Source organism: Vigna angularis, chromosome 5, assembly GCF_016808095.1.
Source record: "Vigna angularis cultivar LongXiaoDou No.4 chromosome 5, ASM1680809v1, whole genome shotgun sequence".
In the NCBI taxonomy this organism is placed as follows: Eukaryota; Viridiplantae; Streptophyta; class Magnoliopsida; order Fabales; family Fabaceae; genus Vigna; species Vigna angularis.
In genome coordinates, this window is record NC_068974.1 from 9,229,234 (window position 1) to 9,301,322 (window position 72,089).

The 72,089-nt window shown below is 34.0% G+C and overlaps 1 protein-coding gene and 3 non-coding genes across 4 annotated transcripts; 3 read left to right on the forward strand and 1 right to left on the reverse strand.

The window, feature by feature from the left end:
- Nucleotides 1-10,460: 10,460 nt before the first annotated feature.
- On the reverse strand, nucleotides 10,461-47,850 carry LOC128196618 (uncharacterized). Its single transcript, XM_052878105.1, has 6 exons — nucleotides 47,670-47,850; nucleotides 12,960-13,069; nucleotides 12,774-12,820; nucleotides 12,627-12,719; nucleotides 12,447-12,543; nucleotides 10,461-10,670 (listed from the first exon to the last, which is right to left on the reverse strand). Exons 1-6 carry the CDS (start codon nucleotides 47,848-47,850, stop codon nucleotides 10,461-10,463), a joined length of 738 nt encoding a protein of 245 aa, XP_052734065.1.
- TRNAL-CAA (transfer RNA leucine (anticodon CAA)) lies at nucleotides 42,223-42,306 on the forward strand. The gene has a single exon. It is a non-coding gene; the product is annotated as a tRNA-Leu (tRNA).
- Nucleotides 47,851-66,130: 18,280 nt separating the features above from the next.
- On the forward strand, nucleotides 66,131-66,214 carry TRNAL-CAA (transfer RNA leucine (anticodon CAA)). The gene has a single exon. It is a non-coding gene; the product is annotated as a tRNA-Leu (tRNA).
- A 3,592-nt stretch (nucleotides 66,215-69,806) lies between these two features.
- Nucleotides 69,807-69,890, forward strand: TRNAL-CAA (transfer RNA leucine (anticodon CAA)). Its single transcript has one exon. It is a non-coding gene; the product is annotated as a tRNA-Leu (tRNA).
- The last annotated feature ends 2,199 nt before the right edge of the window (nucleotides 69,891-72,089 follow it).

Consider the following 72,089-nt stretch of genomic DNA (forward strand, 5'->3'; position numbering starts at 1 on the left):
ACACATAAATGAAAGTGTACATAGACTTGAACTTTCACTTAGTAGAATACACATTCCAGGAATTCGAATTTTATTGGTGTCGAAATGATTGAACCAACATAATACATAATGAAATCTTGAAGATACTCTACATATAAGATAAATTACATATTCTTGTTATACTTGACACAATAGGGCCATGCGTCCATATCTATTCATAAGTGCAACAAAGTCATGCCCCCTTGACTTCTTGAAGCGGCCAAACTTCGAACTTACATAGGTTGATTTCTTAGGTAAACATGTTCCTGTGACAAAACATAAATTCAAGAAATCAACTAAGAATTAGTCAACCTCCTAAGCATCACAAATCTAAAGCACTCTTGAAATAATTATTTGTGCTTTCAATCATCAAATAAGAGATTTAATCTTATTGAACTTAAGACTCAATGTCATATTAAGCGTTAAGTTAAGATTCCCTTACTTGTGATTAATTGTGGGCTCCATTCCTATTCTAATTGTCATTCTGAAAATGGAATCTTTAGCCAATGCCTTAGTAAATCCATCAGCTAAATTTAACTTTGTTCGTACGAAATCTACTGTAATAATTCCATCTTTGATGAGTCCTTGGACATAACTATGTCTCACACCAATATGTCTTGATTTGCCATTGTATACTTGACTATAAGCCTTTGCCAATGTTACAGCATTGTCACAATGTATTGCTATTGGTGATATTGGTTTTGGTAACAATGGTATTTCGAACATGAGATTCCTCAACCATTAGGCTTCCTTTCATGCCGAGGCTAGAGCTATAAACTCTGAAGCCATAGTGGAATTTGTAATGCAAGTTTGTTTCTTGGACGACCAAGAAATTACACCTCCCCCAAGGAGGAAAATCCAACCACTAGTTGAAGAGTGATCTTCTGCATTTGTAATCCAACTTGCATCAGAATATCCTTCAAAAACTGAAGGATAACCACTATATGTTAATCCATAATTAATAGTTTTCTTTAAATACTTAAGTACTCGACGTACTGCTTGCCAATGTGATAGACTAGGGTTACTAGTATATCTACTCAATTTGCTTACTGCAAAAGAAATATCTGGCCTTGTACTTGTTATTGCATACATTAAACATCCTATTACCCTTGCATATTCCAGTTGTGAAACTGCTTTACCACAATTAGGTAATATCTTTAAACTAGGATCCATAGGGGTTGAAGCAAGAGAGCATTCATAATTGTTGAATTTCTTGAGTACTTTCTCAATGTAATGAGATTGAGACAATTAATTTCTCATTTTCTCTCTTAATCTTTATACCCAGCATAACATCTGCTTCTCCCATATCCTTCATAGAGAAATAAGATGATAGAAATGTTTTGGTCAAATTAACTTGATCTAAATTTGTTCCAAAATTAGCATATCATCAACATATAAGCAGATTATGACACCATTACCATTGTCATCAAATTTACAATAATTAACATGCCCAAGACGAAAATGCCATAAAGAAGAATCATGATTCACAACATAAACAAAGTCTTTCACATTATTTATTACACTTAGTTTGAACATATTATTACAAAGATATCCTAGTCCAACAAATACACCACCCTTGGATAATATGAATTTATCATATTCAAATACCAATTTAAATCCCAACCAATTCAAGATTACTCCAGACACTAAATTTATTCTTAATTTTGGAGCATATAAAACATCTCTTAAAACAAGTGATTTTTCAGAACTAAGTAATAATTCTACTTGTCCAACACTGACTCGCCTTGACCTTTTTTACCGCCATTCTTGGCCATCTTCCTTTTCCAGATTGTGCAATCCCTCTTTAAATGACCAAGCTTGCCACATTCCCAACAATTTGCTTGTTGACTTTCTTTACCAAAATTTGTCTTTTTGTTCATCTTTCCTTTATGGAAATTATGAGGTCTTTTCTTGTTATTTGGTATTGTTTTTGTTTTTTCATCTTCCATCATATTAATAGTAGAAGAATTAGGATGATTGGAATCCTTTTGACCATCTTGGAGACGAATCCCTTCTTCTATTCGAAGATGAAGAGCCAATTGTTCAACATTCATATCATCTTTATTATGTTTTAGAGAATTTCTAACATCTTTTCAATTTGGTGGTAGTTTGTCAATTATAGAAGAAACAATGAATGTCTCATCCATTGCAATATTATGTTGCTTGAAACTTCCTAGGATTCTTTGGATTTCATGAAACTGTTCCATTATTGGTCTAGCATCAATCATTTTGTAATTATTAAAATTACTAACCAGGAATTTCTTGCTTGATGCATCTTCAAAAATGTATTTGCTTTCAAGTTGATCCCAAAGTTCTTTTGCAGAATCCACATACTGATATATGTCAAATAAAGGATCAGACATACCATTCAGAATGTGACCACGACAAACATAATCATCATTCTCCCATTTGTTCCTTTTCCGTTGTTCCTCCATCGTTTTCGCTTTCTTTGGGTTGGGGAGAACTTAGAACATATGCCACGTTTAGAGCCGAGAGAAGGAAATGCATCTTCTTTTGCCATCGTCGGAAACCAACGCCTTCAAACTTGTCTAATTTGTGAAAGTTTGCAGACATCTCACGAATTGTTGTCATCTTAGAGAAAATATTGCTTTTAGACTGTTGGAATAATTTTCCAATAACTTAGGGAAACAAGATGAACAACAATGTAGACTTGATATAATCTTCTAGGCGTGAATACACACTTTCCTAAAAGCAATATTTCGTCCCTTATAAGAGTGAAGGGGACCACGAAATCCGCTTTTGAGATACAAAGAAGAAATACAACGATGATACACACTCTTAGTATTAACGTTAAACAAGAATATGATTCTCAGGAATTGATTTGTGTGTTAAGAGAATGAGCGAATTAATTTCAGTAGAGCACATGATCCCTTTATATAGATGTTGATCAGGCATCTTTCAAATCCAAGAGATACCAGATTCTGTTTAGTTACATTTCTTGATTGTAACTTTTCATGAATGGTTGTAGCTCTTAATGAATAACAACTTTTCTTACTAGTTACATTTTTTGATTGTAACTTTTCATGAATGGTTTTAACTCTTCATGAATCTGAAAACTGTCTCTAATACTCTTAAATTCCAACCGTCTGCAATACAAATAAAATGATGTAGTTTTATTCTTTTATGTTATGCTACATTTACTAACTACAACAAGTTTACAAACACTTCTTGTAGGTTAATTTATCAATTCATAAATTGTAGATTATAAGTTTATAGGCTAATAGTTAATTTATTAGCTAAATACCCGTGACATTATTTACCAACCAATTTTGTTAAATACATCTTATAAGCTAGTCAAATAAGTTACTGCTAACTTATTGATTTTGTTATAAATATATTCTAACTATTTTTGTCGTGGTAATTTTCTTGATTTATATAAAAAATGGATTTTCTAAATTATTTTTAATTTATTGAGGATGGTGTTCGCATTTTGAATAAAATTAGAGATACTTTTAGAATAATACATTACACTTAGTAGAATTTGTAGTTAAACTAACTTACATGACTAAACAAAGAGTTAAGTGAATTATTTTCTTATATTATTTTAGTTTAGTGGAAGTACTATTTTGTGAAGTGTTAAAGTGAGTAACTGTTAACTATTAAATGTTTTATTTTACGTACGTTAACCTTGTTATAATAATTTCATATCTCTAACAATGGATTAATATAACACTAATTAATCAATTATTTATAATAGCCTTCTATAAATAATAACAACAATAAACAATAATATAAATAATAGTAATCTTTTATTTTTATCAATTAAAATATTTTTTTAATCTATTAAATCTATCAAAATTTACTCTTTAACTTTCATAAACCTTCATCTCAAATGCTCTTCATTTTTCATCATCCTTTTCTTAATCCACCTTCCAATCCAACCACAGGCTAAGAGTTATGCTTAGCTAGCTGAGGAAGACATAGTGTGGCATGGTCAAAACAAGATATTGATGTTTTGGAACTCATATATATATGAGTGGTTGTAAGAGTTTAGATATTTTGAAACATTTGTCGTGTTTATGATATGAAAATGATAGTTATCATCAATAATAATAAGTTCTTATAACTATGTTGTTTGCTTGAATATATTGTTTGCTTGAATATATTGCATGTTATATATGTAATTATTTATTTGCTTGAATATATATTGTTGTTGACAATTAGTCTTAGTTTCCCATTTGAGATTCAATACAAAAATTATTTACTATCTCTAGATTTTTTGAACAAACATACTTTTTATAAATGAATAGAGGAGATGATAATAATAATTTACAAGTATTGAATCTTAAATTGTCCGGTTGGACAATTTAAGAAGAGTAATAACTTTTTCATAGTTTATTAATACATATCAATTTTAATATACATGTCTTAAATTTCATGAAATTTTGCAGTTGTGTTTTGTATTGATCTTCGGGTGCATATTTGATTGTGATTTATAATCACTTTCATTTCGTGTAACCTGAAGACTAATACGAAATGCTGGCAAAATTTCGTGAAATTTAAGATATGTGGTTTAAAATTGATATGTTTAATAAACTAAAAAAAGTGAATCTTCTTGAATGGGATAAGGTCACACCTTGAATACAAACACGAACAAAGTAATCATTCAAGATTATTGAAATTGTGTAAACCATTTCAGTAAACATGCATACGGATTGAGGGTAGATGAATTTACCACGCATCAGCACTGAGTACGAGGGAGGGGTAGAAGAATTTATAGAGTTTGCGCAATGTAATGCAAGTACAAGTGGTGATGATGAAGTCTTACACTGAAGAAGACTCATTTATCTAATGACGAAGTCCTACACCGAAGATGATGAATTTATAGAGTTTACTTCTAATTGACGTTATAACAACCATTTTTTCATGTAATAACAGATAGGTCAAGAGGGAAGTCCTACACCGAAGAATACTCATTTATCTGAGGACGACCCTCTTGGTGCATTAGACGAACTTGCTAAAATCATTTCAGATGCACCGATGAATGTACACTTGGATTCTACTACATTTGGAAGAGAAGCTCAGATCCCATTGTACTTGCTTCATCAAGATGTTAGGGAGCTTGCGTCGGGGAGAGAAGAAATTAATATTACACTCATTCAGCTGTGGATGACGTAAGTTTATGAGAACTTTTTTATATAATTATTTTTTATCAAGTTACTTATATCAGATTATTTCTTCATTTTAGGTATATGTTTGATGTTAGTAACAAGAAGGGGTTCAACGATGTATATGGGTTCATTGACCCCTCTATGAACAAACATACATCACCACCTGCTTTGGAATGGGGAAGGAGATATATTTTCTCCCTTATATACTTGGGTAAGTGAAGTTTATTAACTTTAAAGTTTCATTTATTAATTTTGGTATATGACAGTTAAGTTATTACCAATTTTAGGTGTCATTGGCAGCTACTTTTGATCTCCATACCGGAGAACACTGTTGTCTGGTTTTGTTTATTGCACAAGTCTCCTCCCAGCCCTTAGACATGTAGTAGATTAGTAAGAACCTCAATGTTTCAACTTTCTTTGTTATGTAAATGTATGCTAAAGCAAGCTTTTTTAATAGTTCCCTTGCAACACATATGATGTTATCTGGGAGATCTACTACTACAACTAAAAAGCTTGCATGGGTTGCTCTTAAGGTTTGATATTTTAGTCCATACTTTGTAACATTTGGTTCCATTCAAATGATGTTACTTAACATTTTATAATTATGATGATATATTGTAGTGTAATAGACAAATGGGGTCATATGAATGTGGTTACTACGTCATGTTTTGGATGATGACCATTATTCGTGCATATTACATTAGTAGATGGCAAACGATAGTATTTAGGTTTGAATTTTATTTTCTCTATAGTTTAGATTTTATATACACTAATTGAAATCATTGTGTTTTATGCAGAGATTCAATAGGACTGCTCCAATTCCAGAGAAGTCGCTTCAACTCGTGAGGAAAACACTGGCTAAATATGTAATTCAATTATATAATAGTATGTAGTAGATATTAGGATATAGTAAGTTCTAAGTTTATGTTTCTAAGTTGTTTTTTACTTTTCTATATTATTATTAGTTTAACTTTGTACATTGCATTGATTTATGCTTCAAACTTGATTTATGATTACATTGGATTGATTTATTCTTCTAAGAAGTTGATTTATGATTCCATTGAATGTATTTATGTTTTAATATAATTTTCATTAAAAATATACGTTGCTGGATTATTCTGGACTGTTCTGGCTGTAAATATATATGCATGTATGTTTTTGTAGTTGGGAATGTAGCAGAAACAAACCTCATATTAATAAAAAAACAAGGCAATATGCCTCGGTTGAGGTCATAACCGAGGTAGAAAAGCCCCCTATGGCCTCAGTTAAGGTCAAACCCGATGCATAAAGGCTAGCGGATGAAAAAAAAACAAAAATGGACTCTACTACCTCGGTTAAGGTCAAAACCGAGGCAGTAGAGTAGGACATACTGCCTCGGTTTAGTAGGAACCGAGGCATAAAGTCCTACGAAAAAAAATAAAAAAAAATAAAAACATCTACTGCTTCGGTTAAGGATGAACTGAGGAAGTATCTTACCCTTTTATGCCTCGGTTCCCACCCGAAGCAAAAAGCAGTAGACTTTTTTTTGCCTCGCCTGGATATGCTTCGGTTCGGGAACCGCTGCCTATGGGCAAATATAACCGTTGTCGTTTCCCCTGACTGCACTAGTGTATATTCATTAAGAGGTTATTAACCCCTATATAAATATATAAGTCTGCAACATATTTTAGTAAATATGGACTGCTAATTCTAAGAGATAGATCCCTGTGATTACGAGATCAATCAAACATAAATGAACCTAATAAAGGCAGCACATAATTGTTACAAAAAGTACAACACATCAAATATAAAACTTCCTAAAATACACCATGCCAATCTCTATCACGTCAATCACGGTTTCTGACACTCCCCCTCAAGCTGGTGAATAGGTGTTTTCCACTCCTAGCTTGGATATGATTCCTTCAAAGTTAATGCAGTTTAGGCCCTTAGTGAGTATGTCTGCAAATTGGTTCTGGGTGGATACATATGGTGTGCAAATCATGCTACTGTCTAGTTTTTCCTTGATAAAGTGTCTATCAAATTCAATATGTTTAGTTCTATCATGTTGCACCGGGTTGTGGGCTATGCTAATTGTAGATTTATTGTCACAATATAACCTTATAGGTCCATCCTACTTTATCCTCAAGTCTTCTAATATAATCTTCAGCCATAGAAGTTCACATATTCCGTGAGCCATTGCTCGAAATTCTGCTTCACCACTTGATCTAGCCACTACACTCTATTTTTTACTCTTCCAAGTCATTAAGTTTCCACCAAGGAAGGTGCAGTATCCCGTGGTTGATCTCCTATCTACCATTGACCCCGCATAGTCCGCATCTGTATATGCTTCAAGACTTACACTCTTGTTCCGTTTGAACAAAATCCCTCTTCTAGAGGTCCCTTTCAAGTACTGGACGATTCTAAGGGCAACTTGTAAATGTGCTTCCTTTGGTTGGTGCATAAACTGGCTGACTAGACTCACAACAAACGCAATCTCTGGTCTAGTGTGAGATAAATAAATAAGCCTGCCCACAAGTCTTTGATACATTTTCTTGTCCACAACAATATCCTCCTCTATACTTCCCTATTTTATATTTGGATCAACTGGGGTGCTTGCTGGTCTGCAGCCTGTCTTCCCTGTTTCTTTAAGCAAGTTAGTAATATACTTTTGTTGAGATATGAAGATTCCTTTCTTGGAATGAGCCACTTCGATTCCTAAAAAATATTTAAGCCTCCCTAGTGTCTTGATCTCAAATTTAGTGGCAAGGCATTCTCTTAACACTTGTTGTTCCTTTTTGTCATCTCCACTTACTATAATGTCATCTACATATACTAATAGAATTGTTACTCCCCCTGAAACTGAATGTTTGATAAATAATGTGTGATCCCCTTGGCTTTGTAGCCCAGACCTATCATAACTTTGGTAAATTTTCCAAACCATGCTCTTGGGGATTGTTTCAGTCCATATAGAGTCTTTCTTAATTTGCAAACAGTTCCAGCAGCAACCTGTCCATTGTAACCAGGGGCAACTCCATGTATATTTCTTCTTCAAGGTCTCCATGTAGAAAAGCATTCTTCACATCAAACTGTTGCAGATCCCAATCATTATTTGCTGCTAGTGACAATATTACTCTGACCGTGTTCATCTTAGCAACCAGGGCAAATGTCTCCAAGTAATCAACTCCATAGGTTTGAGTGAAGCCTTTGGCCACCAACCTTGCCTTGTAACGTTCGATGGTCCCATCCGCCCTATACATTATTGCATATACCCACTTACACCCTATTGGTTTTTTTCCAAGAGGTAGGGTGACAAGTTCCCAGGTCCTATTTTTGTTTAACGCCTCCATTTCCACATCAATGGCATGTTTCATTTCCTCTCAAACAATGCTTCAGATACAGAGGAAGGTGTGTGTGTGGAGTTGAGGTTAGTGAGAAAAGTTTTATGAGTAGGTGAGAATTTTTCAAAGGATAAGAAATTTGATAATAGGTAAAGTGGTTGTTGGGTGAATGTTCCAGTTCCCTTTCTAAGGGCAATGGGTAGGTCAAGAGTTTGGTCCACCTACGCTTCTAGATTTTCAGAAACAAATTAATAAGAATCATTATAATTTATAGGATTTGAAGGTGTTACCTCATGCAGTGATAATGGGTTGGATTCTTGGACATTGCCAGGTTCTAGAATGGCCTTTTCTCTCCTTGAAAATATCACATTTTTCCAAAATTTTCTGCCACCATCAGGTACAAGTCTCGCTTGTTCAGGTGCATGTTCAATTCTTCCCTCCATTTCAGGAACAATAATGCCATTTGTCCCAATTTCAGGTCCAAACATCATGTTTGGGAACATGAGAGTCTCATCTTCCTTTCTTACATTCTCCCCCTAAAGATGAGGCTGTTTGAAGTAACTCTCTTGTTCGTTGAAGGTGGCATCTCTTGACACATAGAATTTTTTGGAAAGGGGTTGAAAACATTTGTACCCCTTTTGTGTGGTAGAGTACCCTAAGAAAACACATTTGACAGCCTTAGGATCCAATTTTCCCCTTTCATTACTATGAACATGTACAAAGGATACACACCCAAATATTCTACATTGGAGTTTATTTGTAGGGTCTAAGTGTGGGTAGAATGAGGATGAAACTTCCATGGGACTTTTTGAGTTTAAAACTTTAGTAGGTAACCTATTGATTAGGTAGGTGGCAGTAAGAAGGGCTTCCCCCCCAAAATCTCTTAGGAACATGATTTTGAAAAAGCAAAGCTCTAGTTTGATCTAAAAGGTGACCATTTTTCCTTTCTGCAATCCCATTCTGTTGGGGTGTGTTCACACATGAGGACTCATTTCCTTTTGGCAAAAATAGTTTAGTACAAGATTAAAGTAGTCCTTCGCATTGTCGGACCTAATTCTTTTTATACTGACCCCAAATTGATTTTTAATCATTGAGACAAACTGGACAAACACAGAGCTAACTTCAAATTTTTGTTTCAATACAAAACCCCAAGTCACCCGGGTACAATAATCAATGAATGTTAAAAACCATTTTGCAACTGAAATATTAGGAACATATGCAGGACCCCATACATCAATGTGAACAAGAGAAAACGGGAAAGGACTCATCTTGTTGCTAATGGGAAAAGGTACACGTTTGTGTTTCGCAAACTCACACACCTCATAATGGAGACTCTCCACATTTAAATTTTTAAATAAGGAAGGGAAAAGAAATTTTATAACTCGAAATGACGGATTTCCTAGCCGGCAATGATAAAGTTGAGCTTTCTCTTTGTTGGTCATGGTGGATTTAGAGATGAGACTCTTGTTAGAAAGATTAGAATCTTTCATGTAATGTAGGCCATTCCATTCTCTAGCATGTCCAATTGTCCTCCCCGAATTCTTGTCCTGCAATATACAAGTGTTGCTATAAAAAACAACATTACATGAAAGATCTTTGGTGAGTTTTTGTATAGAAATCAGGTTGGTAGATAGTTTAGGGACATGAAGGACATTTTTTAAAGTCATAGATGGACTTATTTGGACGTCTCCTTGTCCGGCTGCAGTTATGAGGGTTCCATCTGCTTTGGAAATTTTCTTGTTGCTAGGACATGGGGAATATGTGGAGAAGTATTTGGGTAGGGGGTCATATGGTCAGTGGCTCCAGAGTCTAATATCCAGTAATGTGTAAATGATGTATCTGAAACATTGAGCCCAAACAAAAGTGAAAACTTACCAGAATTGGCATATTCTATAATGGATTTGTTTCCTTGTTTGGCAGCCACGGTTTTCACTTTTACATCATAAATTTGGACAGCATCCTTAGCCTTAGAGTAAGTTTGTTCGACTGCCTCCTAAATTTCCTTTGCTGATTTCAGAAACATGCAGGTATCACTAATTTCTGGGACCGTTGAATTCCACAGCCACGCCATGATCATGGAGTCTTCTTCATCCCATGATTTGAATTTGGGATCAGTCTCATCAGATGCATCACCCGTCAGGTGACTGATCTTCCCTTTCCCTTTCAAGATGGTCTTAATGATTTGAGACCATTTGAGGTAGTTCTTCCCATTTAACCGATAAGCGGAATGAACATTCTACAGTTCTCTAGCAGTCTAGGGTCTGTCCCCCGTCTCCAGATTCACGACTTTAGCCATACCCAGGTGCGATCAAGGTAGAGAGGGTTGCGCTGCAATGAAGGCTTGTAACAAGGCCTAAAGGTGGCGTAGCAATGAAGGTTGCAATTTAGGTTAAAGGTTGAGCAACAATGAAGGGTGCGGTTTAGGTTTAACGGCACGGTCAGAGACTCCCAAGGATTCAGAGCTCTGATACCATCTCAAATTTAGAAGGAATAGAATTCTTTCTTATAATCATTAAGAGGTTAATAACCTCTATATAAATACATAAGTCTGCATCATATTTTAGGAAATATGGACTGCTAATTCTAAGGGATAGATCCTTGTGATTACGGGATCAATCAAACATAAATGAACCTAATAAAGGCATCACATAATTGTTACAAAAAATACAGCACATCAAATATAAAACTTCCTAAAATACACCATGTCAATCTCTATCACGTCAATCACGGTTTCTGACATCTGGCATTTATAGCTTTCACCTAAAATCATTGTAATTCCAAGAAAAAGGAAAACTAAATCTCATAATGAGTGATATGAAAATGTTAAAGGATCTTCAATATCTAAATTACAGAAGTGAAACATAGACATGCACGAGAACAACATTAAAATAAAATTTAATGCTACCAGTGATGAAGGAAGATTGTGGCATTGAAATTCACAAAAGTGGGACCCAACTTGTGAATACATCTCCTATAACAAAAAGACAGATTTTTGTATTTTGATATAGAGCTCATTATTAGCAGTTTAATTCTTTACCAATTTAGATACAATCTTGACTACACATATTTAATATGAAAAAGTTCAAGGTTAACGGTAACAACTACATGGAAACACATCACTCAAGATTACCAATCCTCTGTCTATGTGCAAACCCAATATGGAAATGAATATATAGTATAGTAGTAGGAAAAAGGACAAGGTAAGAGATAATGACAAAGCTTGTTGAGACAACTTTCTTCATTGCCATCAAATTTTGTCTGAATCTAGTTATTTGTTAGTCTCCTTTCTTCATTGTTAGTATAGAACATAAAGTGATAAAGCTTAGGAATGTTTAGTTCTATATCCTTGATACCTTTTGATAGGACAAAACCACTCATAGAAAAAAGGATGGCCAGTGTAAATGACCCAGTGTTAGAACTACTTTCATTTCCCTTTCAACTGTTGCAATCAATCTGAATAGTGTCGAAGCCATCTGATTTACTAATGAAAGAACAAGGTATTGCCTAAACAATCTGCATTAAGCTAAAATATAAATACTCTATTAGTTATTATTAGGATTCAAATATAAAATTAAACAATAGAAAACATGAAGTCAAAGGGAATTTTAGGATCCATGCAAGAAGAGCATATACCCATGAAGGGAAAAAAACTTAATCCCTTTGTTTATAGAAAACAGGAAGCCTTGAAACAACCATGAAAAGTTCAACAAATCCATTGAACATAGTCACAACAATCCCATAAAACAAGGCACCCACATATATGTAGTGAAACAAATATACTCATCTTAAAATATTCAGTTTAGAAGCGTGGATGTGTCACCTGATAAGTGAAACAAATATTCATCATATACCCATGTTCATTTTAACATTTTCTTTTTAAGTGAAGTATTTTTTATGTGCAAAATCATTGGTTTCGTTCAAGTATTTGCGTTTTGATGAGCACATAATCAAAGATGAAGAATATTGATAATTATTATACCAGGGAGCTAACAGTTGACACAGTTTTCAAAACTCCTTTTCCACTAAAGAAACTTGGACTAAGAGGGTTGTATGGCAGAATTTGAATGCCAAGCTCCCTGTATCAAATACATTTTTTTATCACTTTTCATGTAATTAGTTGGTGTGTAAATTCTAGAACTGGAGAAGAAGTTGAACTTACCTGCAAAGAGGAAGTATCTCCTCCTCAATGTCACGAGTCCAAAGGGACCACTCCATTTGAACATCAGTGATGGGATTAAAACCATGTGCTCTCCTAATAGTATACATCCAATTAAAACAAACCCAATTCTAACCAATTCATACTTACCTGGTGTAGAAGGCGATTGGACCTCCAACTGATTCGAACAAACCAACCTAGGGTTTTTGAAATTGCGATTTTCAAAATTTTAAGAAAAAAGAGCAAAGTTGGGTCAATATAAATACAAACACAAACCAACATTAAACAAAACTCACTCCAACCTTCAATTTCTCATCGCATTCAGAAGTCAACTACCAAATCCATTCTCCTTTGATAAACAACACGATGCGAGCGATAGAGAACAGAGAGCGGCTCTAATGTGAGCCACAAAGACCACGACGAAGACGACGCCAATGCTTCAAAGGCTTTTCGAGAGGGCAACCAAAGTGAAGAATTGAAACCAGTGGAAGTGAATTAGCTTTGAATTATGCGTGAAGATAAATCCTTCAGATTTTTTTTTGCATACAGATTCTGTCATTCGCAAATATTCCCGCTCAAACACGTTAAAGTTATATAGATATTTTATATATGGAAGATGAGTAGAAAATCTTTTTCTCGTTACATACAGAAAAATATGTATGTAACTCATTTTTGCAAATCCATATGTAAAATCCATACAAATTCAAATCCATATGTAAATATCAGTAGGTAATTCACAATTTTCTTGTAGTTGGCAACAATAGTTAGGACTATGTTTTCAATTTGAATGTATGCAAAGGGAACGAACGCGTATTCCATGGTAAGGAAAGCTTCACAATGGGTGTCTCTAATAAGCTAGTTAGAGAAGTGGCTTTTCAAGCTATTTGTTGCTTCGTATATAGGGTTCAAGTTATGCAAAAATAACGTATAACGTCACATTAAAAATGATCGGTGGCATTTTTGTAAATAAATGAAATTATTAAACGTCGTTTAGAGTTGTAATTCGACGTCAATTTGTTATATTGGGTAAATTTTGCGAAAATGCTTGGCGCGAAGGTGAAAATATATTTACGTATCACGTCGAATTCCCTAGAATTAGACGTCAAAAGGATATAAAACGTCGAATGCTCTATTGTTAGACGTTAAAAGGTTAGTGAATTCAATAAAAATTTGAGTGGGTGATTGAAAATTCATTCACTTTATCTTAACGTACAGTATCCTCTTCTCTGCTCAAACTTTTCTAGAACGAAGTTTGATGACTATCACATGTAATCTTTCTTTCATTTGTTATAACTCTTCTCTTAGCGCTCGATACCCTCTTCTCTTTACTTTATCTTAATTAACTACTTTAGGTATGATTTTCGTTTGTTTTGCCCGATAATTTTTGTGTTCTTGTTCTTCATAGGCGCATTCTGCTTTCTCTCTCACTGGTGGCAATACTTTATTTCGATGAACTCACCTTTTGAAGGTTAGATTTCGTTTTCGTTTTGAAGAACTTATTTGTTGAACTTGTTTGTTGTTTTTTTTTGTTGAACTTGTTTATTGTTATTGTTTGGTTTGACTTGTTTGTTGTTGTTTGATTGAACTTGTTTTTTGTTTGTTATTGTTGTTTGTTATTGATATTACACTACACGTTCATAGTTCATACTTTATAAAATACCAAAAATTGAAATTTGTTGTTTTTCTCCTTGTCTCGTAGAGTTATAAAACATGATCCCTTGATAAAGACTGGCTGAAGTTTCCCTTGTATTATCCTGAGGAGACATCGACACTAGCGATACTCAACCAGCTTCAACTTTATGTGACAGACATTATTATTACCATAAAACTAAATCAGCAAAAGCAGAGCACTAAAGAAAAAAAACATAAAAATGATGTTTCAACCCCACCACTATTTATAGAAATGGGTAGTCCAACTGTCAGGCTTTCTGAATTGTAAGATCTACTCGCATCTAACGATCGAAAATACCTGAAGTTTCACCTCCCTTGTTAGAATTGACAACGAACATTCCAAGGCATCCTAGCTCTTAGCCTCCAACAGTCAATTTTCAAACAAGACAATTCGGCAGACATTATTGAGAGATAGAAGCGAACTCTTGAACAACACTTAAAGAACAATTCTTTTAACAATCTTCAAACTGCTCGAGCTTAGGAGACCAATGTATAGTTTGGACCAATCATTTAAAAGATTAGCGCGATTAAACCAATTTAAAAGTATATTAACATAAACTAGCTCAATAATTGTGTTAAGATATGATTGGGTTTTGATTAGGTTGATGGTAAGTAAAATTTCAAGTAAAAAGAAACTTCAAGTAAGGTAGTTGGTTACATTGATTACTGCATTCAATACCTTTGTGTTTAGATTCTTTCTGACTTAATCATTGATATCTAGGGTTTGGGAAAACAACTAATGTTTCTTTCCCTCTTCAACCTTTGGGTTGATTATTCAAGAGACACAAACTTCATTTGAAGTAGAAGAAAGTCGTCCTTGACACACTCAGTCTTATAATACAAGTTCTAACACCTTAATACCTCTGTTAGGGTTACAAACCACCATGACCTAGCTCGGCACTCCTTGTGGTATGTGAAAGCTTTATAAACACTATATCTTCCGTTCACTATTCAATGTAGGACGTGAAAAGGAAAGACCTGTGGTATTTTAACTATTTACTAATTTACGTTGTAGTGTGATGTAACCGTTAAAATAATTTATAATGTTAATTCTTATTTTGCAGTCTTTTTTCATAGATACAATACTAGATATTGCAATGAAAGATAGTTTGCTCTATTTCAAATATTCATGCTTTCATAAGGAAAAAAAATGAGTAGATGATTCAAGCATAATGTTCATTGACCACTTTTCACAGTGCAGCAGCCTGTTACTCCCTTTCATACTTAAGAGTAAGTCATCCAAAGTTTAAGCAACCCACTGTTATGTTAAGACAGTGTGAACATAGGACCCTTATCCAATTCTTTTGCATTTGTCATGGAGTTTTGTTTCCACGTTAGGTATTTATATATTTGAATATGATCCATATAATGTCTAAATTGTTGTTTAAGTCCATGCATTAATTTTTTTCCTATTAGTGGTTCATAAAATAAAGACAATATATTTTTTTTATTAAACTTCTTTTAATTTTGTACAGTTAGCTATACTAAAACTTTCTCATGCAGAATAGATTTTTAGAAGTCAGACTTTTTACTGTTAATTTTTTAAACCGTTACAATAGTTTTATATTAGTTTAAGTTTGAATGCATGTAGTATAAAATTGTGATTTGGATAAGATTTTTAGTTTCAAGTGTTCTATTATCGCTACAATCAAAATTTCTTAATCTAGTGAAAGGGGTAGGCTTAAAATATAAAAAGGTGATGGTCCAAGCACTGTGTTTTTGAAGACCTCAATGGTGGTGAATTCAAAGCTGCCGCTTTAATTTTGCCTACCTCGCTTAGAGCGAGATATTTGGCATTTTGCCTACACCGCTTTAGAGCGGGATAGCAGAACCAGCTCTGCTGGTCGGTCAAGGGCAGCTGACCAGAACTAGCCGCACCATCCTGGTTTAATTCAATGCCCTCGTTTGTTGTTTGATGTAACACAGCAATGGGTCATCCCATCCCTCATCAACGTCTCTACTCCGATAACAGAGGAGACCTTCTCTACTCCGAAAACGGAGGAGATACCACTTCTTTTAAGAGTGGAAAGCAGGCTACCACAGGCACCACACTCAGTCTAACAGTGCGAGTTCCATCACCTTAATGCTCCCGCTAGGGTTACAAGCTAGCGCTACCTAGCTCGGCAATTCATTCAGATTGTCAGAGGTTTATAAACAATATGATCCTCCGTTAACTGTCAGATGTGGGCCTTCAAAAGGAAAGACCGTGATCAGTGACAAAGTAATAACTTCAGCCTTTCCCTCCTTTACATCTCTGCACAAATCAGCTCTACTAAATACAAGCAAACAACTTCCATCCACACTCTCAATTATTCCTCAACTGTATAAAACTTCAAACATAGTTAAACTATTTTAATTACGAAATTCAGTTTACCAAAAAGTTGTTAGTGTTAATTAGAGAAAAATTAGTACAGTGCATGACTGAAAAATGGACTTCTGCTTCTTCAACTGAGGTGAATCATTGTCAAATGTTTTCATGTAATTTATTCTCAAACTACAAGTGAGATGCAGTGTAAGAAAAACAAGTTGATGAGATGGAGGAAGAATTATATATGGAAAAAGATGATGAAGGAAAAATTTGTAATCCCAGATAAATCAAACTGCACTATAGACTTTGTTCCACTTCCACCCCTCCTATTTTATGGCCCTTTCATTAAGTAAAACTGAGAGATGTCACATCACAACTTTCTAAGTTTAAATGTCTAAATTCAATCATACAAAATGATACGGAGATTATTCAAGATGTCACACGCAAGATGCAAGTTAGGTGGTTGGAATGAAAAAAAGCATTGAAGTTTTCTTGTACTTCTTATAGTATAATGGAAATTACATAAGAATATAGAAAATCCTAAATATAGAAGTATTGTAATACAAATTCTAGAATACACATGCTATAGAGTACACACACATGCTACATAGTACACATATAAACACACAAGCGCACACACATGCTACATAGTACACACGCGCGCGCACACTCAATCTTCATAGTTTTGTTATTCACATAGTTACTATTTTTTCTCTTATGAGTTATCTTTCACATTTTGTCTCACTCAATATTCTTATTAATCTCTATTTTCTAAACATCCAAGGAAAATACTATAAGTAAATGAAATGAACATATAACTCAGAATTAAGAACAAAATATCACTAAAAAAATACCAAATTATCCCTTCTTCTTAACAAAGACAAACACCAGGTATGTGGGGATGGTGAATGATGGGTGTCGGAAGCCATAGAGAACGATGAGAAGATGGAGTAGACACGGTATCCACGATAGACTATTTGTTCCGTCATTATGTTATTAACTATTTAAATGGTGTTAAAAAAATACTAAATTGTCAAAATTTAAAATTTTGTTGTTTAAGAAAATATATTGGGATAAAATTGAACAAATTAAAAAAAAATAAAAACTAAATTAGTATTTAAACCTTTATAAAATTAATTGAAAATATGGAAAGCAAAAAATCTTTTGAATAACATACTTTTTCTCCATATTCTATTTTCGGCAAATGTAATTGTAATTTAATATTTATTTTAAAAAATTATTTCAACTAATTAATTTAAAAACGACGATTATATTATATCTTAAAATGAATTTAAAATGAAAGTCAAAATTATCGTTGTGTTGTGCTTATTAGGTCATGTGCACTCTCGGTGTTCATGAGCCCGACAATAATGATAAATGAGTCTAACCATATAAGGAATTGAAACAACTCTCTATCCAAAACCTTAAGGCAGTGAGTTAATGGGTCTTCATCCTTATGGGACTCACATGTGGTGCTCCACTTTTTCATTTCTATCCAATGTGAGATTTAGACTTACTCTTGGATTCCCAACAATCTCCACCCAAGGATGAGTCCCTTGCATATTGGTACACTCCCCCTCCAGTGGAAGAATTCTCATCCACGAGTACCTTTTTCATACTGTCGTTCATCTTTAATTAAAAATCACTTTAGTTTAATGTATAAAATCAAAGTTATGATTGAAACCAGTTTATATGCATTATGAATTTTTTTTTCCTTAAAATTTGTATGCAACATGTAAGTTTTGTGTATATGGAATACTTTTTTTAATTATTAGCTTACTATATCACAAACAAAAAACAAATTTCTCAAAGCATGTATATTCATTATTCTTAAGGACTTATCTTTAGTTTGTTGTGTGAGTTTCCTAGGATTCAACCGAGAACATATCAAATTTTTTGAGAATCTCAAAACTAGTAAGGAATTCTAAAAGATATAAACAAAAAAAACCCATAATTCAATAAAAGAAATATGGTCCTAATTTGATGGTCCCAATTTTTGACTGATTCACTGATTGCACAATAGACAGTTGACCGTTAATGATTTAAACAATGTTTGCAAAAAAGACTAAATTGAACACAAATTACAATCTTTAGGACTACATTGAACGGTTTAAAAAAGCGAATATAAGAGAAAAGAGAATGAAAGAGAGGAGAAAAATGAAAGCGTGAAAGTGTGTGTTTTTGGAGGAAGGATCAAGCATTATATATAAATTAAGGAGGCCATGATGATGGGCCAAAATGCCATGACTTGCAGATAAGATACTACACTTTGTGGCAAAAGCTGCACAACATATCCGCAACTAAAGACGAAGCCATGTCTTATGGAGGAAGAGCAACCAACCATTCAACCGATCAAACGCTCTCAACGCCCTTCGTGATTTGGACCACATGAAGTGTTGTTTAATGATCTGTTATGCACATGGTGAGAAGAGCAAACAAAAATCAAATGAAAATAAGGTAAAAAAAACTTATTGTGAAAGAGGCACAAAACTGTAGAGTTATCTTTTGTGATACTCTACTTTCACAACAATCCCTCACATGTTGTGAAAGATAAGAAAAGAAAGAAGAGAAAACATAAACCATATGAGTGAAACTTAACACATAGTGTAGTTTGAATCGAAAATTATATGAACTAAAACACTTGGTGTGTGTTAGCGGTTTACAAATCATAATACATCCCCACAATTCTTGTTATCATTGTACTATGTTTATTAAGCCATGCGAATGCTTGGTGTTCATGAGCACTCTAGAGATCATGCCAAAATCTCATACAAGACTAACCATCGACTCTAATACCACTTATTATCAAGGAGGAAGTTCACTAGGGAAACATAACAATAATGAGATCTAAGTCCAAGCACATAAGGAATTGACTCCACTCTATACCCAAAATCTTAAAGTAATTGGTTAATGAGCCTTCATCCTTATATGATTCTCCACTTTCTCATTTATATTCAATGTGCGACTTAGATTCACACTTGGATTTCCAATACACTTGACACTCATATAGGTGATTTCATCAAGTGTATGTTCCAAATCATACACCACCCATACGGTATATAAAATCATTAAAAACTTTGTTTAAACTAAAATTCTTACACCACCACTAGTAAAAAAAGTGGTTTTTAACGCGCCATATACGCTTCGGTTATATAAAAACCGAAATGTATCAAAGCACAGTGACATTTTCATAATTTTAGCAAAACTATATGCCTTGGTTGCCTAGGAATTGATGCCTAAAGGGGTATACTACCTCGGTTCTTTGATCAACCGAGGTAGAAAACTCTGTCTCCCCATGCAAATCAGTCTTTTCACGTGACAAGCTTTTCGAAATAGGACATACTGCCTCGGTTCTTAGTAGAACCGATGGCGTAGGTCCTTTCTGCATCGATTTAACCATGAATCAATGCATATAGTGTGAAATAATTTTAAATTTGGCATTTTGATTTTTTTTCAATATTTTCTGAGGAGTATACGCCTCGGTTCTTTTACTTAACTGAGGTAATAGCCTCTGCGTAAGTTCAAATTCAGAACCCTAAACGCGAACGCATTTTCATGCGCAATCTTCTTCCACTTCTCTTTTGCGCCTCCAAAGAAGTTCCTCAATGCACCGCCGCTGCTCCACCGCTGCACCGTCGTTGCTCCACCATTGCAACGCCACAATCGTCTCGTTGCGGTGTTGTCTCCTTCGCGTCTACACCACCACTGCATCGCTACCGTTTCGTCGTGGTGTCGTCTCCCTCATGCACCACCACTGCTTTATCATCGCACCGCTGCGTCGCCACCGTCATTTCGTCGTGTAGTCCTTTCCACTGCCTCGACACCGTCATCTCGCCTCCTCTAGCGTACTTGTTGTTTGCGGCTGCATCCACCAGTTTCCGCTGTCTTTGGTTGTTCTTCATCCTTGGTCGTTCATCCTTTCTCTATTCGAATAAAGGCCTAAAGTCTTAAAAAAAAAATAAAACATGCTAATACTTCGGTTCTGTATGAACCGAGGCAAAAGACTTACCCCTTTTTGCCTCGCCTGTATATGCTTTGGTTGCAGAACCGCAATCTATATGTGAAAATAACCACTGTCATTTCCCCTTACTGCACTAGTGCACATAGAATTTTAATTACAAAGTTTAACATCTTAATAATGTAATCTGTAGCCCTGTCACACATATCATAGTAATCAACATAATGGATTTGAAATCAATTTAATGTTATTATAACTAACAAGTGACTTGTTTTTAACCATATGAACCTTATTCATGGAATCTCTAATCATAGAGGTTAGGTTATTGTCACTTGTTAGTTATTATAACTAACAAGTGACTTATTTTTAACCATATGAACCTTATTCATGGAATCTCTAATCATAGAGGTTAGGTTATTGTCACTTGTTGGTTTGGAAGTGGCTTAGTTCATATTCCCCTCAATGTTTCTAAAATCATGTTTCTTCCAACTTTTTTGTCAGAAAATTTGCTAGATTTTGTTTTGACTTCACATAGTCAATTGAAATTGTTCCACTTAATAGTTGTTTCACCAAATTATGTCTCAATTGTATGTTTGTTATTTCCATTGTAATTCTTATTTTTAGTTATAGTTATTGTTGATTGGAAATCTTAATGTATTGATGTAGATGTGGTTGGTTTCATTCTTAGTTGAATGTTTGCTAAGAAATTTTTCAACGACTCGGCTTCACTACCGACTATTTCGAGAGCAACAAATTATTGACCTTGCAATAATTGTTCACTATAGGAAACTCGCTTAATATCGATGGATTATTACTGACGACCCATTGTTCTTCGGTAAATGTTAGTTACCAGCAATTTTCTTGACAGGCAGTTGTTTTGTATTTACCAAAGGAATATTCCATCGAAAAAGGTATTCATGTTTTAACTTACCGATGGATCATTGATCATCGGTATGTTCTTTAAACCAAAAGATGCGTTTACTCTGTTTAAACAATACCATGAGCTAAAACATTACTTCGTCAGACAATGAAGTCTAATCAACACTTGGTATCTTAGAAGTAAAGCTTAACTGTTAAATGCTACCTTAATGGTAGGAAATCAAAAACTACTTTGTTGTTTTGAGCAAGCATTAAATGACAATAAATATTCAACATTCAAAAACAATTAAAGTGATAAGCAAAGACATATTTGTTGCATGACCAATCTACTCTATTCTTTGCAGATGAGTTATTCTATATGCATTCATAAACTTCAAATCAAAATATCAAAAGCGGACATTAAAGACGAAAAGGATATTTAAAGAATGTTTTTCACTCGAAGCCATGTGTAAAAGAACATACAACCTACTTTGAGCAAAGTACTGAAGAAGCATGTCTGTTTTGAAAAGTAGACTTTATCAAACGGCTATTGTTCACAAAGAAAGACAAAGCACAAGAATCAAGACCAAGAGCTTATTCTAACGAACATTTATGCAAAAAGCTTATAAATATAAGAGCTTTTAAATGAAGAATCAAAAGGATAGCATACATCGAAATATTCATCCTAAGAACCGTTCAAAAGAGAAAAGAAAAACCTCAAGAAAAATAATACATAAGAGCAGAAAAAGAAATGAAAAGAAAAGAAGAGAAGAAAAAAAATGCTCTCGAGCTTCATTGTTATATTTCTTACTGATTGTAAGAAAGAGAGAAAGAGAAAAGAGAAAAACACTTGCAAGTGTTTAGACTGCATTGCATTTGTCAACACCCAATTTCGTCCGGATTGACTAGTAGATTTATTTTATTTGCATCATGAGTATAAAATAAATAAATAAAAAAAAACACCAAAAAAAAAATGAAAAATACTATTTATTTTACTTTTTGCACCCCCAAGTTTTCTTTTAAACACTCAATCCAATGGCCCAAAATAATCTCATTTTTTTACTTCCTCACCACCCATCTTTTCTTATCACACCCCATTCTCCACATCATCATCCACCTCACCCTCCACATCATCTACCTTTTTCATTTACTTTTTTCACATCATTTCCATATTAATTTTATATATCAACTTTTCTAATTATTCCACTTACTTTTTTTAATTATATCTTCTCCATCAACATTTTTTATTATCCATTTTTCTCCACCTTATTTTTCCACCCACTTTTTATATTATTTCTTTCACTTATTTTCCACATTAACTTTTACTATTCACTATATTTTATTTTACCTACTTTCTCCACCAACTTTTTATATTATTTCTTTCACTTAATTTCCATACCTAATTTCTCCACCACCTTTTTATATTATTTCTTTCACTTAATTTCCACACCTAATTTCTCCACCAACTTTTTATATTATTTCTTTCACTTATTTTCCACATTAACTTTTACTATTCACTATATTTTATTTCACCTAATTTTTCCACAAACTTTTTATATTATTTCTTTCACTTATTTTCCACATTAACTTTTTCTATTAACCTTTTTTTAATTCATCTAAATTTTCCACCAACTTATTATATTATTTTTATTCATCAACTTTCTTCATCCTTAACTCTATAAATACCTACATTCTCTTCACTTCACAAAAAAAATTACATAATATCCATCTCTTCTCTCTCAAAATCTCTTCATTCCATCCCAAAACTCTACTCCATTTTTCTCTCACACTTTACCGTTTCCTATTCCCTTCAAACATAGTAAATTTCATACCATATTTTTACTATAAATTCATCTTCTCCACCATTAATCTATCTCTCCTCACAACTTATTACGAGTAAGGTTTTATTTCATCACACAAATCTTCAACAAGGTACACATTTTCTCTTCATTCTATTTATATATGCATTTTGATCATTTTTTTAGTCTATAAATTTATCCTGTTTTCTACCAAATTTTTTTCTTTATGTTTTTTCATATTTTTATGTCATAGATATCTCAACTCACCTCTCTTTCTTAATAAAAAGAAAATAAAAAATGTAAAACTGTAAAAAACATGTAATGTAATAAAAGCGGTATGAGTACTCGTGCGATCGTACGCATCAGCCTAGTACTCATTACCCAAAATATAAAATAAACAAAAAAAGTCGTGTGAGTGCTCGTGCGATCGTACGCATCAGCCTAGTGCTCATTACGCAAAACAATAAAAAATAAGGAAAAAACCGTGTGAGTGCTCGTGCGATCGTACGCATCAGCCCAGTGCTCATTACGCAAAACAATAAAAACAAAGAAAAAGCCGTGTGAGTGCTCGTGCGATCGTACGCATCAGCCTAGTACTCATTACGCAAAAAATCTAAATATTACATAAAAATACCAAAAAAATATAAAATCTTCAAAAAACCAAAAACAGCAACACTTTCAAGCAAACAAACAATCTTTCTGGTCAGAACTACGTGATCCTTGATTCTCCACCAAAAGTGGAGATACGTAGGAGCAAGGCCAGTCCTTGTCAGGCTCATTCTCCCAAAAATCCAAATCATTTTCTGAACAATTTTTCAAACAAATTTTCAAGCAGTTTTCTAAAAGAACTACGTAACCCTGATTTCTCATTCTAAATGAGAATACGTAGGAGCAAGGTCAATCCTTGTCGGGCACAAAAAACTAAAAAATATATTTTGTTTATTTAGAAGTTTTATTTTAGGGGATAGTTAAACATTTTGAAAACCACATCATATTCGCATATTTAGTTAAAGGTACTGCCTTAGGGCAGGCGTTGTAGGGTGCTAATACCTTCCCTACATGTAACCGACTCCCGAACCAAGAATCTCATTTTTGCAGACCATGCTTTATCATTTTATGGTTTTTCCGTAGTTTTCCAGAATAAACTATGGTGGCGACTCCAAATCTCTTTTTCAGAACCGTTTTATTTTTCGGATTGTCGTCCCGTCGCGATTCTGGTTGCGACAGATGGCGACTCCACTGGGGACGTCAGAGAGTCAGGCCATTTAATTAGATAAGCGAATTCGATGTGGTTTTTCTTTGTGTTTTTATTCCCTTTGTCTTTATCTATGTTTAATATTTGGAATAATTGCATGAGAGTTTCTTTTACTTTTTATTTATGTTTGAAATAATTGTTTCTACTTATCTGTGTTTATTTTTGCAATTGTTGTTTTACATTATAATCTCCCTCCACACAATATGCATATCATGAGTGAGGCCCTATACCCAGGTCTGAGCGCAACTTAGAAATAGAGGGGTTGTGTAGCGGTGTCACTCTGGGATGTACTTCCTGTCTGGCTATCGTGAGAACTCCAGCTAGAGGCTGTTCTCTTCATTTGTGTCTCCACATCTAGTTGATTACTCTGACTGTTGTGGAGAAACAGTGAAAAGAGCCATAGCTCTAGTGGCCTTGATTTAAGGATTAGGAAGCTATCCTTGTGAGTGCATATATTTGGCCTTAGAACTTTAGTCACTCAACCTTAGATAAGGCACAAAAGGGAGATTAATTGTTCAAGTTTGTCAGTCAGTCTTTTTCTTTCTATAAATGTGTCATGCTTCTTTTGAAAAAAAAAAGAAGAAAAAATTGATAAATAAATAAATAAGGTTTGAATTCATAATTAATTTTGTCTCGGAATCATTCAAAAAAAAAACAAAAAAATTACACTTTCTTAATTTTTGGGGCAACGCCTTTCTTGCTTGTGTATGGGATGGAAGCGGTATTTCCATTTGGGGTTCAATAAGAGGAAGAGGAGTAGGTTTAAGCCCAATTAAATTAACTCGATTTCATAAAAAAAAAAGAAAAAAAAAGAGGATTAACGGCAGTGTGTCAGGGGCAATAGCACCAAGAACGAATCGCAAGAATAAAAAAAATCAAAATTGTAAATATGTTGGGGCAATATAAATCATCTAATACATCTTTTTTTTCATATAAATAAAATGCGAATTGTTGTTATCCTTCAAAAAAACTTGTTCTTTCAAATGAAAATTAATTTTTTCCGCATGTATATATATATTTCTTAAGAATAAAAATTAAAAAAAAACAAATATAATTAACTCATATTGAAACCATATTTTTAAGCTTTGAGAATTGTTTTTGTTTAGTTAAGACTCAATTGTGCATTTTTCTTGTGTCCGTTTTCAATAAAAAATGAACCAAATAAAATCATAAATAAAAAAGGAAAACTTTCAAAAAAAAAAAATTGAAAATCTGAAAACGGGTAGGGTTTTGTTGGGTCAATCCGGCCCAATTCAAGACTTCTTAGATGATCCAATTTCACCAAAAATAATAATAATAAAACAAAATAAAAAAAATGATAAATGGAAATTTTTCAAAAATAATAAATGAAGTGATGTAAAATCTGAAATGTTCAAAATTGTTTTTTTCATTTGCATGATAAAGGACATTTTTCAGGTTCATTGGGCCTCATTGTCATGTTAGCCTTCTTTGAACCCAATTCTTCTGAAATATAAATTTGAGTGAAGAATTATTTTGGCATGTTTGTAATTTCACATCACACCATTTTGTTTGATTTTATTCCTTCTTCTTCTACATTCTGAATAAATCTAAAAATAAAAAATATTGAAAAAAGGGAACAGTGCTCGAGCCCATTAGGCCCAATGGCCTTCATGGTTTTCTCTCGAGTCTACTTCTTTTGAAAATATGTCGAAAATATTTTGTTTTCGCATTTTTGTTGTTGAATAATGTATCATTCTGAGATTTGTCAAAAAAAAAAAAATTTGGTTTCAATTTTTTCAGTAGGAATAGTTATCGTTGAGTCCATTTGGGCCCATTTTCAGTGTAATGTTTTCCTTAGTTTTGTTTTCTCAAATAAATAAATAAAATAAAATAAAAAACATTTCCCTCATCATGTTTCATAATTTTCACATAATGTCAGACTTCACTTTAAAACAAAAAAATAAAAATATTTTCAATTCCCTGTGTCGCACTCACATTTGGGTCCGTCCGGCCCGTTAAGCTGAGACTGCCTTGCATTTGGTTCGATTTGCTTCAGGTCAAAGTTTGACCCATTTTTCTTTGTAGTCATGTAAAATAAAAGCCAATCAAGACCTCAAAAAAAAAATATATCAAAATGATAATTTTGAACACTTTCTGTTTAGTACAATCTTCCAAGTTGTCATTTTCTTTGAATTTGTAGTTAAAAAAAAAATCTGAGAATGAAAGATGAACAGTTTTTGAGCCCATTAGGCCCCGTTGTCATATGTGGTTTCTCTTGAACCAGTGCATCTGAATTTCTGAAAAATAAAAAATACATGTTTATGTAGATTTCGTGTTTTCAATTCATAATTTCCCTTTCCATTTGTGTGAACAAGTATTTGTGCAAAGAGAAAAAAAAAATAAAGGAATTCAGACCCTTGTCTGAAGATTTTGTCATGGTTGTAAAAAGAATAGTGTTGGGCCCTTTGAGTCTAGTAGTGTTACAAGATTTTCTTTAGTCCAATCTTGTGAAATTCTCTCATAAAAAAAATGAATTTCTTTTAGCTTGTTCCATAAACTATGAAAAATGAAAAAAATGTTTTCTTTGTCACCTTCTTGTGTCAAGCTTTCACGGCTCAGGTCATCTGATCCATTGGGTCAATGTGCCTGGTAAGTCCAACTTCCTTCTATGTTAATTCTCCTCAAGTCCAATCTGATTTGGATTTTTCCCGTGTAAAAAAGAAAAGTCCAATTCTAAGCTCATTAAGTCCATTTCTCGTTCTCTATTAAAAAAAAATATACAAAAATATTTCCTTCAATAAACTCATAATTTTTCCTCATTAACACATTTTTCATTCATAAAATAAAATGCAGCATAAGCTTGAAAATACAAAAAGATTTCCTTCCGTAAATTGCATAATTTTCCTTCAGTAATATATTTGTCAAATAAAAAAACAGCATAATTGTGGAAGATACAAATTGTTAACAATGTGTTTTCAGTACACTCTTCCAAATTATCATGCATGATTTTCTTGGAATTTGTTGTCAAAAAAATTTTAGAACTAAAGAGGCCCAGATTCCACATTGGCTGAGATGTACCAATTTCCACAATAGCTCATAAAGGCCATTTCCCATACTGGCTTGCAAAGCTCAGCTTCCATGCTGACTCGCAAAGCCCAGATTCCATATTGGCCCAGAAAGCCCATTTCCCATACTGGCTTGCAAAGCCCATCTTCCATGCTGACCCGCAAGGCCCAGTTTCCATTGGCCAAGAAATCCCAATTTCCACAATGGCTCACAAAGCCTATTTCCCATATCGGCCTGCGAAGTCCAATTTCCAGGCTGGTCCGCAAAGCCCAATTTTCAAAAAAAAAAACCAAAAAAATCTGTTTTTCAACTAGTATCATCATTTTCATTTCATATTACTTTGCTTCATGCATAAAACCAAAAAAATACGCAAAAGTTGAGTCAATCGTTTTCGATGCAAATCATCCATTTTATGAGATTTCAAAAAAAAAAATGTAATGGATGTCATAATCTCTTGTAGTCAAATGTTTGAGTCACATATTCTTAAGAGATATCTGTGTGTGCATTGCTTGAAAACATCATCCTTCAACCTTCATTAAACAAGAGATTGACCCAATCATTTTCTTGAGCCCAAATAATAAACACAAAGTTTTACACTGGGGCAGATTTTCCATTACCTCCACTGGCTTTCATTTGGGAGATCCTGGAATCCGTTATGACAAAAAAAAATGACTCTTGTTGAGATCATTTAATCTTGTCTCCTAATTAATCTTGTGAAAATAAAACAACCAAAATTTGAAATGACGTGTGGCCATCTTTCTTCATCCAAAAAAAAAAAAATATATCCTTTGATACCAAATTTGAGCCAATAAGAAATTTCTTTTCAAATTTTACCCAAACAAGAGTTACCATCACAATAAAAGTCGACTCAAATTGTAGGAAAAAACACACTTAGTAATCAAATGAAGAGAATTCCTCAAAAGTGAAGCAAAAACGGAAAGAATCACAAAGTGATGACAAACAAAGAATGAAATTTGAGAAATGACAATGAAAGTCAAAACAATTTTGACGAATAACTGATACAAAGTGTAGATGGTCACTCTTGGTTCAAAAAAAAAATTGGGCCTTTATATCTTTTCTTTCAATACCTTTCAGCCCAAGCCACATTACAAGCCCAATAAAAGTCCACACAGATTGAATAATGGTTGCTTAAATTTTCATAAAGCTTAATTTTGAGATAAGACAAAATGACTAACAATGCAGTTGTAAAAAAAAATGAAAAAAATAATAATAAATGTCCTCAGAAGAAGGGAACTCCCTATTGATCAAAATTATACAAAGGAAAATCAAGCCAATTTGGGCAATCCTTTCAAGCCAATCATTTCCATATCCATCACAAATTTTTGAAACAAATTCATGTCCCATTCAAACTCTTCCACCGAGTCTCGAACTTGGGGCAACTTTGTAAGCTTTTCATAACCTTTTCGCCTGTTCTTCAAAACCAAGGCAACTATGTGAGTTTCATATGTTTCGGCCCGGCACATTCAGAATATTGGACAACTTTGTTAATCTCACATTTGTTTCATCTGTATATTCAAAGTTCGTACCAAGACCGGGACATCCCTTGTTGGGACTCTCAGATTTGGCCGCACTGAAATTCATAAATCCACCCTCAAAACAGGGGCAGACACTTTGGGGCTTTGTATGATTTTGAGTCCATCTTATCATTGGTAAACCCAAAGTGGGGGGCAATCTCTTTTTGAACCTCACTTAATTGACTCTTACCCAAAACTAGGGATAACTCTGTGAGTAGCATGTGAATATTCAAAGCTCAGGGCATCCCTTGTTGGGCCTCGCATGATCTTGGTTCGCCCCGAACTTCAAAAATCCATCACCACCAAAATTGAGGCAATTTGTAAATCTCACATGATATTCTCACTCCCTGATTCATGATTTATTCCCTCGTAATTCACAGATACATTTGTCCATACCTATCTTTTTACCATGCCCCAAGCTAGAGTAGCTTCTGAGTATATACTACCTCACATTGGCATTTGTAACTGTTTTAAGGAGTAAGAGGCCCAAGTAGCCAACTCGGTACTCTCCAAATCCTTCCACATATTTGTCCCAACCCTTGATATCAAGCATGTACGCACAAATATTTCGTCAAGAAATTTCTAGCACAAAAGCTTCATTTTGAACATTTAACTTTAGAATTTGATATCCATAAAAAAAATGATGATAAAAGTCTAAATCTTCATAGACCGGATGATTTCAAAGAAAAACAACTTGACTCAGTAAAAAGTGTCATAGTTTCATAATCTTCCATCACGGATCAAGAGTCAACATCATGTACACATTCTCGTGAATGTTCATCAAATCTTTTTTTTCAAAAAGACAAAAAAATCAAAATGCATCAAATTTTTCCCCTCCAATTTCAAAATTTACAACAATCATGTTTCTCTTGCATATCAAAGCTGCAAAATCCTAATCCTTGTACAAAAATGCAACACTTTGTTTATTGATTTCAAAAATTTCAAAAAAAAAAAAAAAAAAAAATCATCAGAGTCAGCATCATGTACATATTTTCAAAAAAAAACTTCGAATTTGTTTTCGTAAATATTTATCAAATCTCCTTCCTTCAAAAAGGCAAAAAAATCAACATGCATCAAAGCTTTCTCCTGCAATTTCCAAATTTACATCAACCATGCTTCTCATTTCAAAAAAAAAATAATGGACACTCATTTCTATCTAAAAAAAAAAAAATAAAAAAATAAAAAAATAAAAAAAAAATCAACATCTCAAAATTTCAAAACAAATTCAAAATTTTAATTTCAAAACAATCAAACAATTTTACTTTTTGCCATTGGTATCTTGGCCCTCTGCGAGGCAATGGTCAAGTCCAGGTTTTAATTTTCTGTTATCGACCCTCTGCGTGGCAATGGTCGGATTTAAATTTCTATTCTGTGAGTTTGGCCCTCTGCGAGGCAATGGTCAAATCCAGGTTTTAAATTTCTGTTCTGTGAGTTTGGCCCTCTGCGAGGCAATGGTCAAGTCCAGGTTTTTAATTTTCTGTTATCGACCCTCTGCGTGGCAATGGTCGGATTTAAATTTATGTTCTGTGAGTTTGGCCCTCTGCGAGGCAATGGTCAAATCCAGGTTTTAAATTTCTGTTCTGTGAGTTTGGCCCTCTGCGAGGCAATGGTCAAATCCAGGTTTTAAATTTCTGTTCTGTGAGTTTGGCCCTCTGCGAGGCAATGGTCAAGTCCAGGTTTTTAATTTTCTGTTATCGACCCTTTGCGTGGCAATGGTCGGATTTAAATTTCTGTTCTGTGAGTTTGGCCCTCTGCGAGGCAATGGTCAAGTCCAGGTTTTTAATTTTCTGTTATGGACCCTCTGCGTGGCAATGGTCGGATTTAAATTTCTGTTCTGTGAGTTTGGCCCTCTGCGAGGCAATGGTCAAGTCCAGGTTTTTAATTTTCTGTTATCGACCCTCTGCGTGGCAATGGTCGAATTTAAATTTCTGTTCTGTGAGTTTGGCCCTCTGCGAGGCAATGGTCAAATCCAGGTTTTAAATTTATGTTCTGTGAGTTTGGCCCTCTGCAAGGCAATGGTCGAGCCCAATTTTACTTTCTGTCATTGGCATCTCGGCCCTCTGCAAGGCAATGGTCGAGCCCAATTTTACTTTCTGTCCTTGGCATCTCGGCCCTCTGCAAGGCAATGGTCGAGACCAACAATCAAACTCATCATTCACTTCCATAGGGTTGGTACACCCTCCACGAGGTTTCTACACCTCATTCACTTCCATAGGGTTGGTACACCCTCCACGAGGTTTTTACACCTCATCAACTTCATCTATAGGGTTGTTACACCCTCAATAATGTCTGCACCTCATTTCTTTTAGCCTTGTTCATTTTGTTTAGATTTCCCTGTTTGTTTCTCGCTCATTTTGAAATCTGGACGAAATTAGTGTTTCTTTCTTTACTTAGCTTTTACTCCGATAATACAAAAATCTCACATTTTCATATTATCTAGTAAAATCTAAGTAAAGAGGGGCAGCTGTCAACACCCAATTTCGTCCGGATTGACTAGTAGATTTATTTTATTTGCATCATGAGTATAAAATAAATAAATAAAAAAAAACACCAAAAAAAAAATGAAAAATACTATTTATTTTACTTTTTGCACCCCCAAGTTTTCTTTTAAACACTCAATCCAATGGCCCAAAATAATCTCATTTTTTTACTTCCTCACCACCCATCTTTTCTTATCACACCCCATTCTCCACATCATCATCCACCTCACCCTCCACATCATCTACCTTTTTCATTTACTTTTTTCACATCATTTCCATATTAATTTTATATATCAACTTTTCTAATTATTCCACTTACTTTTTTTAATTATATCTTCTCCATCAACATTTTTTATTATCCATTTTTCTCCACCTTATTTTTCCACCCACTTTTTATATTATTTCTTTCACTTATTTTCCACATTAACTTTTACTATTCACTATATTTTATTTTACCTACTTTCTCCACCAACTTTTTATATTATTTCTTTCACTTAATTTCCATACCTAATTTCTCCACCACCTTTTTATATTATTTCTTTCACTTAATTTCCACACCTAATTTCTCCACCAACTTTTTATATTATTTCTTTCACTTATTTTCCACATTAACTTTTACTATTCACTATATTTTATTTCACCTAATTTTTCCACAAACTTTTTATATTATTTCTTTCACTTATTTTCCACATTAACTTTTTCTATTAACCTTTTTTTAATTCATCTAAATTTTCCACCAACTTATTATATTATTTTTATTCATCAACTTTCTTCATCCTTAACTCTATAAATACCTACATTCTCTTCACTTCACAAAAAAAATTACATAATATCCATCTCTTCTCTCTCAAAATCTCTTCATTCCATCCCAAAACTCTACTCCATTTTTCTCTCACACTTTACCGTTTCCTATTCCCTTCAAACATAGTAAATTTCATACCATATTTTTACTATAAATTCATCTTCTCCACCATTAATCTATCTCTCCTCACAACTTATTACGAGTAAGGTTTTATTTCATCACACAAATCTTCAACAAGGTACACATTTTCTCTTCATTCTATTTATATATGCATTTTGATCATTTTTTTAGTCTATAAATTTATCCTGTTTTCTACCAAATTTTTTTCTTTATGTTTTTTCATATTTTTATGTCATAGATATCTCAACTCACCTCTCTTTCTTAATAAAAAGAAAATAAAAAATGTAAAACTGTAAAAAACATGTAATGTAATAAAAGCGGTATGAGTACTCGTGCGATCGTACGCATCAGCCTAGTACTCATTACCCAAAATATAAAATAAACAAAAAAAGTCGTGTGAGTGCTCGTGCGATCGTACGCATCAGCCTAGTGCTCATTACGCAAAACAATAAAAAATAAGGAAAAAGCCGTGTGAGTGCTCGTGCGATCGTACGCATCAGCCTAGTGCTCATTACGCAAAACAATAAAAACAAAGAAAAAGCCGTGTGAGTGCTCGTGCGATCGTACGCATCAGCCTAGTACTCATTACGCAAAAAATCTAAATATTACATAAAAATACCAAAAAAATATAAAATCTTCAAAAAACCAAAAACAGCAACACTTTCAAGCAAACAAACAATCTTTCTGGTCAGAACTACGTGATCCTTGATTCTCCACCAAAAGTGGAGATACGTAGGAGCAAGGCCAGTCCTTGTCAGGCTCATTCTCCCAAAAATCCAAATCATTTTCTGAACAATTTTTCAAACAAATTTTCAAGCAGTTTTCTAAAAGAACTACGTAACCCTGATTTCTCATTCTAAATGAGAATACGTAGGAGCAAGGTCAATCCTTGTCGGGCACAAAAAACTAAAAAATATATTTTGTTTATTTAGAAGTTTTATTTTAGGGGATAGTTAAACATTTTGAAAACCACATCATATTCGCATATTTAGTTAAAGGTACTGCCTTAGGGCAGGCGTTGTAGGGTGCTAATACCTTCCCTACATGTAACCGACTCCCGAACCAAGAATCTCATTTTTGCAGACCATGCTTTATCATTTTATGGTTTTTCCGTAGTTTTCCAGAATAAACTATGGTGGCGACTCCAAATCTCTTTTTCAGAACCGTTTTATTTTTCGGATTGTCGTCCCGTCGCGATTCTGGTTGCGACAGCATTGTAACTAGACAATTGTGTAATTACTTAACTAATTAAGACTGAAAAGATATTTTGTTGGTTTTTAAATGCAAATGCAACAAAATTAAATATGAATGCAAATTGATCCATTGAGGCTAAAACACAAGAGTGAATGGATGATGTTGATAATATGAGATGATAATGTTGTTGGGTTTTATATTTCACCATCCTTACTTTTATGCATATAAGAATTCATCTTCTTCATTAAATTGTTAACGTCACTCACTAAATTACTTAAAACCCGATCCCTCGGCAAAGAAAGCCTATCCTTAATTATTAGACCACAATCCCTTGCATCCCTAATAATTAATTTTGCATTACGAATAGAAGCTTAAGACAACCAAACCTTCTATCCCCACCCCCTAGGAAATATTGCTTTTGGGAGAAATTCTCCAGATCCTGGTTTCTAGGTATTTCCCAATAACAAAGAAAGCCACATATAATAAGCATAGAGCAAACGAGAAAATCCCTAACAATTAATGACAGAAGCATATAATAATTCAGAACAAATTCAAATACATGAAAGTTTAGAGGTTACATCTTCCCCAACAACAAATAAGATTAGTTCTCCATTGTCATGAAGAAACTAGGTGTACAATAGAATGAAAGAGATAGAAAAACCCTAGAAATTGAAGAGGAGAGCTCCCACATCTCCAAATCTACTTCCAAAGGGGAAAAACGTGTGTTTCTATGCTCAAGCCATCAAGAGATACCAACCCTAGGTCGTGCAAGTCCTTAAATAGATCAAAATTGGATCATGGGCCAACGTCGCTCGCGCTCAGCACCCTAAGTGTGGGCAAGCAAGCGAAACTGTGAGAGAACTGGCGCTCAACACCCTTGGAAGGGCGCCCAGGCGTGCTGCGGTGTAGAGTGGCACTGAGGGCCCCAAAAAGGGGAAACCAGACGCCTTGCGCTGGCCTTGCGCTAAGCGCCACTGAATTAAAAACAAGAGTTCAAGTAAGCTTCTAAGTCAAAAAGAGTTGATTAAAAATCAAAATTGCATCACAGATAACGGTATATGCAACCGTTATCACAACCCCAAACTTGAAACTTTGCTTGTCCTCAAGCAAAATGTAACTTGGCTTCAAACAAAATAATCATATTACAATGGTCAAGCACATCAAAAAGCATTCTCTTCTTAGATAAGTAAATCAGTCATGTATGCTTCTCATAAAAAGATCAATCAAGATATAATGACGCTTTAGCCAATCAAGCTCAACTATGGTGCTCACATACTCAAAAAATACACAACAGATGCAAAACTTTATGAGTGATCAACAACCAAGCAGAATGTCAAACTATTTTGCATGGAACCATTCCTCACCAAACAAAGTGTTTCACTCAAGCTTACAGGTGTATAGTTTATAGTGAGGTCTCAGTGTCTCTTTCACTCTACTATCACAATGTCACATGAATCAAATTTGCCTTTCATTTAAATACCATCAAACACACTCACAAGCAAGTTATCATTACAAGAGCTTTTCAAGGCTTGTAACACGCCGGGCTAAGAAGAAATTTGGTTTTTCTAGACAACCAAATTCCTTGAGTTAAGAGAGTGCATAATTCATTTATTTACATTAACAATAATCTCTCTTTCTCCTTTTACATGAGAAACCAATCTTCAACTCATACCCAAATTTCCTTTCATTGAGCTTAACCTTTTCTTTTCTTTCTTTTCTTCTCTTTTCTTTTTCTTTTGATTTTTCTTTGCTCAATGCTCTTTAAAGATTTTCACAAAGTTCTTTCCGGTTTCCCACTATCCTAAACTTGAACCATTCTCCATTACCATATAAACATACTCTACTTAACTCAAGGCAAGGATTTCAAAAAGTTTTTTTTTTTAAATTTAGGCTCAAGGTTCAAAGGATAGAAAAAACATTGTTCTTTTCTCTCTTTCATCACACCAACATAACTTCAACAACTTCCTAGTCACCATGTTTACTCTTCTTGAATAAGGAACCTCAATCTTAATAGCTTTAATCACCCATAACTTGTTCTTGTATCTCACTGGTGAACAAGTTTTCTTCATTATCTGCCTTCTTCATCTACTATTAACACTCTTATATACTTCCAAACCTAAAAAGAAAGATTCTGATGATCTTGCGTTCCTAGTACAGATTTTTGGATTTTAGCCTGTGTTATGATGTCGACAAGTGTATCAAATCGTATCAAGTAATATAAAATGGTAAGACCAATTATCGTATCCTAGAGGACTCACGACACTGAACAATTGTGTAATTGCTTAACTAATTAAGACTTAAGAACAATTTTTGGCGTTTTGAATGCAAATGCAATAAAAATAAACATGAATGCAATTTGATCAATTAAGGCTAAATAATAGAATGAATGGATGAAGTTGATAATATGATATGATAATGTTGTTGGGGTTTAGATTTCACCTAATCACTTTCATGCATATATGAATTCTTCTTCTTCATTAAATTGTTAACGTCACTCTCTAAATTACTTAAAACCTGATCCCTCGGCGAAGAAGTCTATCCTTAATTACTAGACCATAATCCCTTGCATCCCTAATATTGAATTTTGTATTACGATCAGAAGCTTAAGACGACCAAACCTCCTATCCCCATCCCTTGGCAATATTGCTTTTGGGAGAAATTATTCAGATCGTGATTCGTAAGATATCTCCTGATACTCAGACAAATCATAAAATATAACAATTTAGCAAAGGAGAAAACCCCTAACAATTAATGAAAGAAGCATATAATAATTCAGAACAAATTCAAATACATGAGAGTTTAGAGGTTACATCTTCCCAACAACAAATAAGATTAGTTCTCCGTCGTCATGAAGAAACTAAATGAACAATGGAATGGAAGAGATAAAAAAACCCTAGAAACTAAAGAGGAGAGCTCCCACATCCCCAAATTTTCCTCCAAGGGACGAAAAATGTTTTTATGTGCTCAAGCCATCAAGAGATACCAACCCTAGGTCATGCAAGTCCTTAAATAGATCAAAATTGGATCATGGGCCAACGTCATTGGTGCTCAATGCCCTAAGTGGGGCGCCCAGGCCCCCAATAGCACAAAAACTAGCGCTCAGCCGCCCTTTCTAGCGCTCAGCCCTGCTAGCTGGCGCTTAGGGCCCCTTTCTGGCGCTCAGCTTCAGCTTGACTATTCTACACTACGTCTTTTTTTGCATTCCAACTCCTTGGTACTTTAATTCCTCTTTTAAATCATTCCAATAACATACAAAATCAAGGAAATTTAGTGATAAAATCATCAAGCATACCCTCTACTCACTTATTCACTAAACTATAGTAAAACATGAGTTCAATCAAGCTTCTAAATCAAAAAGGCTTGATTTAATATCAAAATTGAATTACAAATAATGGTATTTTACACAGTTATCACAACCCCAAACTTGAAACTTTGTTTGTCCTCAAGCAAAATGTAACTTGGCTTAAAAAAGATAATCATATTACAATGGTCTAGCACACCAAAAAGCATTTTCCTCTAGGACAAGTAAATCACTCATGTCTGCTCACCATATGAAGATTAGTCAAGATATAATGATGCTTTAGCCAATCAAGCTTCATTTATGGTGCTCACATAATTAAGACATACACAACATATGCAACAACCTTATGAGTGATCACCCAGCAGACAAAATGTTACCCTGTGTGCATGGAACTATTCCTCACTAAAGACAGTGTTTCACTCAAGCACTCAAAAGTGTTTCACTCAAACTCAAAGGTGTATAGTGAGGTGACACTCTTACACTCTACCATCACAATGTCACATGAATCAAATTTGCCTTTCATTCAACCACATATCAAACACACTCACAAGCAAGTTATCATCACAAGGACTTTTTGTGGCTTGAATTGAGGTCGGGCTAAGAAGAAAATTGGTTTTTCTAGATAACAAAATCCTTGAGTTAAGAGAGTGCACAATTCATTTATTCACATTAACAATAATCTCTCTTTCTTCTTTTATGTGAGAAACCAATCTTCAATTCATTCCCAACTTCCCTTTCATTGAGCTTAACCTTTTTTTTTCTTTATTTTCTTCTCTTTTGCTTTTTGGTTTTGCTCAATGCTCTTTAATGAATTTCACAAAGTTCTTTCCGGTTTCTCACAACCCCAAACTTGAACCATTCTCGATTACCATATAAAAATACTATACTCAACTCAAGGCAAGGATTTCAAAAAGTATTTTTTTTTTCAAATTTCAAATTTAGGCTCAAGGTTCAAAGGATAGAAAAAACATTGTTCTTTGATCGGTTCACATATTGGCATTGACTTATATGGGAGAAGAACAAATGGCCTTGATCATGTGTAACAAGCATGCAAGAGGTTTAATCATAGAAACGTAGGCAAAATCAATCATGCTTCCAAGACAATAGTATTCAATCAATCAAAAACTCTAGAGTCCAACCTCTCACCGGTTAATTCAAGTTCCACAATTTAATAAACATCATGTCCAGCATATTAATCACAATTGAAATCATGCATCTGTTTTTAACAAAACTATGAGAAAACGCCATATATGCTTAAAAGCCTCACCAATCATTAACTCAACATGCATCATAGAGCAAAACACAAGAATATTACTCATAACAAACAACAGTTTATCACATCATACCAAACCATTACATCACAATTCATTAAACCAAGTACATAAGCAAGCTAAAATAAAAACAAAATAAACAAAATTCAAATAAGCATAAAAATAAAGCAAAATAAATCATGATCTAGTAGCATCCATCAGTAGATGTTGTTAGTAACATCCATCAGCAGATGCCTAGTAGCATAACATCCATTAGTAGATGCTCTTAGTAACATCCATTAGTAGATGTCTAGAAGCATAGCATCCATCAGTAGATGCTCTCATCCATCAGTAGATACTCTCATCTGAATCTTCATCATCATAGCATCCATCAGTAGATGCTTTAATCTAGTAGCATCCATCAGTAGATGCTCCTCTTCATAGCAACATCCATCAGTAGATGCTCTCATCTAAATCATCCTAACATCCATCAGTAGATGCTTTCCAGCATCCATCAGTAAATGCTGTTATACTTCAAAGCAAAATCAAATCCAAACCACACAAATAACCAATTAAAAGAAAAAGTTAGAAACTGGGTTGCCTCCCAATAAGCACTTGTTTAACATCACGAGCCTAACACTATTAAGCACAATCCGGATTTTGGATGTTGGTGCTTTTCTCTCTTTCATCGCACCAACATAACTTCGACAGCTTCCTAGTCACAATTTTTACTCTCCTTGAATAAGGAGCCTCAATCTCAATAGCTTTAATCACCCATAACCTATTCATGTATCTCACTGGTGAACTAGCTTCTCTTCATTATCTTTCTTCATCATCTACTATTGCCAGTCTTCTCTACTTCCATACCTAAAAAGAAAGATTCTGATGGAACTTGAAGGCTGGCGCTCAGCACCCTCAATGGGGCGCCCAGGCGGTGATGCGTGACATCCTGTGCCGAGGGCCCTTCAATGGCCACTAGACGCCCTTTGACGTTCTTCAGCCTTCTTCTCTTTTTGATGATCTTGTACTCCTAGTACATATTTCGGATTTAATCATGTAGAAACTAAACAATAATGCACTAGAGCACCCAATTAGCACCAACAAATAAAAAAAATTATAGATAAAAAGATAAAATTAAAGATAAAAAGATAAAATTAAAGATAAAGTCTAATCGGTTAAGAATCACACAAAATTATAGTTTAAACCACGAGCCCCGGCAACGGCGCCAATAACTTCTTATGATGTCGACAAGTGTAACAAATCGTATCAAGTATTATAAAATTGTAAGACCAAGTATCGTATCCTAGAGGACTCACGGCACTAAACAATTGTGTAATTGCTTAGCTAATTAAGACTTAAGAACAATTTTTGGGGTTTTGAATGCTAATGCAATAAAAATAAACATGAATGCAATTTGATCAATTGATACTAAACACTAGAATGAATAGATAAAATTGATAATATGAGATGATAATGCTATTGGGGTTTAGATTTCACCTAAGCACTCTCATGCGTATATGAATTCTTCTTCTTCATTAAATTGTTAACGTCACTCTCTAAATTACTTAAAACCCGATCCCTCGGTGAAGAAAGCCTATCCTTAATTATTATACCACAATCCCTTGCATCCCTAACAATTAATTATGCATTACGATTAGAAGCTTAAGACGACCAAACCTCTTATCGCCATCCCTAGCCAATATTGTTTTTGGGAGAAATTCCCCAGATTGTGATTCGGAAGATATCTCTCGATACTCAGATAAATAATAAAATATAACAATTTAGCAAAGGAGAAAATCCCTAACAATTAATGAAAGAAGCATATAATATTAAAAAAAATTATTTTCAAATCCACTCTCAGTTACCTCCAAATCTAGTCAAATAAACAACAAAAAAATTTACATTCAAATCCTCTCAAATCCCCTCAATCATTCTCCCCCAAATCCATTCAAGTGAACAAAGCCTTAGACTCCTCTACTGGGAAGTAACTTCAACACTCCTCTCATTTTATTTTACCATGTATTCCACTCCATTCATTATGATTCTAAGGTTAAGTTAAATTAATGTGTTTGTTTCTTTTGATTATTAATTTGAGTTATCTTTCTTTTGTCTTTCATCTCTCAATCACGTTAAAAGTGTTTGTTTCTTTTGATTATTAATTTGAGTTATCATAAGGTGTTTAAATCTATATGCATATTGATTATATTAGTTCTAGGGTTTTTAGGTTTGATTGAGAATGTATTTTGATTGAATTTAGGAACCTTCATATGATTAAACAGATTTTTGGTACTAATTGAGAATGTACTTTGGCTTGTTCTAAGAACTTTAACAATAACTAATTGAAAATTTACTTTGATTAATTAAAATTTAGTTTGATTAGGATATTTAAGAATAGACATGATTAAACACAATAGGATTTAATTGAGAATGTACTTTGGTTGAATTTATTGTGAATAATCTAGAAAGGTCTTGCTTTTGATTGAGAATCTACTTTAATTAATTGTAAGATCGCCCTCAACGTAATTAGAATGTACTTTAATTCATTTGAAACTCGAATGTTAATCAATTGAACAATAATTTGTGGATAACCGATGATTAATCTATCTTGGAAAAGTAGTGGAATTAACCTATTTCATTATAATTGTTTCTAAGTTTCTTACTTGTTATTCAATTAAACTCACAACATTCTTCAAACATTAATTTCTCTAGCATAACTTTTCACTTTTATTTTTAAGCATTGCATAGCATTTACTAACCTTTCAGAGTCTCTAAAAGAGTTAAGTATTGAAAAACAACCCCGTATTCATTAGGAAACGATTCAGGGTTACTTTAACCCTATCTTGTTCGTTAATTACTAACTTGGCAATACTGAAGTTGTCTTGTAAAGTTGTATTAATTTGATAGCTTCAACAACAACGTATCACTTTCAAAGAAGAACTAGGCCAGATATCGGATACCGGACACTACATATCGATATCTTTTATTGTCTACTAAGGGTACTCTAGTGTTACAACACTTAGCCAAAAGCGAGCCTCGTTTCACAAGTAAGTTGGTCATTGGACCTTAGGACCAATGGGATCATAAGTTGTGGCTCATTCGAATGGACCCATGGTCAATGAGGTAAACCTATAAATAGTGCATTAATGATGGTTTAATATTCATTTTTTGAATTTAATTCAGATGTGACTAAAGAGATCTAACCAAATATTGACTTAAGCGTCAGAAAATCTTTTGCAGACATTCGTTTTTCGGTGACAAAATTAGAAGGCTCGAAAGACAGATACTGGATAATGTGAAAAAATCGCGAAAAGAATACATTTTTGCAAGATATATCGACTCATTAAGAATAATTACATTATATTTTGTTGAAGTACGGTCAATAACCATTTTCAAAATTGTGAATGTTAAACCTATCACATTATACAAAAATAATTTTCACAATTTATATAATTTTTCCAAAATGTAAATATTCTAAATCAAAATAGCATCGGGTTTGAAAGAGTATGATATATCAACATTCAAAACTTAAGAAACTAAATACTATGTCACCGTAAGAATGAATGATAAAAGAAATTTGCATGGAATATCTAGGGTTGTACGGTTTCAACAGAAATAAACATAAATAATGGTAAGGAAAGTGTAGCTTACAAAATAAGTACAACAATTTCAAGTGAGTATAAAGTAGTTTGACTTTGACCTAATGAGCAAGATTAAAGATGAACAAAATGTCACTTGAATTATTTTTTCTTGTAAAGAGTTAAATACATTAATAATAAACATGTATCTAATTTCTTAAATTTTCGAGTCATCTAATTTATATGACTTATTTGAAAACTTTAAAACCCAACTAATAAGTTATGTATCTATCTAAAACTTTAGAATTAAATTAGAATAATTAATCGAGTGCAAGAATGTAAATTAAACAAGCGATTTTACTAGCAAATCATATCCATAACTTTTAATTACATGAATTTTTTAATATTACTTAAGTGATTATCTAAATTTATTTATATTCATTTCATGCTTTTAATTAAAACATGTGTCAGGATGGCCGAGTGATCTAAGGCGCCAGACTCAAGTTCTGGTCTTCGAAAGAGGGCGTGGGTTCAAATCCCACTTCTGACATTTTGTAACTTGTCAAATTTTTTGCTTATAATGTATATTTTGTTTTTCGTTTTAAAACCTTCTTAATATATATTCTATTATTAATGTACAAAGATATTATTAATGTGATGTCTAAAAATAAGATTTTTCTCGTGTCCAATGTGAAGAAACATCCTTACATTTAGCAATATCATGAACATATATTTAATAATATGTTTTGTGTAGATTTTGGTCTTTGAAATATTTGCAATTTAAATTATTTAGAATTTTAATTTTAATAACACATGAGAATAAATTACAGGAAAACATTTGACAAAGATTCACCTTAGTTGAGAAGCACAAGCCATTTTTATAGAGAATTTCTTTTATCCAAAAAAACTTGTTGACTTTTATTAAAAAAATTGATGAATATATAAAAACAACTTTTAACACTTTGTTAGAGAAATCTCTTTTTGATATATGTTTTGTCATTTGGCCAATGAACCTATTTGACAAATGAAAACAAATATTCTCTTCAATATATTTATAAATATTGAATGAAGTTTTTTTTTTCTTGTATTATATGTAATCAAGTTTTTTTCTTTTGAGATTAAACGTCAAATTTTTATTAGGATATTTAGAGAAATCGTTAGAGTTTGCAATTGTTTTTGTTTAGCTGTGCAAGAAGTTTTTTCACACTTTCTATAATTTAAATTGTTTTTACGAAAAATGTCGCTTTTTGAATACGATATTACCTACTTCGTATGTAAAAGGTTGTATGCTTAGCATTCATTAATACGAAGATTATATTTTTATTTGTTATAATTAACCTCAAAAGTTGGTTGATAAATTTCCCAAACATGCAGTCATTGGACCAGAAAAAAAGTTAAAAGAGAGTCAAATTAAGTCTTCGTAGTTGTTCATGTTATAGTGGGTACATATTATTCCCTACAAGTCATGGACAACTATGATAAATTCACATAACTTTCGAAGACTAATTCAGATAACAAAGGTTATGTAAGGATGATTTTGTGGAGGACAGTTATATCATGCAACTTGTAACCAACCTTGATTATATTTCCATGGTCAATTATACTCACTAGTGAATAAAAAAAGTTATTTGTTCCACTAATCATGTTCTTGGATGGTTGAGTAAAAAATTGATTTTTTACAGTGCCCACTGCCCACAATTTTTCAAAATATGATGTTTGGAAGATCTTCTAAACTCATTTTTAAAATATCTTTCTCAAACAACAAATGATTTCTTTCCAAGTTAATCTTACTAAAATCTGTATAACTAGAGGGTAATAAATCAAAAGGAACTTTTCAAATATATCTCATCTCACGATCCTACACTCTCCTATGCAGAACAAAAACTTTTAAAAAAGTTTCTGTGTTTATACGTAAACCACTTTGTTCATTTTATGTTTCAGTAAAAGCATACTCCATTTTCAATTTCTTGTGTCATGTCTTTTCAAACTGAAAACCGTTCAAAATAATTAATCATATCGATGGATAAATAAAGTAGCTAAACCTAAATATGAAAAGAATTATTCTTGTAAATTTAAGATGACTTTTGAACTTCTTCTAGTGGTTCGATTCTGTCAGTAGTTCATGCTCTTGTTGTCTTTCTGTTTGTTTGGTAAATCATTTTATTGATAATTTGGAAAAAAGATAATTTGATGCTTAAGTCAATTTTTGATTAAGATAAAATAGAATAAATATAATAAATTTAAAAGTATTAAATGTTTCACCTCAATAATATTGATGTCTATATCAATTATATTAATTATTATGTGTATTAAAAAAGTGGAATAATTTTTTGTTAACAGGAAGACTAATTAAAGCTGATTAAACTTTCCATGCAGGACCCTTAATTCATATAATCATTTTCTCCTTATTGAAGTAAATTACTCAACCTATTTAGATCAAGACTGAACTCAAGAAGTCTCATTTCATCCTTTCCCTCTACTTGTTCACTTCTGTTATGTCTTGACATAGTAAGGCCATGTTGTTGTGTGTTAACACTCCAGCAAGTGTACCGAATCGTATCAAGTAATAATCAATGGTAAGACCAAGTATCGTTTTCCAAGAGACTTACGGCCTAGACATTCATGTGATTTCTTGATTAATTAAGACTTGTAACCAAAATCATAGTGTTTATAATGCAAAAAATAAATGATTGCAACTGTGTATCAATTGACTTGAAGAATGCACAGGTGATTGATGTATAAAATATGGAATGATTATGTTGTTGGGGTTTCCAACTTATGCTATCCACTCTCATGTATTTATGAATTCATCTTCTTCATTAATGTTAATACCACTTTGTAATTTACCTTAAACCCGATGTCTCGGTGAAGAAAGCCTATTCTTAATTACTAGTTTACAATGTCTTGTATCCCCAACAATTAATTATGCATTACATTCGCACAGAAGCTTAAAGGCAACCAACCCTCCTATCCCTATGTCTAGGTAATATTGCTTTTGGGAGAATTTCCCCAGTTCTAGATTTTCCCATATGTGTCCATATCGACAAAATCAATAATCATGCAATTGAATGAATTAAACAAAGCATGCATAGAGCGTAGAGGAAAAACCCTAACAATTAATGAAGTAAAGCATTTATAATATAAATCAATTCAATACATGAGAGTTTCAAAGGATTACATCGTTTCCCCAACAACAATGGAGGTTTAGTTCACCATTGACATGGTGAAAGTAGATGAAAATATGGAAAATAATTAAAGATAAAACCCTAAAAGTTAAAGATCAGAGCTTCTGCATCCAAAAATCGCCTCCAAGGGGTGAAAAGAGTGTTTCTACACCTCCTTCTGTCCAAAGATTTGAACCCTAAGTCGTCCAGAACCTTAAATATAGTGCACAAAAAGTCCAACCCATGAGACTGGCGCTCAGCGCCCCACTTATGGCGCTCACCGGTAGCTGCGACACTCAACTGATGCTCAGCGGTGGCGCTCAGGCGTGAAACAGTGGTTGCAGCACTCAAGTGACGCTCAATAGTGGCGCTCAGGTGTGAAACAATGGTTGCAACACCAGACTGGTGATCAACGGTGGTGCACAGGCGTGAAACAGTGGTTACACCTTTAAATTGGTGCTTAGCGCCCTAAAATGACGCTCAACGCTATCTGTGATTCTTCTATGTGCTACTTTTCCCACCTTTCCTGACTCCAACTCCTTGCTACTTTAACTTCTTCATCCAATTCATCTTAATTCCTGTCAAAATAAGGAAAACCAAGCATAAAACCAACAATACCACCTTCAACTCTCCTATTCTCACAACTTAAGCAAAATCATGATTTCAAGCTAGTTTCTAAGTCATAGAGGGTGTTTTTAATATCAAAATTAAGTATAAAAATAACGGTATTTCAACCGTTATCATTGTGATATTACTGCAATTCTATTTAATTTCATTCTTTTGACTCTGTACGTAGTGTGCATTGGTATGCATTGTACCTCACTCTAGTCTTTGCTGAACTTGGTTTACATGCATTAGTATAGTGTGCACTCATAGAGTTAATTATTAATTGCATGTCAATATTTCACAGATTTGCTGGTTTAGGATAACCAGTTACATTCTCCCATCCTCTTCTTTCTATTTCCTCTCCAAATTGTGGGGCCAAAGATAGTATCCACCCCACTTTTCTTTCCATCAAAAGCCTTCAATCTTGGACTATTTGGAAGTGTCGCTCATGCTTATGAGAAAGGAACTTGTTTGACTAGAAACGTTCCAGATCCTTTCTCTTGTTCCCCAAGGTTTTAACTCTCTTCCCTGATGATGAAGTCATCCCTGCATCACAAACAATTCACAAAACCACAAGAACATCATCAAGCATTAGCATAAAAAACAATCCAAACTCAGTCTTCTTATCACCGCTGAGGTGAAAACAGGAGCCCTCAGCGTTACCTACAGCAAACAACATCCAACCAGACAGCACAAATGGCCAACAACCAGAAAAACCAACTCTGCAGAAATCGCGCTGACCGCCCCTTAGAGGACCCTCAGCGCCAATCAGTTCAGTTTTAAAAAATAGCCCTAGCTGGCCTTAAACGCTACTCACATGCATTTTTCACAATTCCAATCATCAATCAAACATTTTAATCGGTCCAAACAGTGATTATTTCAACAAATCATGCATAGATATCAAACTTCCTCAAGAATCATGTTTGGACCACAACATTCATTCAAATTCATACTTGCAAATGCCCTAGAATGTAAAATTCATGTACGTACTTTGTTGGAGATGCTCAACTTGTGAGGAATGCCAACTGAAATTGAGGAAACCAAACCCTAACAGTAGTGCTATCAACAAACCCCAAACTTGGATGGAAGAATTATGAAAAATGAGTGGAGAAAGGGTTTTGGAGAGGGGGATGAAGAAGAAAGTGGAGAGTGATTTGAAGTGGCTAGAAAGAGTAAATAGTGAATGGGGCGGCTAGGGCAAGACCTAGGGTAGAGAAAGCATATAATGGGCCAACATACGCTAAGCCCAATTTTTAACTTAAAACCCAAATCTGCAGAATCGCGCTCAACGCCCCAAACTGGCGCTAAATGGTGAGTGTGACACATTCTCTCCTCTTTTCTTGCTTTCCCTAAACGTGCTTTAATCAATATTCACTCAACTTCAACTCTCAACTTTTCGAATTTCATTCATCTTTCACTCACTTCACATACTCTCACTTAATCAATGCATTTAATCTCTCACACCACTTAATCATTCAACACTGAAGAACCTATAATGCAACTAGAACAGAAATAAATCAAAACACACAAAGATAAATTCAGACAACTGGGTTGCCTCCCAGGTAGCGCTTGTTTAACATCACGAGTTTGACCCATGAATCCTCCAACATCCTTCAGTAGATGCATATCTTTCTCACCAACACCCATCAGTAGGTGTGTATAAGCATAATATCCTTTAGTAAATACTCTATCACCTAACATCCATCAGTAGATGCTAAACCATAACAGTCTAATAACAAAATACAACAATGTTCCAATGTTTTTAAATTACAACACCAAAATAACCAATAACTCAAAGAAATTAATGTTTTCAAATCACCGGGGCGCCTCCCAATAAGCACTCTTTTAACGTCATTAGCTTGACCCAATAAAGCTCAAGTTCCATCTTTAATGTTGGTGTTCTTCTTGCTTTCACCACACCAACTCATCAATTGCTTTCGGTCCACCTTCTTGACTCGTCTTGAATATATAGCTTCAATCTTTATCACTCTATTCTCTTTAAAATCCTTCACAACCCACAACTTGTTCTTGAATCTTATAGGCGTGCCAAGTTTGAATTGTGTATCCAATAAGTCATCATGAACCACCATTCCTTTGTCATATTTTTCTTCTTCCCTAACCTATGACAAGAAACAATTTTTACCTTTGATGACTGGCTTGACAAGTTTAGAGCTAATCACTGGTGCATCCTCACATGCAGCTTTATGATTAGTCTTCTTCTCTTGAATCTGCTGCTCAGTTTTGAAGACATTAAAGATCACATTTTCCTCTCGGTCTTGAAGCACTATGATCCCATCATCCACATTGATGATTACTTTTGTCATTTTCACAAACGGCCTTCAAAGAATAATTGGGATCTTCTCATCTTCCTCCATCTCCATCACCACAAAATCTACCAGGAATTTAAGCTTCTCTATACAAACCACAACATCTTCCGCTTCACCATAGGGTTTCTTGGAAGATCCATCCGCCATAAGCAAAGTCATCTTTGTTGGCTTGACTTCAAGATCATCAATCCTTTCAAGCATAGATAAGGGAATCAAATTAATGTTTGACCCTAAATCAAATAATGCTTTCCTTATATTCACCTTCCCAATAATACAAGGAATAGTAAAACTTCGTGGATCTTTCACTTTTGGAGGAAGTGGTTTCTCCAAAATAACACTGCAATCTCCCTGTTCATCCATAGTCTCCTAATCTATATATCTCTTTTTGTGAGGAATTGCTTCATGTGTTTTGCATAAGCAGGAATTTGCTGCAGTGCTTCGGTCAAAGGTATAGTAATCTCCAATTGCCTGAAGATCTCCTTAAAACACTCATATTGTCTTTCTTTATCTATCTTTTCACGCCCCCTAGGATAAGGAAGAACTTTTTCAAATTTTTCACAATTTTTCTCTCCCCTCTTCTTTTCTTTCTCTTTCGTCTCAACCTGACAAATTCTCTCTTCTCTTTCTTCTCTCTTTTCTAACTCAAATCTTTCTTTTCTCTCTTCCACCCTCTCATCATCTATGCTCACAATAGCTTTACACTCTTCCTTAGGGTTAACCTCAGTGTTAGCCCCAAATTGCTTTTCTGCTTTGTCTTCTATCTTTTTGGCTAGTTGGCCAACTTACATCTCCAAATTTCTTATAGCAGCTTCAGTGCTTTTGTGGTTGGAGATAATCACCTGCATAAATTGTTGAAGAATGTCTTCTAGCTTTGTTGATCTCTCATTTAGTTCATATACTTGTTGCCATAATGATGGTAGCTGTTGTGGTCTATTAAATTGTCCTGCTTGTCCAACTTGTCCATTTTGACCTTGACCCATGCTTGGGTGAGGTTTCCACCCTTGGTTGAAGTTTCCTTGGCGGTATTGGAATTGATTGCCCATATAATTGACATCTTCTTGGGCCTCTACTGGAAAAGCACATTGACCATTGATATGATCACCACCACATAATTCACAAAGTTGTTGAACCTGTGAAACGTTCTTCATCTCCTTTGACAACTGAGCGAGTGTCTTTGTCAAATTTTCCAACTGTTGAGTTATAATTTTATTTTGTGCAAGCAAGGCATCCTAAGATTGTAGTTGTAGAACTCCCTCCTATTGAGGTGGGGCTCCTCTTTCATTATGCATCTCGTTATCATTAGTAGTCATGTTGTCAATCAATTCAAAAGCTTCCTCTGGAGTCTTACACTTAATATTACCTCCAACTGAGGCATCTAGCATCAACTTGGTGTGTGACCTAGACCTGCAAGGAAAAGAATGACTATTGTTGCTTCATCAAAGCCATGTGTGGGCGTCTTCCTTAGCAAACTCTTATATCTATCCCACGCTTGACCTAACGTCTCCTTCATACCTTGCCTGAAAGAAGAAATTTTATGCTTACCCTTGTTGATTTTTGATTGTGGGAAGTACTTGTTCAAAAACTTTGAAACTATAGCTTCCCATTCAGTAAAGCTCTCCTCCGGGAAAGAATTTAACCATAGCTTTGCATTGCCTCCCAATGAGAAAGGAAACAAACTAAGCTTTATAGCGTCATCCGGCACACCATTGATCTTTACAGTGTTTCAAATCTCGTTGAATGTTGTCAGATGTTGATATGGATTTTCATGAGACAGTCCATTAAATTGGTTGCTCTTCACCAATTGTATCAACGTCGGTTTCACCTCCATATTTATAGCATTGACCCTTGGCCTAGCATTGCTGTTAAAGTGATGAGGGCCTACAACAGTGGTGTACATCCCCAGAGTGTGTCTGCCATTATTTTCTCCAGCCATTTCTTCAATACTCTGGTCAGATCTTTATGGTGAGGGTTATAAAAGTGTCTCCAGAGAAGAAAATAATTCTCTAGATGTTCAGATTCTCCTTCTCCGTCTACTCTCGTCCAAACCTTCAAGAAGAGGTTCTGATGTTTTCTTGCTTCTAGTCCGAATTATACCCTTTATGCACAAGAAAACAAAACCCTAAAAAACACTTTTAAAATAAAAAAAAAATCAAGTCAAAGCTAATCAATAATCACACAAATAAAATAGTTAAACCACGAGTTCCCGACAACAGCGCCAAAAACTTGTTAACACTTCGGCAAGTGTACCAAATCATATCAAGTAATAATAAATTGTAAGACCAAGTATCGTTTCCCAAGAGACTCATGTCCTAGACATTCATGTGGTTTCTTGATTAATTAAGACTTGTAACCAAAATCATAGTGTTTATAATGTAGAAAATAAATATGAATGCAAGTGTTGATCAATTTACTTGAAGAATGCACAGGCTATTGATGTATAAAATATGGAATGATTATGTTGTTGGGGTTTCCGACTTATCCTATCCACTCTCATGTATTTATGAATTCATCTTTTTATCTTTTTATCTTTCTATCTTTCTATCTTTCTATCTGTCTATCTTTTTATTTTTTTATCTCTTCATTTTTTTTCATTTTAATTTTTTATCCTTTTATCTTTCTATCTTTCTATCTTTTTGTCTTTTTTTATCTTTCTATCTCTTCATCTTTTTATCTTTTTAAGTTTTTATCTGTTTGTGTTAATTGGATGCTCTAGTGCAGTGTTCTTTAGTGTTTGCAGGATAAAATTCGAAAATTTGTACTAGGAGTACAAGATCATCAAGAGAAGAAGGTTGAAGAAGGTCGCATGGTGTGCCTGGTCGCCCCATTAAGGGCGCTGAGCACCAGCCTTCAAGTGTCATGAAACTAGTTCACCAAGACTCTATGCATGAAGTGATTAAAAATATCAAAGAGAATGGAGTTATTGAGATTGAGGCTCCTTATTCAAGGACGTTAAAGATGTTGCAGATAAGTTGGTATGATGAAAGCAAAAGGAACACCAACATCATATATGAACATTGTGCTTAATGGTGTTAGGCTCGTGACATTAAACAAGCGCTTATTGGGAGGCAACCCAATTTCTGACTTTTTCTTTTGGATTTGAATTTGCTTTGCAGGAATTACAACATCTACTGATGGATGTTGGACATCATCTACTGAGAGATGCTAGGAGGACTCAGACGATAACATCTACTGATGGATGCTGCTATGATGAGGATGATGAATGATAGCGTGTATTGATGGATGCTATGTGATTAAGCGTCTACTGATGGATGCTACTGAAGGTGTCTACTGATGGATGCCAAAGAAGATGAGAAAGATTAACATCTACTGATGGATGCTTATGAGAAGGATTCGCATCTACTAATGGATGCAGGAAAATTCAGATGAGAAAGCATCTACTGATGGATGCTACTAAGAGCATCTACTGATGGATGTTATGCTATTAGACATCTACTGATGGATGTTACTGACAACATCTATTTATGGATGCTGTTGGATCATGATTTTTATGTTTTTGCTTTATTTTATTTGAATTTTGTTTTATTTTTATTTTTGCTTATGTACTTGATTTAATGAGTTGTGTGCAATGGTTTGGTATGATGTGATAAACTATTGTTTGTGATGAGTAAATTCTTGTGTTTGCTCTATTGTTCTATGATGCATGTTGAGTTAGTGATTGTTGAGGCTTTTTAAGCATAAATGGTGGTTGCTCATAGTATTGTTAAAAACATATGCATGATTTCAATTGTGATTAATATGCTGGGCAGGATGTTTATCAAATTGTGGAACTTGAGTTAACTTGTGAGAGATTAGGCTCCAAAGTTTTTGATTGATTGAGTGCTATTGCTTTGGAAGCATGATTGATTTTGTCTAATTTTCTATGATTGGACCACTTGCTTGCTTGTTACAAATGATCAAGGCCATGTTTTTCTTCTCCCTTAGAGCCAATGTTTATAGGTGAACCCAATAAAGATCAATGTTTTCTCTAACCTTTGCACCTTGAGCCTAAATTTGAAAAGTGGAAAAACCCTTTTTGAAATCCTTACCTTGAGTTAAGTAGAGTATGTTTTGTGGTAATGAAGAATGGTTCAAGTTTGGGGTGGTGAGAAACCTAAAAGAACTTTGTGAAATTTATCAAAGAGCATTGAGCAAAAGCAAAAAAGCAAAAGAAAAAGAAAAGAAAAGAAAAGAAAGAAAATAAAAGGTTAAGCTCAATGAAAGGAAAGTTAGGAATAAGTTGAAGATTTGGTTTCTCACATAAAAGGAGAAAGAGAGATTATTGTTAATGTGAATAAATGAATTGTACACTCTCTTAACTCAAGGAATTTTGTTGTTTAGAAAAACCAATTTTCTTCTTAGCCCAGCCTCAATACAAGCCTTGAAAAGTCCTTGTGATGATAACTTGCTTATGAGTGTATTTGATATGTGGTTAAATAAAAGCCAAAGTTGATTCCTGTGACATTGTGATGGTAAAGTGTAAGAGTGACACCTCACTATACACCTTTGAGTTTGAGTGAAACACTTTTGAGTGCTTGAGTGAAATACTTTTGAGTGCTTGAGTGAAACACTGTCTTTGGTGAGGAATTGTTCCATGCACTATATGATAACATTCTTGCTTGGTTGATTGATTATTCATAAGGTTTGCATCTATTGTGTATGTCTTGATTATGTGAGCACCATAATTAAAGCTTGATTGGCTAAAGCATCATTATATCTTGACTAATCTTTCAATGATGAGCATTCATGAGTGATTTACTTGTCCTAAGAGAAAAATGCTTTTTGGTGTGCTACACCATTATAGTATGAGTATTTTGTTTAAGCCAAGTTACATTTTGCTTGAAGACAAGCAAAGTTTCAAGATTGGGGTTGTGATAACGGTTGAAAAACCGTTATTTTTATACTTAATTTTGATATTAAAAACACCCTTTTTGACTTAGAAGCTTGCTTGAACTCATGTTTTTGCTTTAGTTTTGTGAATAAGAGAGTTGAAGGTGAATTTAATGGTTTTGTGCTAGATTCCCTTTATTTTGTAGGCTATTGGAATGATTTGAAAGAAGAGTTAAAGTACCAAATAATTGGAATGCAGAAAAGTCAACCAGAGTGCGGAAAAGTCAACTAGTCAACCAGAGTGCAGAAAAGTCAACCAGAGTGTAAAAAAAGTTGCACTGAGCGCCAAAGTTCTGTTGAGCGCCAGTTTTGAGTGCCGCAGCTACTGTTGAGCGCCATTTTGGCGCTGAGCGCCGCCGACGTGGGCTTAGACCTGTTTTCTGTTATTTTTATGGGGTTGGACCTGTTTTCTGTTATTTTTATATTCGATTAAAGGACTTGCACGTCCTAGGGATCGTATCTTTTGATGGCTTGAGCACAGAAACACACTTTTCACCCCTTGGGGGTAGATTTGAAGATGGTGATGACTCTCCTCTTCTCTTTCTAGGGTTTTTCTATCTCTTCCATTCTTTCATTCCATTGTTCATCTAGTTCTTTCATGACGATGGAGAACTAAACCTTATTTGTTGTTGGGAAAGATGTAACCTCTAAACTCTCTTGCACTTGAATTGATTCTTATTATTGATATATGCTTCTTTCATTAATTGTTAGAGATATTCTTCTTTGCTCAAATGCTTGTGATGTTTTATACATGTATGGCGTAAATCTTATGATTTGTATGTATCAAGAGATTTTGTACTCCTAGGGTTGGACGATTTGGGGATGTGACAACTCTCCTCTTCTCTCCCTAGGATTGTTATTGAGAGATATCTTACAAATCATGATCTGAGGAATTCTCCCAGAAGCAATATTACCTAGACATAGGAATAGGAGGATCGGTTACCTTTAAGCTTCTATGCAAATGTAATGCATGATTAATTGCTGGGGAGACAAGACATTGTGAACTAGTAATTAGGAGAAGGCTTTCTTCACCAAGACATCGGGTTTAAGGTAAATTAGAAAATGGCATTAACATTAATGAAGAAGATGAATTCATATATACATGAGAGTAAATTAGGTGAAATCTAAATCCAACACCAATATCATCAATTTCATCCATTCATTCTTGTGTTTAGCCTCAATTGATCAAATTTCATTCATGTTTATTTTATTTCATTTGCATTCAAAACCCCCAAAATTTGTTGTTTAGAGTCGTAATTAGTTAAGTAATCACATAATTGCTTAGTGTCGTGAGTCTCTTGGGAAACGATACTTGGTCTTACCATTTATTATTACTTGATACGATTCGGTACACTTGTCGAGGTCATAACAAGTTTTTGACTCCGTTTTCGGGGATTAAAAATTTGTTTATCAGCAGCCCATCACGTGTGCACCTCTCCAAATGAAAGCCTCTTTCTCCCAAGCTAGCTGAACGCTACTGTTTACCGTGTGCACACCAAAGCTGCTCTAGAATTAATTCTCCATGGGTCGTGACCGTGTGCCACTCCAGCTCAAAATGTAATCAGCAGTTGAGCGTGTCCAGGCTGAGACAGCGTGCGTGTGCTGGGTGCTTCCCAAAACCAGGCCGTGACAACCCATTTCACCAATTGAAAGTCCAAATCAAAAGTTGATTATGTGCGTGGAGTGCAGCATGAAGAGCTTGAAGTCTAGCCCACCTCCGTGTGCACCCCCTTTTAAAATGAAGTGTGTCCTTCACATGTGGATGGAAATTGGCCCACAATGCACAAGTTGGTGCAAAGAGTGCTAAACAACTAAATTACAATATAACTAAATTTAAAATGCCTATGTGGAGACTTTGAATTATGTGGCAGCCCTTTAATGTCCCAAAATATTATCCAACAATTTTCCTGCAATTAATAATTCAAATAATTAGCTCAAAAAAATCAAATTAATTAAAATAAGAATTTCTAGTCAAATTAAGCACAATTAGCAAAAATGGGAAAATGCTAGTCATTCAAGAACAATTCCCTGATTAAATCTAGCACAATAAGCTAAGTGAAGTGAATAAAATATTGACTCATCACATAACATCCATCAGTAGATGCTCAATCTAGTAGCATCCATCAGTAGATGCTCTCATCTGAATCTTCATCACCATAACATCCATTAGTAGATGATATCATCTAAATCATCCTAGCATCCATCAGTGGATGCTATCATCTGAGTCCTCCTAGCATCCCTCAATAGATGGATTTTGTCCAGCATCCATTAGTAGATGTTGTCATTATTGCAAAGCAAAATCAAATCCAAACCACACAAATAATTAATTAAAAAGAAAAAGTCAGATACTGGGTTGCCTCCCAATAAGTGCTTGTTTAACGTCACGAGCCTGATGCGTTGAGGGCCCTTAAATGGGCAACCAGGCACCCTACGACCTTCTTCAGTCTTCTTCTCTTTTTGATGATCTTGTGCTCCTAGTACAGAATTTTGGATTTAATCCTCCAGATACTAAAGAACACTACACTAGAACACCCCAATTAGCACAAATAGATAAAAAGATAAACAAATAAAAAGATAAAAAGATAAAAAGATAAAATGATAAAAAGATAAAAAGATAAAAGGATAAAAAGATAAAAGGATAAAAAGATAAAAGGATAAAAAGATAAAAGGATAAAAAGATAAAAAGATAAAAGGATAAAAAGATAAAAAGATAAAAAGATAAAAAGATAAAAAGATAAAAAGATAAAAAGATAAAAAGATAAAAAGATAAAAAGATAAAAAGATAAAAAGATAAAAAGATAAAAAGATAAAAAGATAAAAAGATAAAAAGATAAAAAGATAAAAAGATAAAAAGATAAAAAGATAAAGTCTAATTGGTTAAGAATCACACAAAAGTATTATTTAAACCACGAGTCCCTAGCAACGGCACCAAAAACTTGTTAAGATGTCGGCAAATGTACCGAATCGTATCAAGTAATAATAAAATGGTAAGACCAAATATCGTTTCCCAAAAGGCTCACGACACTAAACAGTTATGTTATTACTCAACTAATTAAGACTTTTGAAGAACAATTTAGGGGTTTTTGAATGCATAACAAGAAACTAAATATGAATACAAATTGATCAATTGAGGTTAAACACTAGAATAAATGGATGAAGTTGAATATATGAGATGAATATGTTGTTAGGGTTCAGATTTCACCAAGTTTCTTCATGAATGATAATATCACATTCTAAATTACTTGAAAACCGATGTCTCGACGAAGAAAGCCTATCCTTAATTACTAGTTTACAATGTCTTGTATCCCTAGCAATTAATTCTACATTACATACACCCATAAGCTTAAGATAACCAAAACTCATATCCATATGTCTAGGCAATACTGCTTTTGGAAGCAATTCTCCAGATCTAGGTTTCCCCGTATGTGTCCATATCACGAAAACCAATAATCATGCCATGAATGAGTTAAACATAACAATGCATAGGGCGAAGAAGAATAACCATAACAATTAATGAAAGAAGTATAAATCAATCATAATCAATTCAAAATACATGAGAGTTTAAGAGGTTACATCTTTCCCAACAACAAATACGGTTTAGTTTTCCATTATTATGGAATGAAAGAATGAAAGAGATAGAAAAACCCTAGAAAGAGAAGACGAGAGCTGTCACATCGCCAAATCTACCCCCAAGGGGTGAAAAATGTGTTTTTGTGCTCAAGCCATCAAGAGATACAATCCCTAGGACATCCAAGTCCTGAAATAGATTAAAAAAATAACAGAAAACAGGTCCAGGCCCAACATGTTGGCGCTCAACGCCGTCATTTAGGGCGCCGATGCGAAACTGCCAGAAAACTGGAGCTCAGTGCCCTTACAAGAGTGCCTAGGCGTGGTGCGAGACTGAAAGTGGCACTCAGCACCAGTCAGGGGCGTCCAGCCCTAGCGGTAGCATTCCAAAACTCACTTTTTTTGCTGGTTTGGTTATTTTTATGGTTGATTCAGCTGTATACAGCTTTATATATTGTTGGAGATTCTTCCAAGCACATTATTAGCTACAAAATAAAGGGAATTTAGTGATAAAATCAGAAAGTATAACCTCTACTCACTTATTTGCAAAACTAAAGCAAAAACATGAGTTCAAGCAAGTTTCTAAGTCAAAAAGGGTGCGTTTAGTATCAAAATTGAATCAGAGATAACAATATATTTAACCATTATCATGCTATCATCTGAGTCCTCCTAGCATCCCTCAGTAGATGTTGTCCAGCATCCATCAGTAGATGTTGTCATTACTGCACAACAAAATCAAATCCAAACCACACAAATAATCAATTAAAAAGAAACAGTCAGAAAATGGGTTGCCTCCCAATAAGTGTTTGTTTAATGTCACGAGCCTGACACCATTAAGCACAATCTAGATTTTTGATGTTGCTGTTTTTCTCTCTCTCATCACACCAACATAACTCCAACAACTTCCTAGCCACCATCTTTACTCTCCTTGAATAAGGAACCTCAATCTCAATAGCTTTAATCACCCATAACTTGCTCTTGTATCTCACTAGTGAACAAGCTTCTCTTCATTATCTGCCTTCTTCATCTACTATTGACACTCTTAATTACTTCCAGACCTAAAAAGAAAGATTCTAATGATCTTGTGTTCCTAGTACAGATTTTCGGATTTTAGCCTGTGTTAAGATGTCGGCAAGTGTACCGAATCGTATCAAGTAATATAAAATTGTAAGACTAAGTATCGTATCCCAGAGGACTCACGACACTAAACAGTTGTGTAATTGCTTAACTAATTAAGACTTAAGAACAAGTTTTGGCGTTTTGAATGCAAATGCAATAAAAATACACATGAATGCAGTTTGATCAATTGAGGCTAAACAATAGAATGAATGGATGAAGTTGATAATATGAGATGATAATGTTGTTGAGGTTTAGATTTCACCTAATCACTCTCATGCATATATGAATTCTTCTTCTTCATTAAATTGTTAACGTCACTCTAAATTACTTAAAACTCGATCCCTCAGCGAAGGAAGTCTATCCTTAATTACTAGACCACAATCCCTTGCATCCCTAATAATTAATTTTGTATTACAATTAGAAGCTTAAGACGACCAAACCTCATATCCCCATCCCTGGGCAATATTGCTTTTGGGAGAAATTACCCAGATTGTGAATCGTAAGATATCTCCCGATACTGAGAGAAATCATAAAATATAAGAATTTAGCAAAGGAGAAAATCCCTAACAATTAATGAAAGAAGCATATAATAATTCAAAAAAAAATCCAAATACATGAGAGTTTAGAGATTACATCTTCCCAACAACAAATAAGATTAGTTCTCCGTCGTCATGAAGAAACTAAAAGAACAATGGAATGGAAGAGATAAAAGAACCCTAGAAACTGAAGAGGAGAGGTCCCACTTTCCCAAATTTGCCTCCAAGGGGCGAAAAAATGTGTTTATGTGCTCAAGCCATCACGAGATACCAACCCTAGGTCATGCAAGTCCTTAAATAGATCAAAATTGGATCATGGGCCAACGGTCCTCAACGCCCTAAGTGGGGCGCCCAGGCGCCCAACGGCACAAAAACTAGCGCTCAGCCGCCCTTTCTAGCGCTCAGCCCTGCTGGCTGGCGCTTAGGGCTCCTTTCTAGCGCTCAGCTTCAGCTTGACTATTCTACACTACGTCTTTTTCTCTTTTTCTGCATTCCAACTCCTTGGTACTTTAACTCCTCTTTTAAATCATTCCAATAACCTACAAAATCAAGGAAACTTAGTGATAAAATCATCATGTATAACCTCTACTCAGTTATTCACAAAAGTATACTAAAAACATGAGTTCAAGCAAGCTTCTAAGTCAGAAAGGGTTGATTTAATATCAAAATTGAATTACAAATAACGGTATTTTATACCGTTGTCACAACCCCAAACTTGAAATTTTGTTTGTCCTCAAGCAAAATGTAATGTGGCTTAAACAAGATAATCATACTACAATGCTCTAGCACACCAAAAAGCATTTTCCTCTAGGACAAGTAAATCACTCATGTCTGCTCATCATATGAAGATTAGTCAAGATATAATGATGCTTTAGCCAATCAAGCTTCATTTATGGTGCTCACATAATCAAGACATACACAACAGATGCAACAACCTTATGAGTGATCACCAAGCAGACAAAATGTTACCCTATGTGCATGGAACTATTCCTCACCAAAGACAGTGTTTCACTCAAGCACTCAAAAGTGTTTCACTCAAACTCAAAGGTGTATAGTGAGGTGACACTCTTACACTTTACCATCACAATGTCACATGAATCAACTTTTCCTTTCATTCAACCACATATCAAACACACTCACAAGCAAGTTATCATCACAAGGACTTTTTGTGGCTTGTATTGAGGCCAGGGTAAGAAGAAAATTGGTTTTTCTAGATAACAAAATCCTTGAGTTAAGAGAGTGCACAATTCATTTATTCACATTAACAATAATCTCTCTTTCTTCTTTTATGTGAGAAACCAATCTCCAATTCATTCCCAACTTCCCTTTCATTGAGCTTAACCTTTTTTTTTCTTTTTTTTTCTTCTCTTTTGCTTTTTGCTTTTGCTCAATGCTCTTTAATGAATTTCACAAAGTTCTTTCCGATTTCTCACAACCCCAAACTTGAAACATTCTTCATTACCATATAAAAATACTATACTCAACTCAAGGCAAGGATTTCAAAAAGGTTTTTTTTTCAAATTTCAAATTTAGGCTCAAGGTTCAAAGGATAGAAAAAACATTGTTCTTTGATCGGTTCACATATTGGCATTGACTTATATGGGAGAAGAACAAATGGCCTTGATCATGTGTAACAAGCAAGCAAGAAGTTTAATCATAGAAACTTAGGCAAAATCAATCATGCTTCCAAAGCAATAGCATTCAATCAATCAAAAACTCTGGAGTCCAACCTCTCATCGGTTAATTCAAGTTCCACAATTTAATAAACATCCTGCCCAACATATTAATCACAATTGAAATCATGCATCTGTTTTTAACAAAACTATGAGCAACCACCATCTATGCTTAAAAGCCTCACCGATCATTAACTCAACATGCATCATAGAACAATAGAGCAAACACAAGAATATTACTCATAACAAACAACAGTTTATCACATCATACCAAACCATTACATCACAATTCATTAAACCAAGTACATAAGCAAGCTAAAATAAAAACAAAACCAACAAAATTCAAATAAGCATAAAAATAAAGCAAAATAAATCATGATCTAGTACCATCCATCATTAGATGTTGTTAGTAACATCCATCAGCAGATGTCTAGTAACATAACATCCATTAATAGATGCTCTCAGTAACATCCATCAGTAGATGTCTAGAAGCATAGCATCCATCAGTAGATGCTCTCAGTAACATCCTTCAGTAGATGCTCTCATCTAAATCTTCATCATCATAGCATCCATTAGTTGATGCTTTAATCTAGTAGCATCCATTAGTAGATGCTCATCTTCATAGCAACATCCATCAGTAGATGCTCTCATCTAAATCATCCTAACATCCATCAGTAGATGCTTCCTAGTCACCATTTTTACTCTCCTTGAATAAGGAGCCTCAATCTCAATAGCTTTAATCACCCATAGCCTGTTCATGTATCTCTCTAGTGAACTAGCTTCTCTTTATTATCAACCTTCTTCATCTACTATTAACAGTCTTCTCTACTTCCAGACCTAAAAAGAAAGATTCTGATGGAACATGAAGGTTGGCGCTCAGCACCCTCAATGGGGCGCCCAGGCGGTGATGCGTGACATCCTGCGCTGAGGGCCCTTAAAGGGCCACTAGGCGCCCTGTGACGTTCTTCAGCCTTTTTCTCTTTTTGATGATCTTGTACTCCTAGTATAGATTTTCAGATTTAATCCTGCAGAAACTAAAGAACACTACACTAAAGTACCCAATTTGCTCCAACAGATTAAAAAAAATTAAAGTTAAACAAAAATTAAAAACAAAAAGATAAAATTAAAGATAAAAAGATAAAATTAAGGATAAAGTTTAATCGGTTAATAATCACACAAAAGTATAGTTTAAACCACGAGTCCCGGCAACGACGCCAAAAACTTGTTACGATGTCGACAAGTGTAACGAATCGTATCAAGTATTATAAAATGGTAACACCAAGTATCGTATCCCAGAGGACTCACGACACTAAACAATTGTGTAATTGCTTAGCTAATTAAGATTAAGAACAATTTTTGGGGTTTTGAATGCAAATGCAATAAAAATAAACATGAATGCAATTTGATCAATTGATGCTAAACACTAGAATGAATAGATAAAATTGATAATATGAGATGATAATGTTGTTGGGGTTTAGATTTCACCTAATCACTCTCATGCATATATGAATTCTTCTTCTTCACTAAATTGTTAACGTCACTCTCTAAATTACTTAAAACCCGATCCCTTGACAAAGAAAGTCTATCCTTAATTATTATATCACAATCCCTTGCATCCCTAATAATTAATTCTGCATTAGGATTAGAAGCTTAAGATGACCAAACCTCTTATCCCCATCCCTAGGCAATATTGCTTTTGGGAGAAATTCCCCAGATTGTGATTCATAAGATATCTCCCGATACTCAGACAAATCATAAAATAAAATAATTTAGCATAGGAGAAAATCCCTAACAATTAATGAAAGAAGCATATAATAATTCAGAACAAATGCAAATACATGAGAGTTTAGAGGTTACATCTTCCCCAACAACAAATACGATTAGTTCTCCATCGTCATGAAGAAACTAGATGAACAATGGAATGGACGAGATAGAAAAACCCTAGAAACTAAAGAGGAGAACTCCCACATCCCCAAATTTGCCTCCAAGGCGCGAAAAATGTGTTTCTATGCTCAAGCCATCAAGAGATACCAACCCTAGGTCGTGCAAGTCTTTAATAGATCAAAATTGGATCATGGGTCAACGTTGTTGGCGCTCAGCGCCCTAAGTGGGGGCAAGCACGCGAAACTGCAAGAGATATGGCACTCAGCGCCCTTGGAAGGGCGCCTAGGCGTGCGGCGGTGCAGAGTGGCGCTGAGGGCCCCAGAAAAGGGCAACAAGGTGCCCTGCACTGGCCCTCAGTGCCTCTAAAAGGGCAACCAGGTGCCATGCACCTTCTTCGACCTTCTTCTCTAGTGTTTTTGTTGTCCTTCTTGAGTTCGGACTCCTTGATACTTTTGCTCCTCTTCTAAAACATACCAATAACCTACAAAATTAAATGAATTTAGTTATAAAATCATTAAGTACAACCTCTATTCACGTATTCACAAAATTAAGCTAAAATTAAGAGTTCAAGGAAGCTTCTAAGTCAAAAAGAGTTGATTTAATATCAAAATTATTTCACAGATAACGGTATATTCAACCGTTATCAGAGTGGTGCAAATACTCAGTTGTAATCTTGTTGAATATTATAGTGGAACCCTTTGCGGAAGAGACTGAACGTAGCTCAATTGGAGTGAACCAGTATAAAAATATTTGTTCAATTGTTATTTACTTCTTATCTAAACACTTCTCTTATAAAATTTGTAGCTGCATTTTCATTTCTAAATACTAGAACCTTCTACACTAAATGATTATTATTCAACAAAGGAAGTTCTTACAAACATTACAGCGTACGTTCTGAATAGAACGTTCAAAGCAATTATCTTTTATAATCATTTACAAGGTCGAGCGTTTAAGCATTCATTTGATAAATCCCAAACTCGACAAATGTGCTATATGAGAACGGTTACGAAAAGAATTTTTCCATTAACACTATTCAACCCCCATTTCTAGTTTTTTTCAGGTACTTCAGTTGTGATCCAATATACACCCAATCAACCAATTGAAGGCAGCCACCCATCAGCCTTTCTACGTCAACTTCGTCTATTTCACTAGAAACCCTAATTCTATTGATAAAAAACGTCTCATTCCCTTTCTCATTCTGTAAAACAAAAAACCCAAGATCGTCACCTCGCGCAACTTTCCACTACCGCGAGTCTAGAATCGCGAAACGCAATCGCCGTCACACCTTCATCATGAACCAAAACCTTCAAGGAAAGTCACTCATAGAACTAGCCAAAACCTCCCTCGTCATCTTCATCCAGCCGAAATCAGTCACCAACCAGAAAAAGAAATCAACCCTTCGCGCATCTCCTTCCTCGTAATTCAACCAGAGTGACAACTAAAAATCTATGAAAAGCCACAATTTAAAACCCTAGTCGTGAATCCCTTTCATCCTCACACATCTCCTTCTTCGCCCAAGCATCATGAAGCCTCTTCACACCCAAATCGAACCACTATGATGACTATGAAGTAACACTCTACATCGCGAAGGCCATTGACCTGTAAAGCACACCAGAAACTAAATCACGAGACTCGATAAACCCCAAATTGCATTCTCCATCGGACCACCACATCTCCACCATGTTCGCCTACTTCTTGAAACCCTTTCATCATCTTGCCCCATGGAAACCTGTAGAAAGAAACCAAAGACCGGAGCAACCAACATGAACTGCGAAACCACTAGTTGTTAGCTCAAAAGAAAAGGGCTAAACCTTATTTTCGTGAACCATTTCTCAATTTGAAACCCTAGTGGGGAAGGAGACTACCACATGGTAGTCCCTAATTCGACAATAACTCCGGTCAAGGTTGATCAAACAAGGGGGTAAAAGAAATTTTGGAAAAGGAAGGAAGTATTAAAGTTCAAATAAAGGAAATTTTTGGACTTCTCTACAATTTTGGAAAAATAAAGGGGGTTAAAATGGAATTTTGGGAAATATTAAATGTGGAAAATCTATTAGATATTTTAAAAGATAATTAAATATGCAAATATAAATAGAAAATATCTCCCAAATATTCTTATAATTATCTAAAATTTATTAATTATTTGGAAGATATTGTAGTAAAAGATATAAAATATTTAGAATCCATGCCCAATCAATTCCTATATAAAGAGACTTAGGGAAAGAAGAAAGTCACTCAATCATTCACTTAGGCTATGTTCACTTGAATGGATTTGAGAGAGAGTGATTGAGGGGATTTGAGAAGATTTGAATGTAAATTTTTTTTTTGTTTATTTGAGTGAATTTGAAGGTAAATGAGAGTGAATTTGAAAGTAAATTTTTTTAATCTGTCACATCAATCAAATCCTACACTAATTTTCACAAACTTTACTTCCAAATCCACTCTCAGTTACCTCCACATCTAGTCAAATAAACAACAACAAAATTTACCTTCAAATCCTCTCAAATCCCCTCAATCACTCTCCCCCAAATCCATTCAAGTGAACAAAGCCTTAGACTCCTCTACTGGGAAGTAACTTCAACACTCCTCTCATTTTATTTTACCATGTATTCCACTCCATTCATTATGGATTCTAAGGTTAAGTTAAATTAATGTGTTTGTTTCTTTTGATTATTAATTTGAGTTATCTTTCTTCTGTCTTTCATCTCTCAATCACGTTAAAAGTAATTATTTTTTCATCATAAGGTGTTTAAATATATATGCATATTGATTATATGAGTTCTAGGGTTTTTAGGTTTGATTGAGAATGTATTTTGATTGAATTTAGGAACCTTCATATGATTAAACAGACTTTTGGTACTAATTGAGAATGTACTTTGGCTTGTTCTAAGAACTTTAACAATAACTAATTGAAAATTTACTTTGATTAATTAAAATTTAGTTTGATTAGGATATTTAAGAATAGACATGATTAAACACAATAGGATTTAATTGAGAATGTACTTTGGTTGAATTTATTGTGAATAATCTAGAATGGTCTTGCTTTTGATTGAGAATCTACTTTAATTAATTGTAAGATCGCCCTCAACGTAATTAGAATGTACTTTAATTCATTTGAAACTCGAAAGTTAATCAATTGAACAATAATTTGTGAATAACCGATGATTAATCTATCTTGTAAAAGTAGTGGAATTGGCCTATTTCATTATAATTGTTTCTAAGTTTCTTACTTGTTATTCAATTAAACTCACAACATTCTTCAAACATTAATTTCTCTAGCATAACTTTTCACTTTTATTTTTAAGCATTGCATAGCATTTACTAACCTTTCAGAGTCTCCAAAAGAGTTAAGTATTGAAAAACAACCCCGTATTCATTAGGAAACGATTTAGGGTTACTTTAATCCTATCTTGTTCATTAACTACTAACTTGGCAATACTGAAGTTGTCTTGTAAAGTTGTATTAATTTGATAGCTTCAACAACAACGTATCACTTTCAAAGAAGAACTAGGCCAGATGTCGGATACCGGACACTACATATCGATATCTTTTATTGTATACTAAGGATACTCTAGTGTTACAACACTTAGCCAAAAGCGAGCCTCGTTTCACAAGTAAGTTGGTCATTGGACCTTAGGACCAATGGGATCATAAGTTGTGGCTCATTCGAATGGACCCATGGTCAATGAGGTAAACCTATAAATAGTGCATTAATGATGGTTTAATATTCATTTTTTGAATTTAATTCAGATGTGACTAAAGAGATCTAACCAAATATTGACTTAAGCGTCAGAAAATCTTTTGCAGACATTCGTTTTTCGGTGACAAAATTAGAAGGCTCGAAAGACAGATACTGGATAATGTGAAAAAATCGCGAAAAGAATACATTTTTGCAAGATATATCGACTCATTAAGAATAATTACATTATATTTTGTTGAAGTACGGTCAATAACCATTTTCAAAATTGTGAATGTTAAACCTATCACATTATACAAAAATAATTTTCACAATTTATATAATTTTTCCAAAATGTAAATATTCTAAATCAAAATAGCATCGGGTTTGAAAGAGTATGATATATCAACATTCAAAACTTAAGAAACTAAATACTATGTCACCGTAAGAATGAATGATAAAAGAAATTTGCATGGAATATCTAGGGTTGTACGGTTTCAACAGAAATAAACATAAATAATGGTAAGGAAAGTGTAGCTTACAAAATAAGTACAACAATTTCAAGTGAGTATAAAGTAGTTTGACTTTGACCTAATGAGCAAGATTAAAGATGAACAAAATGTCACTTGAATTATTTTTTCTTGTAAAGAGTTAAATACATTAATAATAAACATGTATCTAATTTCTTAAATTTTCGAGTCATCTAATTTATATGACTTATTTGAAAACTTTAAAACCCAACTAATAAGTTATGTATCTATCTAAAACTTTAGAATTAAATTAGAATAATTAATCGAGTGCAAGAATGTAAATTAAACAAGCGATTTTACTAGCAAATCATATCCATAACTTTTAATTACATGAATTTTTTAATATTACTTAAGTGATTATCTAAATTTATTTATATTCATTTCATGCTTTTAATTAAAACATGTGTCAGGATGGCCGAGTGATCTAAGGCGCCAGACTCAAGTTCTGGTCTTCGAAAGAGGGCGTGGGTTCAAATCCCACTTCTGACATTTTGTAACTTGTCAAATTTTTTGCTTATAATGTATATTTTGTTTTTCGTTTTAAAACCTTCTTAATATATATTCTATTATTAATGTACAAAGATATTATTAATGTGATGTCTAAAAATAAGATTTTTCTCGTGTCCAATGTGAAGAAACATCCTTACATTTAGCAATATCATGAACATATATTTAATAATATGTTTTGTGTAGATTTTGGTCTTTGAAATATTTGCAATTTAAATTATTTAGAATTTTAATTTTAATAACACATGAGAATAAATTACAGGAAAACATTTGACAAAGATTCACCTTAGTTGAGAAGCACAAGCCATTTTTATAGAGAATTTCTTTTATCCAAAAAAACTTGTTGACTTTTATTAAAAAAATTGATGAATATATAAAAACAACTTTTAACACTTTGTTAGAGAAATCTCTTTTTGATATATGTTTTGTCATTTGGCCAATGAACCTATTTGACAAATGAAAACAAATATTCTCTTCAATATATTTATAAATATTGAATGAAGTTTTTTTTTTCTTGTATTATATGTAATCAAGTTTTTTTCTTTTGAGATTAAACGTCAAATTTTTATTAGGATATTTAGAGAAATCGTTAGAGTTTGCAATTGTTTTTGTTTAGCTGTGCAAGAAGTTTTTTCACACTTTCTATAATTTAAATTGTTTTTACGAAAAATGTCGCTTTTTGAATACGATATTACCTACTTCGTATGTAAAAGGTTGTATGCTTAGCATTCATTAATACGAAGATTATATTTTTATTTGTTATAATTAACCTCAAAAGTTGGTTGATAAATTTCCCAAACATGCAGTCATTGGACCAGAAAAAAAGTTAAAAGAGAGTCAAATTAAGTCTTCGTAGTTGTTCATGTTATAGTGGGTACATATTATTCCCTACAAGTCATGGACAACTATGATAAATTCACATAACTTTCGAAGACTAATTCAGATAACAAAGGTTATGTAAGGATGATTTTGTGGAGGACAGTTATATCATGCAACTTGTAACCAACCTTGATTATATTTCCATGGTCAATTATACTCACTAGTGAATAAAAAAAGTTATTTGTTCCACTAATCATGTTCTTGGATGGTTGAGTAAAAAATTGATTTTTTACAGTGCCCACTGCCCACAATTTTTCAAAATATGATGTTTGGAAGATCTTCTAAACTCATTTTTAAAATATCTTTCTCAAACAACAAATGATTTCTTTCCAAGTTAATCTTACTAAAATCTGTATAACTAGAGGGTAATAAATCAAAAGGAACTTTTCAAATATATCTCATCTCACGATCCTACACTCTCCTATGCAGAACAAAAACTTTTAAAAAAGTTTCTGTGTTTATACGTAAACCACTTTGTTCATTTTATGTTTCAGTAAAAGCATACTCCATTTTCAATTTCTTGTGTCATGTCTTTTCAAACTGAAAACCGTTCAAAATAATTAATCATATCGATGGATAAATAAAGTAGCTAAACCTAAATATGAAAAGAATTATTCTTGTAAATTTAAGATGACTTTTGAACTTCTTCTAGTGGTTCGATTCTGTCAGTAGTTCATGCTCTTGTTGTCTTTCTGTTTGTTTGGTAAATCATTTTATTGATAATTTGGAAAAAAGATAATTTGATGCTTAAGTCAATTTTTGATTAAGATAAAATAGAATAAATATAATAAATTTAAAAGTATTAAATGTTTCACCTCAATAATATCGATGTCTATATCAATTATATTAATTATTATGTGTATTAAAAAAGTGGAATAAATTTTTGTTAACAGGAAGACTAATTAAAGCTGATTAAACTTTCCATGCAGGACCCTTAATTCATATAATCATTTTCTCCTTATTGAAGTAAATTACTCAACCTATTTAGATCAAGACTGAACTCAAGAAGTCTCATTTCATCCTTTCCCTCTACTTGTTCACTTCTGTTATGTCTTGACATAGTAAGGCCATGTTGTTGTGTGTTAACACTCCAGCAAGTGTACCGAATCGTATCAAGTAATAATCAATGGTAAGACCAAGTATCGTTTTCCAAGAGACTTACGGCCTAGACATTCATGTGATTTCTTGATTAATTAAGACTTGTAACCAAAATCATAGTGTTTATAATGCAGAAAATAAATGATTGCAACTGTGTATCAATTGACTTGAAGAATGCACAGGTGATTGATGTATAAAATATGGAATGATTATGTTGTTGGGGTTTCCAACTTATGCTATCCACTCTCATGTATTTATGAATTCATCTTCTTCATTAATGTTAATACCACTTTGTAATTTACCTTAAACCCGATGTCTCGGTGAAGAAAGCCTATTCTTAATTACTAGTTTACAATGTCTTGTATCCCCAACAATTAATTATGCATTACATTCGCACAGAAGCTTAAAGGCAACCAACCCTCCTATCCCTATGTCTAGGTAATATTGCTTTTGGGAGAATTTCCCCAGTTCTAGATTTTCCCATATGTGTCCATATCGACAAAATCAATAATCATGCAATTGAATGAATTAAACAAAGCATGCATAGAGCGTAGAGGAAAAACCCTAACAATTAATGAAGTAAAGCATTTATAATGTAAATCAATTCAATACATGAGAGTTTCAAAGGATAACATCGTTTCCCCAACAACAATGGAGGTTTAGTTCACCATTGACATGGTGAAAGTAGATGAAAATATGGAAAATAATTAAAGATAAAACCCTAAAAGTTAAAGATCAGAGCTTCCGCATCCAAAAATCGCCTCCAAGGGGTGAAAAGAGTGTTTCTACACCTCCTTCTGTCCAAAGATTTGAACCCTAAGTCGTCCAAAACCTTAAATATAGTGCAGAAAAAGTCCAACCCATGAGACTGGCGCTCAGCGCCCCACTTATGGCGCTCACCGGTAGCTGCGGCACTCAACTGATGCTCAGCGGTGGCGCTCAGGCGTGAAACAGTGGTTGCAGCACTCAAGTGACGCTCAATAGTGGCGCTCAGGTGTGAAACAATGGTTGCAACACCAGACTGGTGATCAACGGTGGCGCACAGGCGTGAAACAGTGGTTACACCTCTAAATTGGTGCTTAGCGCCCTAAAATGACGCTCAACGCTATCTGTGATTCTTCTATGTGCTACTTTTCCCACCTTTCCTGACTCCAACTCCTTGCTACTTTAACTTCTTCATCCAATTCATCTTAATTCCTGTCAAAATAAGGAAAACCAAGCATAAAACCAACAATACCACCTTCAACTCTCTTATTCTCACAACTTAAGCAAAATCATGATTTCAAGCTAGTTTCTAAGTCATAGAGGGTGTTTTTAATATCAAAATTAAGTATAAAAATAACGGTATTTCAACCGTTATCATTGTGATATTACTGCAATTCTATTTAATTTCATTCTTTTGACTCTGTACGTAGTGTGCATTGGTATGCATTGTACCTCACTCTAGTCTTTGCTGAACTTGGTTTACATGCATTAGTATAGTGTGCACTCATAGAGTTAATTATTAATTGCATGTCAATATTTCACAGATTTGCTGGTTTAGGATAACCAGTTACATTCTCCCATCCTCTTCTTTCTATTTCCTCTCCAAACATGTGTCAGGATGGCCGAGTGGTCTAAGGCGCCAGACTCAAGTTCTGGTCTTCGAAAGAGGGCGTGGGTTCAAATCCCACTTCTGACATTTTGTAACTTGTCAAATTTCTTGCTTATAATGTATATTTTGTTTTTCGTTTTATGCCCTTCTTAATATATATTCTATTATTAATGTACAAAGATATTATTAAGAAAAGGAATGAACAGAAAACCGATTGAACTTAGGAACTTAATTAATCTTTTTTTTTTGGAAACTTAGGAACTTAATTAATAAAGGTTTTTCCTTAACCATAATGTGATGTCTAAAAATAAGATTTTTCTCGTGTCCAATGTGAAGACTTGTAACTTGGATGGTTGAGTAAAAAATTAGGACAGTTATATCATGCAACTTGTAACCAACCTTGAATATATTTCCATGGTCAATTATACTCACTAGTGAATAAAAAAAGTTATTTGTTCCACTAATCATGTTCTTGGATGGTTGAGTAAAAAAATGATTTTTTACAGTACCCACTGCCCACAATTTTTCAAAATATGATGTTTGGAAGATCTTCTAAACTCATTTTTAAAATATCTTTCTCAAACAACAAATGATTTCTTTCCAAGTTAATCTTACTAAAATCTGTATAACTAGAGGATAATAAATCAAAAGGAACTTTTCAAATATATCTCATCTCACGATCCTACAGTCTCCTATGCAGAACAAAAACTTTTAAAAAAGTTTCTGTGTTTATACGTAAACCACTTTGTTCATTTTATGTTTCAATAAAAGCATACTCCATTTTCAATTTCTTGTGTCATGTCTTTTCAAACTGAAAACCGTTCAAAATAATTAATCATATCGATGGATAAATAAAGTAGCTAAACCTAAATATGAAAAAAATTATTCTTGTAAATTTAAGATGACTTTTGAACTTCTTCTAGTGGTTCGATTCTGTCAGTAGTTCATGCTCTTGTTGTCTTTCTGTTTGTTTGGTAAATCATCTTATTGATAATTTGGGAAAAAGATAATTTGATGCTTAAGTCAATTTTTGATTAAGATAAAATAGAATAAATATAATAAATTTAAAAGTATTAAATGTTTCACCTCAATAATATCGATGTCTATATCAATTATATTAATTATTATGTGTATTAAAAAAGTGGAATAAATTTTTGTTAACAGGAAGACTAATTAAAGCTGATTAAACTTTCCATGCAGGACCCTTAATTCATATAATCATTTTCTCCTTATTGAAGTAAATTACTCAACCTATTTAGATCAAGACTGAACTCAAGCAGTCTCATTTCATCCTTTCCCTCTACTTGTTCACTTTTGTTATGTCTTGACATAGTAAGGCCATGTTGTTGTGTGTTAACACTCCAGCAAGTGTATCGAATCGTATCAAGTAATAATCAATGGTAAGACCAAGTATCGTTTTCCAAGAGACTTACGGCCTAGACATTCATGTGATTTCTTGATTAATTAAGACTTGTAACCAAAATCATAGTGTTTATAATGCAGAAAATAAATATGAAGAATTCTCTTTAATATGTTTATATGTGTTAAAGACTCTTTCTTAATTTTCTTTCTCTAAGTCTTAGTAGGATTCTCTTTAATATGTTTATATGTGTTTTGTAGGGTCTAATAAAGCTAGGAGATCATGAATCAACTAGCCAAGAAGCTTGATAAATCAAGAAGCAAGGAAACATCAAGAATGGAGAATCAAGATTAAATCTTCACTTGGATGCATTATACAATTGTCTAGCAAGCTACTCTAGGAAGCCCAATGTTTACCATATTCTAGCAACTTTGTTGAAGAAGAAAGAAGCCTAGCGCTAGTGGAATGGAGTTTGTGCTTAGTGGATGAAACTACACCAAACTTGTTGTCCACGTGCTGCTAGCTTGTTGCTCACGTAGCCATTCACGTTTCTTCACCAAGTTGATTGCTTTTTGTCCACGTGGAGCTTCATATTTATTCACCCTTGCACAACTACCACTTGCTTCCTTGCATCATAGCTAACGTAGCTAAGTGTAGGCGTGAACCAGGAGCTTTGTTTCTCCTTTAAATACCTTGCTCCATTGCTTGTAACCCACCTTTGATTTGATTGAAGAATTGTTTTTTGTTGATGTTGTCCAAAACTTTCTTCTTATTGAAGGTCACCGAGTGAGAGCTTGAGAGTTTCCTCTAGCCTCTCTCCCTAGCTAGGGTCCATTGCTAGCATATCTCCACCCATCCGCATCACATTTCAGCACCCAAATCTCTGCCTCCATTTCACTTCCCAATTTACAGAACACCACCGTTTG

Bases quoted from the DNA above. Each gene is read 5' to 3' on its own strand.
- LOC128196618 (XM_052878105.1), bottom strand. From the start codon at position 47,850: ATGACAAAAGTAATCATCAATGTGGATGATGGGATCATAGTGCTTCAA. The intron at 13,070-47,669 runs GTAAAAATTGTT...CCTCTCGAAAAG, and splicing joins TGTCAAGCCAGTCATCAAAG to CCTTTGAAGCATTGGCGTCG. The intron at 12,720-12,773 runs GTAAGTATGAAT...GTATACTATTAG, and splicing joins CCAATCGCCTTCTACACCAG to GAGAGCACATGGTTTTAATC.